The sequence below is a fragment of the Andrographis paniculata genome, unplaced genomic scaffold (genome assembly GCF_009805555.1).
Source record: "Andrographis paniculata isolate CXL003 unplaced genomic scaffold, ASM980555v1 Contig62END, whole genome shotgun sequence".
Classification (NCBI taxonomy): domain Eukaryota; kingdom Viridiplantae; phylum Streptophyta; class Magnoliopsida; order Lamiales; family Acanthaceae; genus Andrographis; species Andrographis paniculata.
Genome location: NW_026137598.1, coordinates 5220617 through 5287890, shown reverse-complemented (window position 1 = coordinate 5287890; position 67274 = coordinate 5220617). Strand labels below are relative to the sequence as shown.

The 67274-nt window shown below is 32.2% G+C and overlaps 11 protein-coding genes, 1 long non-coding RNA gene and 1 other non-coding gene across 14 annotated transcripts; 4 read left to right on the top strand and 9 right to left on the bottom strand.

The window, feature by feature from the left end:
• Positions 1–8505: 8505 nt before the first annotated feature.
• LOC127261105 (glycine-rich RNA-binding protein GRP2A-like) lies at positions 8506–9604 on the bottom strand. The gene is made up of 2 exons (XM_051289301.1): positions 9410–9604; positions 8506–9136 (listed from the first exon to the last, which is right to left on the bottom strand). Exons 1-2 carry the CDS (start codon positions 9521–9523, stop codon positions 8753–8755), a joined length of 498 nt encoding a protein of 165 aa, XP_051145258.1. The 5' UTR covers positions 9524–9604; the 3' UTR covers positions 8506–8752.
• A 4981-nt stretch (positions 9605–14585) lies between these two features.
• LOC127260384 (probable receptor-like serine/threonine-protein kinase At4g34500) lies at positions 14586–17524 on the top strand. Its single transcript, XM_051288106.1, has 7 exons — positions 14586–15332; positions 15752–15856; positions 15948–16070; positions 16162–16332; positions 16423–16552; positions 16882–17091; positions 17164–17524. Exons 1-7 carry the CDS (start codon positions 14836–14838, stop codon positions 17272–17274), a joined length of 1347 nt encoding a protein of 448 aa, XP_051144063.1. The 5' UTR covers positions 14586–14835; the 3' UTR covers positions 17275–17524.
• Positions 17525–17757: 233 nt separating this feature from the next.
• TRNAE-UUC (transfer RNA glutamic acid (anticodon UUC)) lies at positions 17758–17829 on the top strand. The gene has a single exon. It is a non-coding gene; the product is annotated as a tRNA-Glu (tRNA).
• Positions 17830–17902: 73 nt separating this feature from the next.
• LOC127260564 (AP-3 complex subunit sigma) lies at positions 17903–20837 on the bottom strand. Of its 2 annotated transcripts, none has more exons than XM_051288334.1 (7): positions 20646–20837; positions 20445–20487; positions 20271–20332; positions 20082–20178; positions 18451–18521; positions 18248–18339; positions 17903–18165 (listed from the first exon to the last, which is right to left on the bottom strand). In XM_051288334.1, the coding sequence occupies exons 1-7, from the start codon at positions 20712–20714 to the stop codon at positions 18090–18092; spliced, it is 510 nt and encodes a 169-aa protein (XP_051144291.1). In that variant the 5' UTR covers positions 20715–20837; the 3' UTR covers positions 17903–18089. The 2 variants fall into 2 exon arrangements, with proteins under 2 accessions (XP_051144291.1, XP_051144292.1); XM_051288335.1 differs by having other exon boundaries at positions 17904–18155; positions 20646–20836.
• Positions 20838–22326: 1489 nt separating this feature from the next.
• LOC127260980 (coatomer subunit gamma-like) lies at positions 22327–31163 on the bottom strand. The gene is made up of 18 exons (XM_051289078.1): positions 30881–31163; positions 30120–30217; positions 29959–30009; positions 28360–28473; positions 28051–28251; positions 27867–27968; positions 27413–27520; positions 27090–27323; positions 25969–26219; positions 25685–25856; positions 25418–25573; positions 25284–25334; positions 24303–24440; positions 23990–24193; positions 23761–23892; positions 23498–23671; positions 23017–23256; positions 22327–22868 (listed from the first exon to the last, which is right to left on the bottom strand). Exons 1-18 carry the CDS (start codon positions 30924–30926, stop codon positions 22674–22676), a joined length of 2667 nt encoding a protein of 888 aa, XP_051145035.1. The 5' UTR covers positions 30927–31163; the 3' UTR covers positions 22327–22673.
• A 2364-nt stretch (positions 31164–33527) lies between these two features.
• Positions 33528–37454, bottom strand: LOC127260439 (putative proline-rich receptor-like protein kinase PERK6). Its single transcript, XM_051288171.1, has 8 exons — positions 36887–37454; positions 36330–36821; positions 35646–35732; positions 35478–35548; positions 35297–35373; positions 35077–35224; positions 33877–34038; positions 33528–33758 (listed from the first exon to the last, which is right to left on the bottom strand). Exons 1-8 carry the CDS (start codon positions 37452–37454, stop codon positions 33528–33530), a joined length of 1836 nt encoding a protein of 611 aa, XP_051144128.1.
• A 1253-nt stretch (positions 37455–38707) lies between these two features.
• LOC127260438 (probable polyamine transporter At1g31830) lies at positions 38708–40303 on the bottom strand. Its single transcript, XM_051288170.1, has one exon. It carries the CDS (start codon positions 40301–40303, stop codon positions 38708–38710), a length of 1596 nt encoding a protein of 531 aa, XP_051144127.1.
• A 1465-nt stretch (positions 40304–41768) lies between these two features.
• Positions 41769–43423, bottom strand: LOC127261267 (organ-specific protein S2-like). The gene is made up of 2 exons (XM_051289537.1): positions 43344–43423; positions 41769–42550 (listed from the first exon to the last, which is right to left on the bottom strand). The coding sequence occupies exons 1-2, from the start codon at positions 43410–43412 to the stop codon at positions 42107–42109; spliced, it is 513 nt and encodes a 170-aa protein (XP_051145494.1). The 5' UTR covers positions 43413–43423; the 3' UTR covers positions 41769–42106.
• An 8632-nt stretch (positions 43424–52055) lies between these two features.
• On the bottom strand, positions 52056–53402 carry LOC127261121 (organ-specific protein S2-like). The gene is made up of 2 exons (XM_051289327.1): positions 53282–53402; positions 52056–52639 (listed from the first exon to the last, which is right to left on the bottom strand). The coding sequence occupies exons 1-2, from the start codon at positions 53321–53323 to the stop codon at positions 52154–52156; spliced, it is 528 nt and encodes a 175-aa protein (XP_051145284.1). The 5' UTR covers positions 53324–53402; the 3' UTR covers positions 52056–52153.
• A 1620-nt stretch (positions 53403–55022) lies between these two features.
• LOC127260436 (uncharacterized) lies at positions 55023–57001 on the top strand. The gene is made up of 4 exons (XM_051288169.1): positions 55023–55109; positions 55634–56282; positions 56385–56594; positions 56675–57001. The coding sequence occupies exons 1-4, from the start codon at positions 55057–55059 to the stop codon at positions 56999–57001; spliced, it is 1239 nt and encodes a 412-aa protein (XP_051144126.1). The 5' UTR covers positions 55023–55056.
• Positions 57002–57459: 458 nt separating this feature from the next.
• On the top strand, positions 57460–58732 carry LOC127260435 (uncharacterized). The gene is made up of 5 exons (XM_051288168.1): positions 57460–57471; positions 57609–57778; positions 57857–58037; positions 58122–58400; positions 58481–58732. Exons 1-5 carry the CDS (start codon positions 57460–57462, stop codon positions 58730–58732), a joined length of 894 nt encoding a protein of 297 aa, XP_051144125.1.
• Positions 58733–60259: 1527 nt separating this feature from the next.
• LOC127260434 (uncharacterized) lies at positions 60260–62729 on the bottom strand. The gene is made up of 6 exons (XM_051288167.1): positions 62722–62729; positions 61779–62569; positions 61417–61622; positions 60594–61343; positions 60409–60411; positions 60260–60304 (listed from the first exon to the last, which is right to left on the bottom strand). Exons 1-6 carry the CDS (start codon positions 62727–62729, stop codon positions 60260–60262), a joined length of 1803 nt encoding a protein of 600 aa, XP_051144124.1.
• Positions 62730–62909: 180 nt separating this feature from the next.
• Positions 62910–63943, bottom strand: LOC127261342 (uncharacterized). Its single transcript, XR_007840892.1, has 3 exons — positions 63858–63943; positions 63258–63586; positions 62910–63001 (listed from the first exon to the last, which is right to left on the bottom strand). It is a non-coding gene; the product is annotated as an uncharacterized LOC127261342 (long non-coding RNA).
• Between the last annotated feature and the right edge of the window lie 3331 nt (positions 63944–67274).

The following is a 67274-nucleotide window of genomic DNA, read 5'->3' as shown; positions in this document are numbered from 1 at the left end:
TAATAATAATAATAATAAATAATAAGAGCATTTTTTATGACCACTCAAACTAAAAATGAATTGTATATTTAAACGATAGAAAAAAGTATAAAAACATATATACCTTTATAAATCGGTGGTGTTTATCGGCGGCGGCGGCGGTGGCGGTGGTATAATATGGGAAGGGGACATTTCCGGTCTCGATGTATTTGATATCCTGGAGGAGGATTTCGTAGTGGTTTTTGACTTCTTCCTCGGTGCGGCCGGTCCCGACAGATCGGGCGACATTGGCCCACCGGTCCGGCGTGTCCTTGTCGTACACAGCCAGAGCCTTCTCGAACCTTTTGTTTTCCTCCGCACTCCAACCTGAACCCCCCGCCGCCATCAATTATTTTCAATTGATCAATTTTTTAAATATATATATATATATATATTAGCGTTTTTTTTTTTTTTTTGATCGGATTTATTTTAATTCTATTATTTATACTGCATATGGTGAGAGATTGTGGGGGAACAAGGTGCAAGCTTTTATAATAACCGACTCCGTGGGGTGGGGTGGGGTGCGGTTGGGTTGGATTATACCAGTTGTCCTAGCTATATATCGGAGAGATAATTTCCTTTTAAAGTTAGAAATGTTTTAGAAATAATAAAATATATATTTTTTTTAAATATATTTCGTATATTCCCCAAATTTATTTTCACTTTCTTTTTTTAATTATCCCATTAATAATTTTGGCAAAGTCAACAAATTAATAATTAATTATTACCGTTCATTCAATACTTATTTACAACAAATACCATTAATTTTATTATATTATTTCTTCGTCTATTTTTATTTTTAATTAAATTTTCCAATATATCTCCAACTACTTATCATTTTTTCAATTAAAAATTAATTTTTCTTAAACTTGATGCTGAATTAAAATAAACTATTTTTAGTAGACAGATGGAGTCTTACAGTGATTTTTTATTTTTTTTTTTATTTTTTTCCTTAAACTATGGAGTTTGGACAATGCCAAAGCTTTTAAAAGTTGTTATAAATAATGAATAATAAGATTGGTCAAATAAAAAGCCTAAATAAAATCTTTTAAACCAAATCCAAATAAACAGTCATTTCCTATAACATTTATATATAGTTATCATTACTACTATTAATAATAATAAAAAAACTACAGTTCCATAGAGGATAACTTGGTTACATGAGTTGAACTGATTATAAGGTCATGATTTTAAAATAAAAAATATAAAACACTATACACTATAAACACTAAAAAATATACTTCCTCCGTTCCAATATAATAGTCCTATTTACTATTTTTGTTCATCCCAAAACAATAGTCTCATATTCATAAATAACCATATCACTATAAAATTATCCTTACTTTTTCATTATTATTATACAATTGCCACTACTTTTTACACTAATACACTCACAAGGACAAAAAAAGTTTTATCCGTACTTCTTACCCACTACCAATATAATATCAATATTTTTTAAATTCCTTATTAAATCCAACTCAAACTATAATTTTGGAACCAAAAGAGTATATTAAACACGGCCTAAATGGCAACAAATAATTAAATGCATACGAGCTAGCTAGTACTAGTTGTGCATCTTATATCATGTCCATTAATGGAGATACGTAAACATCAAATAAAATAAAATATAGTATTTCATATATGTCGTTATCATGGCAATAGTGAAACTGTAAGAATCCAAACCATAATTAATTAATGCAATACGTATATATTTAATTTGACTAATTGTCTGATTAACCACTAAGTGATTAATCACGTGGTTGGTTTATTGGGAATGCCTAATCCCAATTCCATTGGCTTAGTTGCATTGCTTTCATTACAAGCATCCACGCAACTACCCTCCTAATAATAATAAAAATAATTAATAAATAAATAATAATCTTATTGCACCATGCATGATACGGAGTCACGGACACACATAAAGCCACGTTGCCTGTCATTTAATAATATTTTTGATTTTTTGTTTGAATAGAATATTTTGTGAGAAAAAAAATATATATATATATATATATTATAAAAAAATAACAATAATTATATAATAAAAAAATAGAAGTAAAACTTAAAAAGCCCGGAGTTTGTCTTTATTTATTGTCGATTGTTGAGAATAAATCCTTTAGAAAATGACATTAATGTATACATTGGCAAATTCTTTTACTCACACACTTCCAATTGTGAGGGGGTTCAAATTTTGTGCAAATTTGTCATTTACGATTCAATTTCCATATATATATATATATATATATTCGTACAGATTTTCTCCCAAGTTCTATAAACATTTTATACTTATTCAGATCTTTTTATATACTATATTAATTATTATAATTATTATGTTACCTCATCAAATCTGTATTTTTTTATATTTAAATTTATTTGTCAATGTTATAATTATTTCATAAATAACTATACATGATCTTACGGGTATAAGTTCACTTCCACACCACTAGGTCATTTTTTACGGGACAATAAATAATTGTATTTTATTAGTTAATAAAAGTGTGTAAGAGTTTTTGACATTTTTGTCATTTGACTTTACGTATGAAGTAATTATATATATAATGATATATTTGTAATTTAAGTAAAAGTTAAAAGTACTATTTGGTTCATGAACTTTTTAATGGGATTAGAATTTCACAATATAATTTATACGTATTAGGATTTCGAATCTTATCGTATGTTTATCATAATGTTTCATAATGTTTTATGATAAAATTATGTGAGATTTATAAAGTTATGTTATGTGTGTACATTTGTGTTTGTTTGGGGGATTGGATTTTAAATTAACTATTCATCGTATTTTTTCCCCCAAAAAAATATCAAATCAAACACTTATTTTTCATTTTTTTATATTAAACTAAAAATCAATTTTACATTCAAAATATCACATCAACACTTATTTATATCGCATCATACAACAATTCAAATTCAAAATTTTTACTATCAAATCTCAACTCAAAATCAAAACCCGTAAATAAAATTACAAGAAAATGAATAATGTAGGGTTGGGAACAGGTGGGTGCTGTCATGATCACTCCCCAGTTCCATGTTTTTAAGGAAATGTGATATGGAGATATGTAATACAATGCAGCCTCAAATATATACATACATATATGTATATATATTCACTGTTAATTTATAAATATTTGCTCGTAACTTTTAGGACACTGATATTTAAAATATACTATATACTCCCTCCGTCCCATGTAATATGAGTGTATTACTGTAGATACGAGAATTTAGGTAAAATATAATTAGTAAGTAATTAAGAAGTGTATTAGTAAAAATAATTATTATTTAGTAAAAATAATTATAGATCAAGATTAAGATAAATAAATAGTTTAATTAAAATTAAGAAAATTATAAAATTTAAAATTTAAAATGCGATTAAAGTGCATAATTATATTTTCAAAAATAGAAATGACAAGTTACGTGGGACGGACGAAAATAGAAAATAGGGACAAATTATGTGGGACGGACGAAAATAGAAAATAGGAACAAATTATCTGGGACGGAGGGAGTAATATTTATAAAATTATCATCAACTGTCATTAAAATATCATATTTATTAAATTTTGTATAAAAAATAAACATATATTTATAAAATTAGACAAAACTTGTAACATCTAAAATTATTTTTATGTTTCTTTATAAAATTAATAATATAAATTTTGGATTAAAATAGAATAAGTGGAAGAAATATATATGTCCATGACATTTGTATATACTCTCCGCCTATTATAATTAATTCACTTGAGTACCGCATAAAAATTAAATATATATAATATATATATATATATATTATTGAAAATTTTAATACAATTAAAAAGATAATTTGAGATATTTTTAAAATTTTAGTTAAAAATTAAAGTAAATAATAATAAAAAAAACATAATAAATGTAATGATATTTGTTATAAATAAATAGTAATATTATAATGTTAATTTGTTGATTTTTGCTAAAATTAATAATAAATAAATTTAGCTAACGGGTTAAAAATAAAAGTAAAGTTGGCAAACAATTACAAACACACATTTGATAAAAAAGAAAAAATTGATTTGTTTATTCAGCATTTTTAGATAAATTAATTTTTTAGGTATGATGTGGAGAACTGTATTGATAATATAAAAATAATATTTTTGTATTGAATGATTAAATTTTTATGAATAGATAATATATAATATATTAATATGGATGTATATTTATATTTTTTTAATAAAGAATTGTTAAAAAAAAATTGAAAAATGTCAGCCTAACGGACTTATTACTCAACTAAGAAAAAACCTTCGATCCTACTGTTTTCTTACAGCCACATATATGTATATATATATATATATATGTGTGTGTGATTTTATTTGATTGATATTAATTCATGAAAATTAAAAAAGGGGCACTGATTCCCGAATTAAAGGAAAAGGTTGAGGGAGATCTCTTTTGTTGCTGTCACAAGATATTGTTCCCTATTTATAGTTTAATTTATATTTTCTATCTATTTTTATTTTGGGATATATAATTAAAAAGTAATTATTTTATTAAATATTATATATATATATTCTTATTTTATCATTTTATTATTATTTTTTATCAAAAAGGCAAAAATAAAATTGTCTTTATACTATTATTCATTACACATTATAATTAAAATATTTTTATTTAAAATTTTGAATAAATATATACTTATTAGCCGGATAAAATGAGTATGAGATAGAAGTTTTGTTCTTTTAATTTTATATGATATTTAAGTGTAATTTTAATTTATATACAATACCTATTAATTTTTCTAGAATTAGTCGACTCAGTCTTTCCATTTGTTTTATTTTTTCTAATGTTGCTATTTTAGGACTGAATTTTTTAGCAATCATTTTAAGCATTTTCCTAAGTAAATTTTAGTCTATAGGCTTGATTGATCACATTTTGAAGCAATTATAGTATCAAAAAATAATTTAATTTTCATGTATTCTCAAATTATCAAGCATGTTTTTCAATATGTTGTAATTTTATAGATCGTGCTTCAATATAACCTTCAAAAGAATCTCATGTTTTCTTAACAACTTCATTAGTATAAATTATCTTAAATTGTTCTTCATCAATAACACTGAAAATTATATTCAAGGTTTTTGAATTTGTATTTTTCAAATATCTTTTTCTCCTAAGTCTATTGAAGATTCTTTTTTGGAACCCTTCTTGTTGGTTGCGATGTCGATGAATCTGAATCACTGTCAATAATCATCGCAGGGGGTTTTCATACAGTATTAATATATTTTCATAATTTTTCTCTGATTGATATAATGAATACTCTCATTTGAATTTTTTTAGTATCGATATTAATTGGTTCCATTTGAAAGATAAAAGCTTGTCAAGAGACTCAAAGACATCAAATTTTGAATTCATGACCGATCACAAATTTACGGTTATATTTTTTTGATTATCCTTTGCAAAACAACATAAATAATATCTTTATGATGTGATGGGTGGATGGTTATTTGATATGGTACATTAAATTGGTGATGCATAAATTGAACTAAAATTGATTTTATGACAATATTATTGTGGCTTAGGTAACCATATATATCATGCCATAATCAAATATAATCATATCCTAAAAAATCTTTGACTACTAACTCATACATGTCGGGACTGGGTCAACTCAATACTAGTATAATATTGTCCGTTTTGGACTAAGCCCGCACGGATTTGTTTTTGAATATTCTTCAAAAGGCCTTATACTAGCGGAGTTCACTTAGGACTTATAAGGTGTGAAATTTGTGGAATTTGGGTTTGCACTCCAACAATACAATTCAAAAACAATTAAATTTAAATCTTCATATGAATATGTTTATGTATGATGGTGCAAAATATCATTTGAAATTTTCATCAAAATTTTATAGAAAGACATGGAAGTGGAGTATGGAATTTAGGGGTGAAATGCATGAATTGAAATGTATACTCTCAATGAAAAAATAAATAAAAATGAAAGAAATAATAGAAAAAAAAAAATTAGGAGAAACAAAATTTGATCCTTTGTGTGTTGTGAACTTTTCCTCTTTTTAATTCTATTGTGGGCTTCTTTTATTTGTTCCTTTAATCCTCATTTGACCTGTGAATTTTAACTAAGTACCCTTAATTGTGACAATCACACTTGAGACTGCTTATATAGTTATTTTTCAAATTTTTGGTATTATTCATGTAATTTTCATTTCAAAATTATCCTATAAAATAATTTATTTTTTTTTCACAAAAAAGCAAATCAAATAATTTTTTACTATTTTTAAATTTTTTTTTAAACTAAAAAAATTTAACTAAATAGAGCAAAGTTGAGAAAATTTAAGTTCCACAGTTCATGTCTCCATTTCTACTCATGGGCTTGGACTATTACCAACAGGAGTTACCTTTTCCTTCTCAGCTCTAGGAGGGATTTTATTTTTTTTAACTATTTAAATTTTATATTTTTTGAAAATTTTTTTAAAAAAAAACTTTATCTTTTAATAAAATATAATGTTAAATATTATTTATATAAAAATTCTAAAATATTCAAATCCAATTGGAGCTTTGAAAAAATAATACACACTGTGTTCTTCAAATGGACATAAACTTTTTGGATAGGTGCAGGAAAGACCATATTCAGGCTGATAAAAATAAAATGCAGAAAGATTTTTATTCAATGGAAGCTTTTTTTAAAGAAACTATTGTATATGCTCTTAGACCATATATATGGTACTTTGTCAATGCTCTTAACTTTTTCTCCATACGAAATTTACAATAATGTCTTTCAATATTTAGATTTTATATATATATAAAAAAAAAAAAAAAAAAACCGCCATATTTATTTTTTATTTAAAATTAATCCAAAATAATATAAATAAGCTTAAATTATTAAAGGGTGCCCAAATTACCTGAATGAAGCAGCCCAACAAAACTGTCATAATTTACATTACTCTTATTTTGGGCCTGTGGCTTCTGTTAACTAATCCATTAAGGGTGTGTTTGTTCGGGTGATTGAATTTTAAATATACTGTATATTCTATTTTTTTTTCTAAAAAATATCAAGTTTAAACATTTATTTTTTATTTTTTATATTATTCTAAATCAATTTTGCATTCAAAATATCACATTATACAATTATTCAAATTCAAAATTTTTACTATTTAAATATCATTTCAAAATCCAAACCCCAAACAAACACACAATATTTTATTAATATATATATATATTAATTTTATTCTTTTAAATCTTTCAAAACTAAATTGAGATACCCAGCAAGTTTTTCTATTCAATATATATTAATATATTTTTTGATTTTTTCAATAAATAATTTTAATATAAATATGTTTGTATTTTATATATATATATATGAGATGGATGAAAAAAAAAAAAAAAAAATTAATAGAGCTTTTTGTTGCCGGTGGTCTTACAAAGATATATATATTATATACTAATACTTATAATGTTTTTATTTTAAAACATTTTTCAAATGAAGATTCAAAACCAAAACAAATAAAATAAAATTCAAACACAATAATTATTATCTAATTTTTAATTTTTTTTATAATGTGGAATCTACTGGTCAAATAAGCTCCTGATAAATTCTGACCGAATTTAATAGCGTGCAATACATAATCATACTTTTTTACACATCATATTACAAGAACAAGAACAATAAAATTATATTCATTGTCTATTTCGATAATTATATACAATTATACTCTTCTTTTCTTATATACACATTCTAATTTTCTATTGAATCTCTTGGTCACAAATTCACCTCACATTACCAAAGAAAAATGTCCATTTTTAGTTTGATCCTTATTTGTATTAATTATGTTCTTTATTCTCATTTGAGTTGTTTTGTTTTCTCTTCGACAAATTGCCCTAAGCCTACCCTTCTTTTAATACTTTTTTTTTTTTTCTCTCAACTTTTGTTTGGCAAGCTGCAAGCATTCGATAAGATCCTTAAGAATATCCTAAACTAAAAATTCATGATAAAATTCAAAAATTTGATAAAAACGTACCTTAGGGGACTCCTTTTGTGATTTTTCACACAAAGAATTGAGTGACTGATGATGATGTATACTTGCAGAGATTAAAGACAAGTGTTGTAGAGTTGATATGATATCCACATACATTCTATAGTTAAATCTCTATAATAGCTATTTCATCACATGAGCACCTTAATATTGATTTTGACTCACTGGTTCTCATCTTGCCGCCTAACTCCTTCATAATCTATCTATCTATCTATCTATCTGCAACTACTAAGCATATATCGTCGTCTACTTTCTCAATTCTACAACCATATATATTTGTTCAACCCAACTTGCCCATAAATGGCTAAATTAATTCAAACTGCCTTCTCTCATCTCATGACGAAACATAATCCAAATCACTGTTGCTTATTTTTATTTACTTTCAGATTATTGTATTAGCATCTAATCTGAAGATATTATTTGAAAGACCACAACTCTCCATCAAAGGATAACAACAAAATCTCCAAGATTGGTAGAAATCTCAATTTACTTCATTCCACAGAACTCTGTAAACATTGATTTATACACAGAGAGAGAGACAGACTGACAGACTTGACTGACTGATTCATGAGATAACAAACAAACGGAAACCCTAAGCACTTGAGAACGAGAGAGACCAAAAATAGATCGACAAGACTAATAAGCAACATTTGGAATCAAATCCAAACAAAGGCAAAACTAAATTCAGTCGGATACAGGAGGAGGAAACCATGGTTTTAACTCCTCCAGCTTCCATCGGGAGCGCCACCGCTTCTGTATCCACGATCGCCTCCATAACCGCCGCCTCCACGGCCACCACCGCCTCCATATCCACCGCCGCCCTCACGGCGTCCATAACCGCCTCCACCGCCGCCGCCTCCATATCCGCCCTCACGACGTCCATATCCACCGCCTCCACCACCATCACGGCGAGGGCCACGGAAACCACCGCCACCGCCACCACCGCCATTTCCGCGGGATTGAGCCTCGTTGACGGTTATGTTGCGTCCGTCGAGCTCCTGGCCGTTCATTCCTTCGATCGCATCTCTCATCGACTGCTCGTCTTCGAAAGTAACGAATCCGAAGCCTCTGGACCTTCCAGTCTCGCGATCGTTAATAATCTGCAACAGATCCAGCACAAAACACATACAAAAACATCAGATCCGCACAGATCCACACCAGATCTGTAACATATTCACACAAAACTGAAAAGCTTATCCGATCTTCAACCTTTCGTAAAAAGGATGGAAGACAGAACGTACCTTTTCATAGGTAAAATAGTAACAGAAACAGTAACAGTAGTAACTCAGAGTAACAGTAGTAACAGTAACAGTAGTAACGTTAACAGATCAGAGAGAATCAAGTCGGATCCGATCGATCTCTGCACAACGGACCTTCGACTCGATGACTTTGCCGTATTGTGAAAAGGCACGCTCGAGCGTCTGATCGGTGGTAGCCCAAGCAAGGCCACCAACAAAACACCTATACTCAACATCCGCCGACGCCATTGAAACGAGAATGAGTAAGAAGACGGGGATGAAGAAATAAACCCGCCTCTGAAATGTCTAGCGCAGCTGATGGGAAACGATAAATGAAAACAGCCCTATTTATACTGGTAGTCAGAGGTAGGTTTTGGCATGGGAGTAGATAACGTGCGCCGAGTGCGCACGGCGCACCCGAGTAAGACTATGCTAGTTGGTGAGAAACCGTGGTTAAAAGCGAGTAAGGGCCTGCTTGGGTGGTCCACTTGCGCTCGTAAAGATTAAAGGAAAAAAAAAAAAAAAAAAAAAAAAAAAAAGGAAGAAAACAAAGCAGTGTATATTCAATTATTCATAATTCATGGAATAGAATATGCAAAGTTAAAAATTAAATTTTGGTTCCTTTCTTTAGCGGTTTGTTTCTTTTTTCATTATTAAAATTGTTTTCTTTAATCAAAATATAATACTTTCTTTTTGGTTTTCTTTAATGATGTGATAGCCCGCTGCAACTGTAGAAAATAGGGTCGAAAATTTGAATATATAATCTTACTATCCCAAGACTAACTCTCGCGCATCAAAATACATTAAAATCTCTCAAGAATATAGACTCTTTTTTGTTTTTGTTTTTTTCTTTTCTTTTTTGGGTGTGGTGTTTTTTTTTTTATTTTAAATTAAAACTATAATTACGAGTGTATTTGGTTGTGATTTTAAATATAAATTAACATTATTTATTGTTAGAAATTTTAACCGTTCAAAATCTAATACGACAAGTCCCTCGATAAATAATTAGTTGGCCTATTTCATAGTCCAACCCACCGGATCGGCTCAACCCTTTAATCCTAAACCCATATATCCCAAACTGATTTAGTTAGGGGTTTGTTAGATGGTTTATTTTGAATATAAAATCCGATTAGAGAGTGAGGGCGAGACCGAGAGAGAGAGGGTGAGAGAGAGAAGTTCGAACTGTGAGTTTTCCGGTGAGGTTCGGGACCATTTTCTTGTGTTCATTCCGATGGACGTCTTGGCAATAAAAAATATATGCAATATCAATATAATTTTGTAGAGTATAAATTTTTCTATAATACTAAGTAAATAAAAAATACAGTTATTTATAATTAACATAAACTAATTTTATAAAAGTTATGGAGTTTTCAAAAGTATATAAAAATATTTATTATTTAAAAAAAGAAATATAAATAAAAGGGGGTTTTTTTTTAATGACGTGGGAACCCATAACCTCACGGTTATACGTCCAACCCCCACACCGCCAGACCATTCCTTACAAGACCAAAAAAATAAATAAATAAAAGAGTTTTGAGTGAATTACATATTGTGTTATATGTTAGTTAGTTAATTAAATTATTTAATATTTCATTCGTTCCACATAATTTATTTATTATTTTTATTTCGGTATGTCTCACATAATTTTTTTCTTTCAAAAATATAAATATATAATTTAATCACCTTTTATAATTATTTTTACGAATATATTTTTTAATTATATATTAATTATACAATACTTAAAATTTTGTGATCCAATTAAAATAGACAAATTAGTTAAGACAAAAATATTTGTTAATTATACTCCCTTCGTTCCGTTGGAAGGATGACTTTTGTTTTTTGCACGTAGATTTTTAATATTAGTATATTATTGAGTTGTAGTAAAAAAGACAAAAATATCCCTGTTACTATGGTGTAATATAAAAGTAATGACATTTGTGTAAAATATTGTAAATTAAAAATGTATTTATTATGTTAAGTAGGTAGTACAATTACTAAATTAGAAAATAATAAATAAAAAATAGTAACTTTTCAACGAAAAAAATATTTTAATTTAATTAATTTTATTAAAAAAATAAAAATATGTCAATAATTACGAACACAAATAAAACTAGAAACATACTCTTAACAAGATAATATTATTTTTTATACCATTGATATAATATTTCACATTTAATAAAAAAAAAATACTATTAATCCAAAATTAGAAACAAACACATTCTGAGGTACCGACGTGCAGTTGCGCTGAAAAACAAGAAACGAAGTGGTAGCGTTGACTTGACTTACTTCATAAAACTTGATTTTTCTAATAATTAAATAAATGTAATTCAGAAATTCAATCCCACTAGATATAATATTAGAGGAGCGTTAACCATGGTTAAACGAAGGTTTTCAAGATATTTTGTGTAACTGGGCCCTACGCGCACGTGACGCACCGCTGGCCGTAATTACTCGGTGGAATTTACAATATTATAATACTTTGATTTAATTAATTAATTAATTAATATATATATCTTGAAAGGCGGGCTTCTTCTTAAATAAATAATGAAGAAAACAGTGATGATTATTATTCATTCAGTGAGGAATAATTTTATTGGATTAATTGGATCCATATTTATTTATTTTTAGAACAGCAAAGCAAGGGTTTTAGAGATGCAATTTTGAATCAAATAACAATACACCTTTAATATTTGAAGCCCCAATTTGGTGGGCCCATTCTATTTATTGGGCCTTTTGCGCTCAAATATTCTCATACCTTTAGGCCCAATAAGCAGTACAGTTGAACATGGCTCAAGTTAAGTTTCAAATAATAATGTTGTCGTAAACAAAATTGTCACGTAGAAAAGTCTGTCGGAATTGATTTATTCGAAAAAAAATTCGGTCTCCTCAATAAAAAAATCGGGACTATTTTATGATATCCAAATAATTAATATAACAGGAAGACAAAAATAAACCTAATAAAACAAAGGAAAAAATGAAAAAAAGAAGCTGGAAATTGATTAACTTGCAAAAGAAATATTCGATGTTCAAGGAGAAAAAATTATAAAAAAAAAAAAAATTTGCAGAAAATTATTGAAAAAGAAAATGGAATAATGCGTGTGGAATCTGGTCGTAGATCTTGAATCTGGTTATTTTTTGTTTCTGGATAATCCCCTCCTCTTTTGAATAAATTTTCAATTTATTTAAATTTTTTCAAAAATCTCAATTACATTTTCAGGCCTCATTTGGGCCGGGTCAATCGAATAAGCGGGCCATGAAATTGCTGGGCCACGAACTACTTATATTGGGCCAAAACTGAATTTTTTATTTTGGGTATTTATTCTTGTAAAACATGGTATCAAAATAAGTTTAAATAAAAATTTGAATCAATATTTCACTTCAAATAAATTTTCAAACTACAACAAAACAATATCTAAATGTTTTTTTTTTTTTTTTTAAATATTATCACTGAATGTGACTAAGCATTGAAAAAAATGAACATATTAAGCAAAATAATCCCAGTATTAAGAAAGTCCAATTAAGTTTACATGTTGCAATAAATAAGAGAGAGAGATTGTGTGACAATATTAATGGCGGTGGTGTAATTAATTGCAAAGAATTTAAGTTTAGGAATGGGGCATGGCATGTGTTCGTGACCTTCAAGGAACGGAACGCGCCTGACGACACCCGCTCCTTCACCATTCATTAAATATCATTCTCTTCGAGAAAATTATTTATTTCTATTTATTAAATCATTAAATCTTGAATAAATAAAGTGCAATATTTGTTATAGTATTAACTAGGATAATTTAGAAATTAAGTGATGTGACGGAGAGAGAAATGTATATTTTTTTTTTTTTTATTTAGATAATGTGATTAGATAAAGTGTGGGATAAATATTAAGTATAATTAATTATTTCATATTTTGAAAATGTTGCAGAGTGTTTGGGATATACCAAAACAGAAAACGTTGCACGGTGTTTGGGACGGAGGGAGTATTTATTTTAATTTTGGTTTGATTGTTTTGTTTTGTTTTTTTTTTTAAAAAAAAAATTAAAAATAATTTAAATGCAATATTTTATAAAAGAACACTATGAATTTTATTAAAAAATTTACACTATGGATTAACTTTTTAGTTAAAATATTATACTCCTTTCGTCCCAGATATTATGTCTACGCTGTCGTAGACACTAGAATTTAAAAAATGTATAATTAGTAAATAATAAAGAATGAATTAGTAAAAATAATGAAATTAAGATAACTAATTAGTATAATTTAAATTAAAAAAATTATAAATTAAAAATTTTAAAATAAAATTAAAATGTATAATTTTTTTTTCCAAAAAAACAAAATGACAAAATAAGCTAGACGGTCGGAAAAAAAAATGAACATTATAAGTGAGACGGAATAAATATTATTTAACAAATTATTTTACTTTAAAAATATATACATTTTAAAAAAGGAGTTAAGAAAGACGAGCATAGGATTTGGGGTGACAAATAAATCCTTAGCCCATTGGGAGAAGAAAACAAGAACAAAATAAAGATAATGAATGTGATGCTGATTAAGTAGGTCGAAGGTAGTAATATATAAACAACTTTTATAAATCGGAATTATTATAGTAATTCTTTTTAATGTAATGATGACAGGCAGGCAGCCAAAATTAAGGTACATTTAATGGAATTAATTATGTAGCTGTCACGAATCATTAATGAAATTGTTTCTGAGAAGGTAATAATTATTGAATTAGGCAGTTTGAGAGTATTAGTAGGTACAATTTAGGATAATAATTAACCGCAATCGTTACCCGAAAATGCATTAAGTCCGACACGGACAAGTCAGATCATGATCTTACGGTCACACATTCAACCACTGTTACACCCAATTGTCCCTTACGAGTCTGAGTTATTGAATATATTTAGAATAGTTTTTCATATATGTAATTAATGGCAGTAGTCTGACCGTTAGATTTAATTGTTCACATTTAATTAGACTTCAAAATTAATAAAATTTAAATAAAATCAAGCACACTTTTACTGTAATTTTAATTTTTTTATTATTATTATTAATTCGAAATAATGAAAACAAATTATTTTTCATCACAACGAGTGTGTCGTTGTAATTTCCTATTCTTTTTGTTCGTTTCGATTTTTGTCAATTGCTTGTGTTCTTTCGCAAGCAAAAAGGACGCGTCGAGAGAAGCTCCCGGGATCCGAGCACCCAAGGGCTTCGTACACCCTTCTTCGCGGAGTCCAGGACCTCCACCAGCTGTCAATATCAAACCCTACAAACGCAACTACGAGACCCCAGGTCCCGGAGCTCCACCAATGGGCTTCTCACCTGTGACTGTGAGCTCTATTTCCATGGCCGAAACGGGCATCAATCGTAGACGAGGAGGTTAGAGAGAGTCGGGGCTTTTCCTTTCCGTTGGGTGTCTTTTTCCACAATTCATCGTAATTCTCACTTCAGTTTGGTGTCCAACAATGGTTGCAGCCTTTTCCTTTTCCTTTCCCTTTTCCCTTCCCCACAAATCACCATCGTCTTCTCCAATTTCCTCCTAAACCCTAACCTCGCCGGCAACAATGGCGGACTCCGGCGGAGCCACAATCTTAAGCAAAAAAACGCCGATCCTAGGCCAGAAGCTCTACGTCCTCATCATCGCAACCGTCCTCCTCGTCCTCGCAATTTTCCTTCTCGCCGTCCTATTCCTCCGCCACCGGACCTCCAAACGCCGCCGCATTGCCGCCAAAACCACCGCCGGCCTTCTGCCCCTGGTTTTCCGCGAGATCGATCCACGGCAAGGATTCAAACCGAATTCGGACAAAAACGAAGCAGAGAGAAACCACGGGAGCTCCGAGAGCAAGGAATCGAGCACGAATCGGAGCGAGTCGTCGTCGTCGACCTCCGACGGCGTCGGAAACTTGGGGTGGGGCAGATGGTACAGCCTGAAAGAGCTTCAATTAGCGACGAACCAGTTCTCCAGCGACAATGTCGTCGGAGAAGGAGGCTACGGCGTCGTTTATCGCGGAGTTCTGCAGGATGGCTCTCTGGCCGCCATTAAAAAGCTTCTCAACAACAAGTAAGCATCTCCATCGCCATGGAAACACCTTCAAATCTCAGATTAAAAGCTATAATGCAATTGTTCTATACAATTTGTTCATCTTAATTGAGATTTTGCTATGATATATCCAATTTCGTGAAAAACAGATCAAAGCATTTCCTGTAGCTAGAACTTTTGGTTAAATCATCTTCTACCTTTGCCTTTAGTTAACTCCATTTTTAGCTGTTGGGATGTCGCTGTAAGTTGCTGCATTTTCATTTTTCTTACTTTCTCAAATTCACATTCCCTTCAATCCTTACAAAATTGATACTTTCGTGTTTTCGGAAACACATTGATTCAAGCAACAAGCAATACTATTAATCGAATTCAATCTCTTTCGATTACCATTTTGTGGATTTATAATGTGCTGAATCGAAACAAACTCGACGATCAAACAGGGGTCAGGCGGAGAAGGAGTTTAAGGTGGAGGTCGAAGCAATCGGGAAAGTGAAACACAAGAACCTTGTCAGCCTCATAGGTTATTGCGCGGATGGCGCTCAGAGGTAACCGAAGTTGTCCCAATATTTCCATTGATGTGCACCTGATTCATCGAGTTTCTAACAGATCCTTTTCAACTTCTTTATATGTAATTAGAATGCTCGTCTATGAGTACATTAACAATGGCAATTTGGAGCAGTGGCTGCACGGTGCCGTAGGGCCGGTCAGCCCTTTAACTTGGGACATCCGAATGAAAATCGCCATCGGGACAGCCAGAGGGTAGGACAACTTTCAAATCACCACAAATTCATATTAAAAAACTCGATACAACATAGATGTCGATGACTCGATTTCTTTTTGTCCTTTCCAGCTTGGCGTACCTGCACGAAGGCTTGGAGCCGAAAGTAGTCCACCGCGACGTGAAATCGAGCAACATTCTTTTGGACAAGAAATGGAACCCGAAAGTGTCGGACTTCGGGCTTGCGAAGCTATTAGTTTCTGAGAAAAGCTACGTCACCACACGAGTAATGGGAACATTCGGGTCCGTTTTTCGTATCCGAAAATCTCTTTTTCTCGGCATACTGTTAATTAAACACGATTTTCTTACATATTATTTGCGCGATTATTGCAGGTACGTCTCCCCCGATTACGCGAGCACTGGAATGCTAAATGAAGGCAACGATGTCTACAGCTTCGGCGTTCTATTAATGGAAATAATTACGGGAAGGAGTCCGGTGGACTATTCGAAACCACCCGGCGAGGTAAGAAGTACTCTATCCATCATCCAAATTTATTTTCACTTTCGTTTTTCTGTTATCATCCAAATTTATTTTCACTTCTAACAAAAAAAATACCAATCTTTTCGCCTTTTTCTTTATTCAAAAGAAAATACTTTTATTTTTACCTACTTTACTTAAAATGTGTGACCGATGAAATGGACATACACTTTGATGACTGGAGGGAACACTAATTATCGAATCGTTTGATCGTCTAAAAGTTTAAGCTAATAGATATATCGACAGCTGTGAGATTTAAACACGGGACGTAAAAGACAATAAATTTAACTGTAAAAAAGTTTCTGCGACGACAGATGAATTTGGTGGATTGGTTCAAAGGAATGGTGGCGAGTCGGCGGGGGGAGGAATTGGCGGACCCTTTAATGGAGGTTGCGCCGCCTCCGAGAGCTTTGAAAAGAATTTTATTAGTTTGTCTTCGATGTATCGATTTGGATGCGAACAAACGGCCGAAGATGGGGCAGATCGTCCACATGCTTGAAGCCGACGAGTTTCCTTACCGCGCGGTGAGCATTGCTGTTGTCTGATTTCTCGGTGTCATTATTGATTAGTTGATTTTCGTTGTGATTGTTGTGCAGGAGCCTCGGGCGATTAGGGAGACGACGCCGCTGAATCGGGACGGGAAAGTGAAGGCTTTGGAGAAGGAGGAAGGTGAAAATAATCAGGAAGGAAGAAGAAGATGGAGATGAAGAAATGTAAGGCAGTAGTTTGTGCAGTGCATATGTAGAAGAGATACATACATACATATATATATATATATGTTTGTGAGTGAGTGTGTGTGTGTGTGTCCCCTTCTTGTTTCATTGGTGGACACTCCATGAATAAAGGAGCACATGTATGTATGTATTTTATGTATATATGTGGGAGTGATTGGGAGTGATTGGGGAGGTTTTGTAGGGACGATTAATTGATGGAGTTGTGGAATTAAATTCTTTTCTTAATGGATTTCTTTTTGTTTTTTTTTTTTTAAGAATTTTGTTGGGTGGGTATGTAATGTTCTCACTCACTCACCCAGCAGTTTGTTTGTTTACTTTTTATTTGGAGGGACCCCAGACAGGATCTCTTTTTTGCTTTCTCGTCATCATAGTATAAATTTGTTGACGATTAAAAAATTTAATCAATTGATATATATAGGTATAAATAAAGAAAATAATTTGGTAAGCACAACTAACTCCGTTGTCGTCCAGCGGTTAGGATATCTGGCTTTCACCCAGGAGACCCGGGTTCAATTCCCGGCAACGGAATTTTTATTTTGTTTTTCAAGCCTTGTGCAGCATTCAGCAAGCACTATTTCATCAATAAGCTTTTCAAAACACAATCAACTAGTAAACTTTTTTTACTAATTTTCAGAACTTGTGTCTAAACAAAAATGCAAAATGCACATCAAATGCAGAGTTAGAGTTACAGTATTTGGGGGACAAATCCATGTTATGAATATAGTACATGTCTTCGAATGTGTGATTTTGTTGAGCTTAACATGAAGTTCATCGTCACGGTTTAGGGTTTAGGCTGCTATCGACCTTGCCAGGCTGCTATGGATGGAATAATTGAGCTTCCATTCTTCTCCAACCTGCATAAAACTGCTGCCATCAATTAACATGTCTTTAAATTGATGAATGAGAGAGAGAGAGAGAGAGAGGGAGGGAGGAAGAGGGAGAGAACTTAGATATGTCTTCAATGGCTCGAACGACTTCCGAAGAATTTGTCTCGAGAACTTGTCCGCCCAGTATGATTTCGTCCAAAATTGTATGCACCTGCAAGTGATTTCCATGGCCTTCAATGACTTTCTTCTTATCATATATATATATAATGTGTTTGTAAATATTTGAACACAATTGCTAAGTTACAAGGAGAATGAAACTGACCTTGTTAAAATTGAACACTATATCGAGCTCACACACATTGCTGAAACACTTGTCCAATGTCTCCACGAAAACTGTCGACAATACAATTCAGACACGTGCGGATCAATGCAACCAAATCTTAACAGGAGAAACAACGTGGACATGTTTCAAATTGCAGAAACAAGTGTCCAGATTTTGGTGTATGGTTTCAGGGACTATAATAATCAAAGATTATGGAGCTAGAACAATCAAAAGACAGGAAAATGTATGGAGGAAATTAATTCCTACAACTGTTAGCTGTGAACATAAATAAAATATGAGGATAATTGAAATACAAACATTAAGAGATGAATAAGGAAAGCCACCAAAATAGATCAATTAAGTTGTGCATGTTGTGTTTGTTTCAAAGACTTCCACCAATTTTCATTATTCATCAGAACAATTTTTCCCCAAAAATATTAAATCAAACACTTATTTTTTATACTATACTAAAAACTAATTTTATATTCAAAACATTACATCAACACCTATTTATATCACATCATATCACTTTTCAAATATCAATCCAAACCCCCAAACAAACACACCAGGAAAGTGAGGACATCATTGGGTTTTGAGAAAACAAGAAAAGCATCCTTGAGAACTCTAAATGCTGAAATATGATGTGTCGAAATAGATGGAGCCTTTCCTCCATTAAAAATAAGAACGATGTGTAGTTCAATAGCCACCCTATTTGATTTAGATGACGATGTGTATATAGAAGTAAGTAAAAGTACAAATTTGAATAACAAAGATTCAACCAAGCGGACTACAAGAGGAAATGAAACTTCTATGTTAACATAAAGATGTCTGAACAGTATTCTTCAACAAAGAAGTTAGACGTTCAAACAAGATGTACGAGCATCTATTATTTTAACAGGCAACCATTAAAAGCTTATGACTTGTTAGAAAAATTACATCAACGACTCCAACAAAGAAGGAATATGAGAATAACCATGAAGTCAGGAACAAGCAAAATGCACAAACACCAAAAGAAGAAATAACCGTGGGGCAGAAAACCTCCATAAATGGCTAGAATTTTAAAACAAAAGAACTATATGTAGGCACTAGTTGGGGTGGCTGAAGTTACAATGCTTACTCCAATAATATAATTTTTCGAAGAACACTCACATTTACAGCAACAAATGAAAGGCTCTACGAATTCATCTACGCCTACGCCACTTTATATAAGAGTCAATCCTATACCAAAAATAAGTCTAATTCTATCTCCACAAGAGTTCTAATAACAAATAGACAATAGAAGATTAAACCAACTCAATAGGTTTTTCAATAAACTTCCGATTATAGGAAAAATCCTAACTGCACCTTAATGAAAATAAAAAACATTTTGTATCAATAACTGAGTTCCCTTTAGGCACATATGGATGTTTTCGGAGTCACAAAGTCCCTACACTGGCTGTCACATTCAAATTGGTTATCTTAATTCACGAAAAGATTTATGGCATTCATAATACATCACCCAAATCCTCGGGTATTAGAATGAAGTATTTTAATTGATTGTGGTTTCAATAACAGCCTAAGCATTGTCAAGATGAGATTTACTTGTGAAAATGAATTGAAGCAAAATAAAACAGAAAAGTAACAAGGCATACCTTGCATAAGATCTAGCATTGCAAGCTCATTCTCAGAATTATCGAATATGAAGACAAAGTACAATGTCGCGAAAGTTTTGTAAACCATTCGAACGTCCTGCAATTTGACATTCGTTTTTAGCAGAAAAGAGAGAAAAATTGATACTGATTATGTCCTCCTGGAAATGTTAGCAAATCAAATCTCCTTACCGGCCCCAGAAGAGTATCTACTTTAACAAAATTACTGACATTCTCAGCTCTACTGCATAGAACTGCAAGGATCAGCACAAAATTGATTTATGTTAAAGTTCAACCACTTTTCTCACATCGATCGAGTCCGGAAAAGCAAGAGAAACATTCATTTAGGGAAAGTTTAGAACCGACTTCTGTAAATACTTCGAATCAACTCCTGCTGCTTCTCTGGCGGCTAATCTTGCATATCAAATTGAATCGGTCAATCAAACCGATACGCCAATTAATAAGAAAGAAAGACGATTAAAGAACAGCGCAAACAGAAATATGGAAGTGATTTAAAAAATAATTTGGGGAGTATAGGAAGGAAGCGATTAGATTAGATTAGGTAACCTGAAATTCATAGAATTTGACGAGGCGAGGTTTGCCTTGATCGTTCATTATTAGAACTCCCTTAATCATAGTGTTAGTAGATTCGCCGTCGTCGTCCTCAATCTGGTGGCTTTCCTCTCTGTCTCCGGCGGCCGGCTTCCGTCAAAGGCACCGATTCTTTTGAGGGTGTCACGTAGTCTGTGATTTGTATTTTTGGTCTTTTTATGTTTTTTTTTCAGTAAAATTAAATTAAATTTTATAAAATGTTATACAGAATTAACTAAAGGTTATTTTTATTTTTATTTTATTTTTAATATTACTGCCCCAAGCTTTGTAGTCTTATTTTTAAGTAAAGGAAAAAAACACCCCTTATTATTTAAACAAAAGTTTATTAGACATTTGCTAGTGTGATTTTTCGGTCGGATATGATTTATAGGGTATTAGATTCGATAAGTTTATCCAGTGCGCATTTTTTGGATAATGGAAAAAAAAGTTTATTAGACAAAAAACATTGTGAATGGTAAGTTTTTGTTTTGAAAAAATAATCATATAGTTGAAATATTTAAAATAATTTTGACAATTTTATTTTTTATTAAAAATATATTTGTAATTTATATAAAAATTAAAAATATTTAGTATTAATATATTATTATTTTTATTATATAAAAAATAATATTTTTTAATGAGATATATAAAAATATAAAGAGAATATTTTTTTATTTGAGATATAGTAATTATTATTAAATTGAACTTACAAATAAAAATTTGTTCTTTTGAAATACAAAATCTAATTATTATTTCATTTGAGAAAAACATAGTACACACCTGAGAGAACACAATTTCATCCAAATTCCAAAATGATCTAAGTCATATAATATTAATTGTTTGGTTTTGATTTGAAATTAATTTCTTTATTTAAATTTTAATTTGAGTACTATTTTTAATTTTAAACCTAAAAAAACAAACCCAGTGTATTTTTATGATGATTTTGTTTCATTTGTTTTTTTTTTTTTGAAAATATCCCACACACAAATTGTTAATTGTAATGTTTCAATTTAATTTATATTAAAAAATTAAAGTTAAAAATAAAATTTGGATGTAAAGATTTGTAAGAGTAAATAATATAAACATTGAAAATAAAAAGTAATTTTTTCTTTTAATTATTTTAATCTTAGGGTCTTTTTTTGGCGTTGGTCAAGCAAAATCAACACTGCTACACGTTACTGATAAAAACATTCTAATTTCAAATAAAAATATTTAAACCAAATCTCAAACAATAAAACCCAAATTCTTATTATTTGTATGATTTGTTTATATACTTTTAAATTTATTCTTATTATCTAGATTTCAACTAATTTCTCTAAAAACAACACTAATTTTATATTATAAAATTTTAAATTCAAAATATTCCTACACACTAGTGAAATAGTAACTTTGTAAAAATATTTTTAAAAACACAACCTTGATAGGCAGAAAAAAAAATAAATGAAAGAATGATTAAATTCATAGAACATCAAATCAAATCCTATCATTTTACTTTTCTTTTTCAAACTTACAAAATTCTAAAAACCTCTAACTAATTCGAAATAATGAAAAACATCTTCCTTCTCTAATCTATATGACTAATCATTTATTTCAATTTCCATTTCCAGAATGCAATCAGGAGACTTCAAAAACCAAAAGCAGCACATAAGATGAGACATCAACAGCAAGAAAACCCCAATTTCCAATGAAGAAATTTGTACCACATTTAATTTTATTATAGAAAATCATACACAACTATAGAGTGAAACAATATTTAGTTTAGTAATAATAGAATGAAATAGGGTCGCCCCTCCCCTTCCAAAATTCCGATCTAAGTCTTTCTTTCAAGGAAACAAACAATCAACAAACAAACTACTCCAGCAGCCACAGACCAAAAAAGAATGCATACGACGCATAAGGCCCCGCGAATTTCTCCCCGATGTAGGCACCTCACAAATCTCGTCATGTTACGGATAGCAAATAACTCGTTGCGACAAAATAGAGAGAGAGGATGGATAGAATTAATTACCCGCTGGCAACAATTTCATGAATGGCGTCACTAACAGTCACGTCCTCCGACCTCACTGCCAGCTTCATTGCCACCTCCCTTGTCCCATCGATCCCGAACGACAGTCGGGCAAGGACCTTTACATTGCCTATGTACACACCAGACAACAAACAAGAATGCGATCTAGAGTTGCTTGCCACAATTTCTGTTCCCTGGAAATAACACAACACAATACAGCATAACGGAAGTGATCCCGAGCAAAACATAAGCGTAAAAATCTCCTAGTTGTAACAACGCGGAAACACAACGTGACAATTATTATATGGGCATTTGAGAATGTGTCGAGACTGATGGACTAACCTCACAAGGTTGCATGCCGAGAAGATTGATGACAGCATTCACAGCTTCTGCAAGGCTTTCGCGAGGCCCGAGACCATATTCATCTACACGTTCAGTCTCGGGATCCAAGCTTTCCCATGCGTTCTTAAAGTTGGAGACTCCCACCTTAACCATATAATCTGCAGCTACAACTTCAAAATCCTCAAGCTGATACTCATCTTCAACTCCATCATCTTCAGCCTCACCAGTAGCAGTATCAACCTATCACAAAATTTGAGGAAACAAAAGTAATCAAGAGGCAAATACAATGAATAAAGAATATGTCGTATAATGTCAGAAACCAATAGCGTACAACCGACAATGTAAGCAAAGCAACTAAGCAAAATTTATAGACTGAAAACGGAGAGTTCTCTCAGTACTAAGCAAAATTTAGCAAGACACATGGGGGATGATGCATAACTTCGTAGGAAATTACACCAATCGAAGGAAACACATGTTTTACCTCTTTAACAGTAAATCTCAACATATTCGAGAATTTTCCAACTGCAGGGACCCCTTCAGGTTTCTCAAATGCCACAAAGGTTTGGCCTGGTGTATCATAAGGAAGAGACTTTAAAGATTTGGTTCCAACTTCAGAGAACTCCTCAGCTTCAGAGGCGTCAACAATGACAGAAACCTAGCCACAGGAAGACAAGAGCTTAGAAGAGAATACTAAAACTGAAGTCGGGGGAGGAGATGAGATACTACTTAAAACAAGTTAGTTACATTTTCAAGCAGTTGTTCTGGTATTGTATTTGTGCAGTTGTACTGGAACAACACATGGCTGTCAAATATATGCTTGACAACATTAACAGCATACTCAGTTTCAGCTTCTGTAAGTTCCACTGGTACTGATGACTGAAAAAGAGCATGAAAAAATGATATAAGCAGGCCAGTAGTTTATAAATCACTAGGTACATCAGGGTAAGAATCTATAATTTTTTTGTTCACTAACCTTGAAAAGCTTCCCAAAGCTTGCGAATTCAGGAATAGAGGAAATAAGTCGTTCATAAGAATCGGCCACAGGAGGTGGGGCACCAGGTGGAGCACCCAAACCGCTTGGTTTTTTGCCTGGGGCTTTCTTCTCAGCATGATACTGAGATTTAACCTCTTTGGGTACAGAATTTATATCAAAAGGTTCTTCGGAAGGATTCTGTATCTGTTTCAAATCATTAGTGAGATCATGGCTTCAATTTAGCAGCAAAAGAATAAAACAATCACAAGTCAAGCTTTAGATATACAAAGATCGTATTAGCATGAAAACTTACATAGTTCTTCAAACTAGTCTCCATATTTGTCAATGGTACATCAAGCGACCCAAACAAAAATTCCTTCACATCTTTGCCACTTTCAGTGACTGAATCATCTTCAAGGGTGTTCAGATACAGTGTAGCTCTATCTCGAACCTGCAAGAAAATATGAGTTTCATGACCCAAAATGATGCCACCTTAAAGAGAAGTGCATAAACATTAATAGTATCAAACTATACAATATGACGGCAAGACTATTAGGAGACTAGGACAGCCTTCCACATAAAATGTATCTGATCATCTTTGGACAAATCAAAAAGTATTTTGTACTAAAAAACTCTACAAGTCGAAAAACAAAGATAATCACCAAACATATTTGCCTAATGAGAATACAACTTGATATTAGAGCATCATCATCATTTTTCCATACAGTTATCCCCTCAATCAGGTGTATGGATCACATGCCCCCATAGTGTTTGATCATAACAGGTACTCTTCTAAATTCAAATATAACATTTTTATTCTAATAATCTTCTTTCAATTTTTGTAAGTCTTTCCCTTTCTACTATAACCAAACCATCTTAAACATTTTATTTGTTTTTTCATTTTCTCACCAATCAATGTAAACGACACTTCCCTTTAATGGATTCATTATGTATTATAATAAGATTGCATAATAACATAAGGATAGTTAGAGAACTGAAGGAATAATATCCAACCCAGCTAAAAATAGGTGAATAAGGCTTGGAGTAATGTATCCCTAATGAGCTGAAGACATGTTTTCAGCACAAAAACTATACTTATTTGAAGTTGAAACTGCAAAATGAATGAAAGTATAGCATATGCATACTGTTTGTTACATTACTATGATACTATCTAGTTGGCAACCCATGGTGGTGTTTGTCACATGAAAGCTCAAACAGAATAGATCATAAATCCATATGCTACCAGAAGTAATACAAGCATCTTTGAATGGGAGGTTGGGGGCATAAAACTAACCTCATCATCGGTGTCGAAAAGGCAACGCCTCAACAGAATAAATATACGAGGCTGCACCAAAGGGAAAGACCAACATCTAGTAAGCAATTCATAATTCTTAGCAATGGTGGTTGTAACAAAAATTTTGGTCTTACTTTCAGTGACTCAACCAGGGCACCAAATTTTGCTAGTGTGCTCACAGCACTGGCACGAACAGTAGCATTCTCAAGTATTACTCGATTGTAGATGTACCGGATGTATTTACTAGGATCAGAGGTCTTAGGACCCTCATTCCCAAGAAAGTGAAGTATCTAAAGATCAAAAGAGAAATGAAATTAATAAAATAAAATTCTATAGATCTAATCTGGCCCAAGTGTAGCCTAGTGAAAAAAGGAAATTCCACCACGAAGGTAAAATTTGACCTGGGTAGAAAGATATGTGAATTCACAATCTTCAATGAATTCACACAAGTGCAGAAGTCCACTTTCTTTGGCATCTGGAATATCTCTAATTAAAATTACAATTGAATCAACAATTGCCTTTTTGTACTCGAACCCACCTTCTTCTCTCAAGATATTACTTAAGAAATTCATCCTGAAAAAAGAAGTCCAGAAGATCAATAATGATGAAATACAAAAATTAAATGTGCTTTTTTGTTTTTTTCTGTAAACTTCTGGTTTTCACAGAAAACTCTGCAATCACTCACAAAGATCTGTACTTGAGGGGGAATTTCAGACACAAAGATCTAATTGCTTCAACCACAACAATCTTGAATTCATCAGCAATATCAGACATGAAATTAGTAATCTGTTTCATCAGGCGGTCAACACTAGATTCATTTCCTGTTTTCAGCAGAGTGGTAATGGCAAGAGTGGCAATACTTCTATTCTGATCCGAAATCAAGCTTTCCATATCTATGTTACAATTTGTCACAGCCATGGGATGTGTCATAGCCACCTGCAGCATTGAAGCAAGAGAGCTGGTCAGAAAAAATGCTAAGAACTTAAAAAAGGACCATAAAAATGGAACTATCAAGTTGGCCATGCCTGAAGTTGTTACTTTAATTGCACATATTCTTCTTAATATACTCGTATTAATTCTTAACATCACAGTAGAACTCAATAGCTTGTGCAGTAGTTACAGGACAAGAACAAGTTGAATCATAAGATGCAGGCTTCTAACAGGAAAAAACTCTATTTCTTGGCAATCAGAGACATTATGCATATCATATGGTCGAGCAAGCTAAATCATATATAGATTACATCAATGTAGTTGAGGTGCAGCCGTCTGGTCAAACTTCAACAGTGACCTTTTTGAGTTGCATTTGCAGAAATTGTTATTGAAGATACACAGATATTTGCATGCTAGGCTTATCCACTTTCTCCAGCCACAGGCATAGCAGAAATTGTAAATGAAAATAGACATACATTTTCATGCTAGGCTTATTCACTTTCTCCAGCCACAGCATTAGCAAAAATTGTTAATAAAGACATTTTCATGCCAGGCTTACGCACATTCTCAGGACCACAGTTGTGAAAACTTTATTCAATAAATAATGAGCATGCTGGGTAACTTATAATAAATAAAAACTTCTTTAATTAAAACCAAACCACCCACCAAGCTGAATACTTTTAAAGGCTAATCCATTTTCTTGACAACATAAGATAACCATTTAAGTAAATGCATTTATAACAAACACTGACTGAAGTAAGAAGAAAGAACTAAATCCAAAGAATTTAAGGAAAGAACATAATTACCAAATATTAATTAATGGTAAAAGAATCATATATTCAGAAGACCGGATTCAATCTGTATAGGAACACATACCTTATTCAAAGTTCGAATAGCTGCAAACCTAAGCACTGGCTTTGAAGAGCTTAGGAAAAGTTGCATAACAGTTATGGCAGGAGTCAACTCCCGAGTAGTTACATTGCTTAACTCTGTGATTGCCTTAGCTGCTTCAAAGATAACCATTTCAGCTTTATGACGTAGGCAACCCTCTAGATAGTCATAGAATGGGCGGTCTCCTGTCTGGAGATTAACCCCTGACTCTCTGATAACCTATATAACTCCAGAACCAATGTAGTCTCAGTGAAAAATCAAAAGCAAAAGTCAATTCACAAATCCTCATAAAATTTTAAATATAACACCTGACAAGTATAGCGAATCAATAGACACTGTGCTAATGGAGAACGAACACTGCCCTTTGTCAAGCTTGTAACCAACTTGCTTACTGCTAATCGATCATTTTGTCGGATCTGCAAAGTCAGACATTACTTGTAAAGACACAAACCAGCTTGGTAATATTTGGGACTTCTCCATGCTTCAAAATCAACAGAAAATCTCATTTTTATTTAAATTTTCAAAAAGAGAAAAACCTGCCCAAAAATAAAAGATAAATAAAGCAAAATTCTATGTGCAAAAAGGTCTGCATGATGCTCAAAGGGACTTAATCATGGAACTGAAACAAGCATAGTACAGCAATAACAAATCTTACCTATAATTCATCTAAATTCAGTTCATGACAAAGGAAAAGCCCAAGCTGGGGACTTGATGGTGAAAGAATTGTTCTATTATATTTTACCACATTATAAATCAAGTTACCTGGTGGAGCAGAGCAAGTGCATGGAATTGTACAAGAGCAGCACGAGATTGAACAGCTTCTTGTACTTCATTACTCCATCTTTTTACTATCTCTGGATTTGTCTGTTAAAATAATATCATTCATATAAACCTCGAGAATTTTAATGATGTAATAGGTACAAATACTACAACTCAAAAACTGTACCTGTAGCAGATGAATGCCGCTCACAAGGGCAGCACTAGCAACCACTGGATTTTTGTCCACAATAGCCTGCTTTAGGTATCTCTCTATTTGCGTCAACAATGTTCCATCAGTAATCCTACACAGCACACGGATAGCATTCGCCCGATACATATCTGTGCGGCTATTCATATCTTTCATTAGGGAGCTAGTGACAATAATAACCTGACCAGAAAAAAACGAAAAAGTTAATTGTCCACTTCCGAGGAAAGCATGGAAGCAGCAACAACCTATTCAGCTCAGCTAAAGAAATATAACATACACCCAAGTTACCTCATCTGCAGAGGGAGAAAGCTCCTTTATCATTAAATAAACCATCCTTCTCAATCCAATATCTTTGGACTGAAACAGCTTCGTGACAGCAAAAAATACTTCAGTAGCCTCAACCTGGAAATTAAGAAGAAAAAAACATCATACATAGAAGCAAGCAAATACATTTGCTAACAAAAAGCTAAATAATATCATACAAACATTTGGTCTATTCTCTTCATACAAGGAAGCTAACGTGGAAGTAGAGAAAAGATCAGGATTCAAAATTTTGTGGAGTGTTTTGCAGTGTTCATAGCATAGGTACACAAGAAAATTCTGAAAACAGGAGCATATAAGCTCTTGACTGCTGCAGTATAAGTGGTGCACTACATGGTGAATCATTTTCCTCATTTGAAGGCTAACTTTAGAGCTCTAGAAGATGTATAGCATATTGTTCCTGTTGAGTGCTTAGTGTTTTTCAATGACGCATATGCATAAGTGGATAAGGGCAAGTTTGCTCCATGGCTGTCAAAAGGATATTTTTAGGCTTTATAGTGCACCAATTTCAACAAGTTTTTGCTGAGAAGAATATTCAGTGAAAAAGGCAATGATGAATTTCAAAAAGGAAAATGTTGCTATAGAAATGCCACATGGTACAGACAAGAAGGTGTAGATAGAGATGGGAGCCAAGATGGTAGCTAACAAGGTGTAGCAGCACTCTGGGGCATGCTGATGGAATGTACCCAACCAGGGTGAAGAATGAGGATCAGCCAGATCCTTAATCCAGAGTGAGCATGCTGATTGATCAACTATTGATCATGGAAGGAGGATTATATCACAATCTCAGTATACTCAAGACTTCTTTACTATATATGCATATCAACAGCGTGAATGTGGAGAAAATTTACGTGCCTTACATTGGGATGAAACTTTTTGTGCAAGTCCTAAAAGTAGCTCATGGGAATGAATGAATAGATAAGAGTATCCTAAGAACATGCCAAGGGATATTATTGAGTTTCCTAAGAATATATGTTCACTTTGTTGCAAGTGGACTTACAAGGAGTATTTTTCATTATTTTTGAGTTGAGGAGCTCAGGGTTAGTGCTCATGTGGTACTAAGGGTTTGAATTTAAGCAAGGATGTAATTTTTTATGAAATATTCTATGATGGATTGGCAAAAACGCATGCCTAACAAAGCAAAGGATTGAACATGGAGAAAGTTAACATTTATCTCAATAGTACAAAATGTTTGCGCCAACTAGTATAAATGGAAGTCTGAACCATTTTAACCTTCAAAATATTCTATGGTAGATTGGCAATAACACATGCATGAAAGGTAGCAAGCATTTATCATGCCCAAACACTAATGTTTTTGGTAAGCCTACAAGGACACCAAGATGGGACCATTCGTGTAGTGTCGCATAGCCTATTCTGTACAAGCTAACCAAGATGATATTCAATATTACCCAGTTTCCACTTGCCACAAGCAATACTGGATTATTACTCAAAGCATATAGCATCACAGTTGGTGTTAGTGTTTCTGTCATCCGAAACTCTGAAGATGTGTGGTAGTGTGTGTATTGAGTATAGATATTGGAGGCAATAATAACTGGGGAGTCTGACCTTTGTGAATGTTTCTCCCTGATTTAGAAGATATAGAAGCTTTGTAATGACCTACAGGAAGGAAATGAAACCCCTATATTACCTTGATCCCAGAGGAAAACATTGATAAGATGGAAATGGAAAAAAGAGAAAATTATAAAAACAAGAAGAAGTAGAATTACCTGTGAACATCTCCTTGCATCCAATTGAGGGTCATTGAACACCCTAGCTTCCTGCAACACTGCGCCCTTCTCGATCCCGAAAAAAGGGGAGTACTCCACTGCAAGTTTGAAAGTGCAACATAATAATATATAAACCTAATTAGGACATAACCAAACTCCAAACATCATGCATATAGCACAAATTTGTTCAATGTTAACCTCTTAAATGAAATAAAAAAATTGACACTAAAAAATGGATAAATCAACTAAATCTGCCTTCCCTGCATCAGATACAGCAGTACAGGAGTTCTAAATAAGAATGAAACTGAGATACTCCAGCTCGTCAGTACCACCAATGTGAATAACATTAACAAGAGTTCAATCTCCTATTCCGATTGCTCAACTCATCAAATCCGTGTTTCTAAAATAAAGAACGACAGATAGATCTAAGGCTGACTTGAAATCTGGTAAAGCCAAAATGCACATCAGAGCTACGATTGACTCAATTCTAAGTTAATGCGAGTCACACCAAGAAACACTGGTATATTCGCTAACTTTTATACAGCGGAAAGACAAATCAATTCCTTCCTCTGAGGAATCCTAACTGAGAATCAATTCTATTCTCGCAGACCGTCGGTACCTGTAATTCCGAATTCGAAGAACATCGCAGATCTGAATCCGAGATCAAGTTCGACATATAAACCAAATGCGAAGGACAGAATCAAATCAATTGGTGAATTAAAAGTATCTCAGTACGAATGAATCGAGTTCGAGAAATGCACCTTCTTCGTCGCGATCGTCGTCTTTCTTGACAAGCGGTTGCGCCATCGCGTGTAGATATTCCTTGGATCCGAATCAAATGCGCCGGTGGCAGAGATCAACAATCCTGTGAGGACAATGGGCGGATCTTCCCTCAGTTACTCTGGTAAATGTGCAAAAAGAAAACTGGAGTAGAGAGAGTGGGGGGAGTGCAGGTAGATCTCTCCTCCTCTTCTATTCTATTCTCTCTTGTCAAAGCTGCAACGCTATTTGACGCCAATAGTTGTCGGGGCGTTTGTGCGGATCTCTACATTTACCGTTTGTTAATAAGACATTGTAGCTCAGCTTATAAATATGAAATTTGGTAACATCCCTTTTCTTTTTTTATAATTAAAATTGATATATATTTCTACATACGTTAATGTTTGATATTATCATTTGATTTTATATATAAAAATAATTATATATAATAATATATTTTTAATTTAAGTAAAAATATTTATTTTATATATTGATTATAAATGATTCATTTTCAAATTATTTTTAATATTTTTGAGCCAACGCAACAATAGAATCAATGTAAAGTGAAATTATTTTATATTTATGAATTATTACAATTAACCAATATAATATTATATTAATTAAAATTGCAGAAGTACATTAGGGCGTGTTTGTTTACAAAATTTCTTCAAATTTATATCATTCATCAATTTTTTTTTAAAAAAAATATCAAATCAAATACTTATTTTTATTTATTATATTATATTGAAAATTACTTTTATATTCAAAATATCATATCATCACATATTTATATCAAATCATACAACTAGTTTAATTCAAAATTTTTATTATTCAATTTTAATTCAAAATCCAAAAACCTCCAAACAAACACAGTGCAACCCCGAAATCCCACCAATTAGTGAAAAGTCCTGTATGAATACAATAGGGTGTGTTTGGTTGGGGGATTTTTCCCCACAAAAACTATTCATCTCATTTTTTTCTTCAAAAATATCAAATCAATTACTTATTTTTATTTTTTTATATTATACTAAAAATCAATTTTATATTCAAAACATTACATCAACACATATTTATATCACATCATATAACTATTCAAATTCAAAATTTTTACTATTCAAATCCCAACTCAAAATCAAAACTTCCAAACAAACAAACCCTAAAAGACTCAGAGTGCCAACAACAACTGATTATATGGCATTTGAAATGAACATGATAAGAGTGGCGCCCGCAATCTCTATATGGACATATTGGCCGAGTGAAAGAGGGTCTAGAACTCCGAGGAAGCCAAGAAAAAGTCGGAGACCGCAAAGAAGAATTGACGACAGAAAATGTTTTGAAATAAGCAAAAAAATGGTACTAAATTCTTACTTCAAAAACATATGTCATATATATTGTAGTGATATGTGTATATTGTCTTAATCCTAATATAGTGACTAGATAACTTAGTATGCATGGCCTCAGACAAAGCACCATGATCGGGTTAACTACATCAACCCAAAAAGCTTTCCAAATTGACGTAAGTTAAGCTGAGAACTACAAATATAATTTTTAATTCATGTTGATTACATTAATTCTTGAAAATTTTAAAATGATTTGAATGCGATAGAGCTGGATTTGACGCAGCAATGCAACACCAAATTCAACAAAAATAAGGTATTTTGCTCATGATTCCTAATAAATCATATCTTCGAATTGGATACTTTATCACCTATTGTGCCGAGTGAGCAATTGTAGTTCAGTAGCAACAATCGTATCACATGATATATAGACATTCAGTAGCATCCGGAGCGAAGATAGAAACTCGGTAAGATGATTGATTTAGAACGTTGACCATCACATTTAGCACATTGATGCTCTGAAGAGTTTTTAGGAAGAAAACAAAAACGAGTTCAATCCCTAAAATCACGATAAAAAATAAATAAAAAAACTTCGGATATTATACATCACAAAAATTTTACAAGGAATAAAATATGTTGTAAATACCAAATTATATTCAATTTATTATCACTCGCAAAAATCTTGCAAGAATATTCCTCGCAAATTTTGTCGCAATATAGCTACAACAAGAATGGATGGATCATAAATTTTTTGGGAGACATGAAAATCTGCATTTGCCAGGGAAAGTTTTCCTCGCAATTTCATAGTTTCCTTTTTTTTTTTTTTGTAGTTTATTTTTAATTTAATAAATATATCATAAACAATGGTGCGATTATCTTATATTTTCCACAAATTATTAATACTACTATCTTATTTTATAATTTATCAATTATATTTTTATAAGTATTCATATAAATTATTTACTACATATGTAATATTTTTTAATTTAGATAAAAAAAACAAAAAAAACTAAACAAATACATGTAAATGGACGAATATTTTAGTATTTATTTAAGTCATCTGCCCTTTATCTTGAACTACACAAATATTTCAGTTCTTTTCACCATATAGTTTATTTATATTTATAAATACGATCAAATATTTAATGGAAGTATTAACCATTTCCACGACCACTCTCCTTATAATTAAATTTTGCATGTAAAAATACATCCCATGAACAGTCGAGTCAAATTATATATAATTTCAAAAAATAAATAAAAACAATAATTTTATATATATCATTTTCAATGTCAAGTTGTTATCTTTTTCAAATTAAAGTGCCGGCGGGCGCGGGAGGTTGGGTGCCGGCGAGGTGCTGGCGGCGGCGGAGTGCACGTACTCGTCGCTGCTGAACTCTTGGCTCGACGGCACATTTCCGCTGCTCCTCATTCTGCTGCCGTCGTAATCTGACCCGCTCGACGCCAACGTCGCGCTGCTCGGCGTGGCCTTTATCCCCTCGTTAAGATCTTCTAAAGATACATCGCCTTCGAGTACCCGGACCAACTGTACGTGTACCGGTGTGCGCGTGTTTATTAGAACACGACTTATTGGTTGGGATTCTCGGCCAAAAAATCGTGTCTATATATATATATGTGTATGTATGTGTGTATATTAATCGAACCTTGCTCATTTTGGGGCGCCTTCGGGCAGATTGACGGATAGCGGCCGCGGCGCAATGAACCATACGGAGCATCTCGGGGGGGTTGTAGTTGTTGCCAAGGCGTGGATCGACTAGCTCCTCGAAACTTCCGCCTTCTTGAACACTCATCAAAATCGGCCTCGCCTGAATTTGGATTTGAATTTGAATTTGTATTAGAAATTGAAAATAAGGACAATAATTGTATATTGTGCACTTGGAGTGTCTATGTGTTAATAACACATGTACGACAATATCCTTTTTCCGATATATAGTAAATATAAAGGTTATGAAGTTTCTACATATTTTTTCTATGCTTAGACAATATTTAATAATCTTTTCGTAAGATGATAATTTCGAAATTCTAACCAGAGCAATATTGATATTATATTATGAAGAAATTCAGAAATTTAAAATCAGTTAGTATTAAGTGAAATAGATTTTCATCTTTATAAACAATAAGGAATTTCCATTTTTTTTTATATGTGAAACAATATTCGATACCCTTTTCCGGAGATGATAATTTCAAAATCTTAACCAGATCAATATTGATATTATATTATGAAGAAATTCAGAGTTTTTATTTAAAATTAATTAGTATTGAGTAAAATAGGTTTTCACCCTTATAAACAATAAGAAGTTCTTACATTTTTTTTTTTTCTATGTGAGACAATATTCAACAATATTTATACACATGTGAGAGAACACATGAGAGACACTATAGGGAGAAGGACAACCAATCTTATACCCATATAGTGAATTACAGTGATAGACTAGGGTTTGTTTCTTTAGGAAGATTTTTTCAAATTTTATTATTTGAACTCAGTGTTTTCCGAAAAAAATACATATTTTTTTTTATAAAATATCCCATCAAACATTATTTTCATAACAAATTCAAACCAATTTTTTTTCAAATTTATCAAAAGAAACACACTAGTTTTATTAAAAACTTAGAAAAATGTATTACAAATGATCCAACGAGAGCAAAGTTTTGTAGGAAAATTTGGAACAAATTGTTTATGAGTAGTGTAAGGCTGTTTTGAAATACTAGTCTTCAATTTAGTAAGTTATGCAACACAAAAAAATCGATTTCTTGATCTACAATTTAATCTTTTTTAAATGAACAAGAGAAATTCAAAAAGCAAGCGAGGAAGACTAATTAAGTAACTATGAATTTGTACGTACCCAATCGACCAAGGTGTCGTCGTCGTCATCTCTGGTGAGATCGATGGGGCGCCGGCCAGTTATGAGCTCCAAAAGCACCACCCCGAATGAGTATACATCCGATTTTTCAGTTAGCTTACCGGTCGATGCGTATTCCGGCGCCAAATACCTTCATGAATAATAAATTAATTATATAATTCAAAAAATCATTAAAAAAAAAAGTTATATATATATAATGTACCCAAATGTCCCCATGATTCGAGTCGAAACATGTGTATTTGTGTCTGAAGAAAGCTTAGCCAGGCCAAAATCTGCCACCTACACATTCATATGTAGAGATCGACTATAAAATCAAATTAAATTTATTGCTATATATATTTATTAATTTATATATATGCCCGTAAATGCTTATATTTACGTACCTTAGCCTCAAATTGTCGATCTATTAAAATATTTGCTGTTTTAATATCCCTGTGGATGATTCTCGGATTGCCTGCATGCATGCATGTTTCTCGTAAAAATCACACCATTAATTTCAAATATATATCTGTATAAATAAATATAAGTATATTTATTAATCATTTTCTCACAGTCTTCGTGAAGGTAAGCAAATCCTTTTGCAGCCCCTAATGCAATTTTAAGCCTGGTTGCCCATTCCATCGTCGGTCGACCAGCTCCTTCACAATATATTTAAGAACTAATTAAACGGTAAATTGTTTTTACTCTCCTAACTAATTTTTTTTTTTTGTTAAAATAATTTCTGTGTGCGGAACTCGCCACACTGGGATGATGTGGCGCTGACGTGGCTCACATGTTATTGCCCTATAGATGCTACATCAGCAACTCGTGAATTTTTTTTAAAAAAATTCAATTTTACAAAATATTTTAGTGAACTATTTTTTCTGTCTTGTATATGACCCAATTTATCATTTTTAGAATATTTAAATGGACTATGTCTCAAAATGGTTTCGTAAGTAAAATTTTTTCGCTAAAATGGTTCCGTAAGTAAAATTTTTTCGCTAAAATGGTCCTCCAACATGGCATCTACGTGACGATGACATGCCAGCCAACAATGGCTGCCAACATGCCGATTCCGGCACTAGAGGACCATTTTAGCGAAATTTTTTTCCTTATAACACTATTTTCAAACATGATTCATTAAGTACCAAAATGATAAAACCATAAGATAGATTCTATAAAAACAGTTTACCCTTAATTAAAATATTGGAAATTAAATCAATAAATCAATAAAAAAACAAAATATATATATATACCGTAAAGGTGAAATTCAAGAGTTCCATTGTCGACGAATTCATAAACGAGCATCCTCTGAGCTCCGGCGGTGCAGTAGCCGACCAGCGACACCAGATGGCGGTGGTGGACGCGGCTGATGATCTCAACCTCCGCCTGAAACTCACGCTCGCCTTGCCCGCTGTTCGATTTCAAGCTCTTCACTGCAACTTCCTTCCCGTTTGGAAGGACGCCTTTGTGGACGTACCCGAATCCTCCCTGCCCTAGCAGATTCGCCTCACAAAAACCCTCCGTCGCCGCCGCTAGATCGTTGTACGTGAAGCTTCCCTGGTTGTACCCCCCAATTCCCATCCCGCCTCCAGAGTACCCGGAGCTCATCTCGCCGCCGCTGCTCATCATCGCCGCCGCCGCTGGAGGCATCCAGCTGTGGTCTGAGCTCATCCCGCCGCCGCTCCCCGGCGGCGGCGGAGTCATCTTCACGTTGCCGTCGAATCCGCTGCTGTAGTAATCGTTGCCTGCGGCGGATTGATTATTGTTAATCGGATCGAAATTGGGATTGAAGATGATTTGAGATGTTGTTAATGGAGATTGATTAATGGAGACGGACTTGCGTGGGAATGGGGATTTTCATGGTAGTATTTATGGCGGCGTTTTCTTTTCCGGCAACAGCAGACGCAGCACAGAATGACGATGATGAGCAGCAGCGCCGCCGACGCGGCGGCGCCGGCGATGATGGCTTTTTGATTCTCCTGCGACGATTTCGGCAGCTCCTTCATCGATGATCCGCCGGAAGAGCCGTCCACCGGCGGCGAATCTCCACCGGACGAGTCAGATTTGGACGATTTACCATTATCGCCATTGCTATAATTTCCTTCTGATTTCGACTGGTTATACGATTCAGAAGACGAATCGCCGCCCGACGACGGCGACGGCGGCGGCGGCGATGAGGAAGAACCATCCGACGGCGGCGAGTACGAGGAGGAAGAGCCATCGGACGACGGCGGCGGCGGCGGCGGGGAGGAGGAGGTGGAGGAGGATGACGAGGAAGAAGAGAAATCAGACGAAGACGGCGGCGGAGGGGGCGACGCGGATGCGTCACCCGTCATAGAATTATCCGAAAAGGTACCGTCTCCGTAGGAAGACGACATCGTCAACGAGTTGACAAATTGGGAAGGTCAACCTGTCAGATCCGACCAAATCGCTGAAATTACAAAAGTACCCCGCCTTCCCCTAAGATGACACCCTCCTAATATCCAATGTTCATTCAGACAACCCTTTAGAAATATATATATATATATATATGTTTTTTAGAAAAAAAAAAAATTAAATCAGAAAACAGATAGAATTAAGCAGAATTGTTGTTATAATAATTTAAAAAGTGAAGAGAATCATATTCTCAATTTTCTTTGTATGTATGAATGAATGAATAAAGGAGGAGAGAAAGGGATAAGGGCCTTTAGGAGAAGGGCAGGGCAGGGCAGGGCTGGGCAGAGAAGATTCTGAAATCAGTAATAATAATAAACATCATGATATCATTCATACAAACTTCTTCATGACACACAAAATTGAAGTTGCCCTTCTCACCAGTTTCCTACAAACAAGGAAACTAAAATGTCCCTTAATTTCCATTTTTAGTTTTTAGCATTTCCTCCTTTCATTCATTCCAATAATAATAATAAAAAAATTATGGTTTTTCTTCATGTCCCTCTACTTTTTTATTTAAATTAAACTCTAATGACTTTTTGAGTTTTGAATTTTATTTTATTTTTAAAGAAAAATAAACAATTGCATAATTTAGGGTGTTTCTTTTTTTGATGAGTTTGGAAAAAAATTGATTTGAGTTTAGTATAAAATTAATGTTTGATGGAATATTTTGTGAGAAAAAAAAAATGTAACATTTTTCGAGAAATGCAATTTAAATAATAAAATTAGGAGAAATTGTGGTAAAGAAACAAACCCTTAGGAGTTGATTGGTTTATGGATTTTTTTTATAAAATTGAGATTTCGACAGTAGAATTTATATATAATGAGATTTATTATACTTGGGATTTGGAATCCTACCTATGTTTGGTTGATAAAATTATACGTGATTTATATTTTTCAAATCTTGTTTGTGTTTTTATATGAGTTGAGGATTTGAGTTTTTTATATTCTAAATGACATAATTATCTTCATATTAATTTTATTTTATTTGGTAAATTAAACATCTAATTTATTATTAATATAAATTGAAAAGATATCATAATTTTATAGAGATGACAATAGATTCGCTTAAACTCGAGACCCGACTCGGATTCGACATATTTATTTAAAGTTTTTTTTTTTTATTTACTTGTAAATTGACAAATCCTAAAAAAACGAACATGAATCACACGTGAAGTTCGTTGTGATCAAGGTATGATCATGTCCGAATATTAGCCCGAATATCGGGAAGTTCAGAACTCACCCGAAACTTAACCCATGTCTTCTTCTCAACATGCTTCATACACGGCTGCAATATCAGCCCCACCACCACCGCCCCTAAGCTCACCAGCGCCACCCTCGCCGACGACAGCGCCAACACGGTGCACATCAGCACCGTCGGCGGCACACACATCGCCGCCACCCCCGCCGTTCCCATCGGAATCTTATACGGCCGCGCCGCCGTGGGCGCGATCACCCTCAGCCGCACAAACGCTACGAATTCGAGCATCATCCCGAAACAATACAAGAAGTTCTCGGTGGCGACGATCTCGTTGAAGCTCAGCCACGACAGGAGCACGACGCCGGAGGCGGAGAACAGAATCCCGACGAACGGCGTCCCGTGCCGCGACCGTTTCGCGAAAACCTTCGGCAACATCCCGCGCTCTGCCATCCCGAGCAGCTGGAACGAGTCGCTGCTCATCTCCGCCATGAACATCCCCAAGTTCGACATCGCCGCCGCCGCCTGGACCCACCAGCCGAGCCATGCGCCGCCGATGATCTTCGCCACATCGGAGAAGTACCCATCCTCCCACGCCGCGCGATTCAGGGGAATCGCGCCGATCCCGAACAACAGCGGGAGAAAATACCCAAGCACGACGAGGATCATCGCCGAAAACAGCGCCTTCGGCAGCGTTTTCTTCGGGTTTTCGACTTCTCCGGCGAGAGTACTAATCGAATCCCAATAGTGCAAGTTCCAGAACAGAGTGTTGAGGTACAAACTCCAGTCGACGTTACGAACGTCTGCCGCCAGCCATCGCTTCGGCCGGAGCTTCGGGATCGAAACGAACCCCATCGCGATGAACGGAAGAAGCGAGAAGATCCCGAGCGCCACCGCGACCCATCCGACGATCATCATGCCTCGGTAGTTCATGTAAGTAAGAACAACCGTCAGTGCCAACACTGCGACGACTCTAGGCCATCCTCCGGCCAATGCCGGGATATCCGATTTCAGATAGTCGAGGAAAAGCACCGGATAAAGGGCGTTGTCGATGACGCCGCTAAGCCATTTCAACCACCCTTGCTGAAAGCCACAAAACGGCCCCAACGCCGACGACACCCAAACGACATAGCCACCGTTTTCGGGGAACATCGTCCCCAGCTCTGCGGTTATGAGAGCTTCCGGAATGCTCCAGAAGAACGGGAACACGAGAATCCCGACCAGTGTGAGCAGAGGACCGGCTGCGCCGACGCTGTCTTCGATCCCAAACGCTCCTCCGGAAACCTCGTAGAATATGAGGAAAACGAGAGGGAGGACCGATATTTTCTTACCATGAGTTAATCTAGAAGAAGGAACTTCTGTGTTAGTACCTCCATTGTTGTTGTTGTTTTCGTCGCTGCCGGCGATGTTTACTGCAACCGCCATGGATGTTTCGACATTGTGTGATGATGCATTAAGCTGTTTCTGGTCTTGTAGATTTCGACAGATCTGACTTTCTCTATCAGAAGCTTCTGCTGATTGAACTGTTCCATCGCCGGCGGGAACCTCTCCGCATACGTGTAGCTGATGCTCTGAACCGCGACTATCGGACGTCATTAACAGAGTGCTCGAAAATAAATACTTTGCGAACGAGTGCAGCAGCAGGAGTCAGGATTGACCCTATTTATTGAAGTTCTGTGCAATCTCGGTCATGTTCGAGGTAATCTATTAATAATATTTCAAACGTTTGAAAAAATAATTTTTAACAATATAATTATATTTAAAATAAATTTTAAGATTAACTTATTTATTATTTTATTATGATATTTTTGAAAATAAAATACATATATTTTAATATTTGTTAAGTCTCGTGCATGATAATTTTAAATTAAAATTTTAAAATTGTAAAAAAAATGTGATTTTTCGGATCCCGGTCTTACCGGGTATAGTTTCGATTGGATCTGGTATAATCGAATTCAATTTGAATCTCGAATCTAATATTATATCTTCAAAATGAATTTCAGTTCCTACTGAACCCGACCAATTGTCATTCCTAAAATTTTATAATTCAAATAAAATTTATAATAAATAATAATTTTAAACAATGAATTAATTTATTTATTTAAAAAAATATTGTACTATAAAAAATAATATAAATTTAATTAAATATATAATTTAAATAATAATTAATTTTATTAAATATAAATATATTTATAATATATAATATTATAGAGGATATAAAAGTAAAAAGTAAAATTTCAAATAATAGAATTTAAAAGTAACAGGGTACTCCTATAACAAAAAAATCATTCATTTGTAGGATTTTGGACTCATTTTTTAAATTTCATCATTTTAAATTCCATCATTTTATTATTAACCAAACATGAATTTTATGGGATTTTAAAATCCAAATTCCATTAAATTCTTGAAGCAAACAGCTCCTGAGTTTGATGTTTTGTAATATATATATATATATATATATTTGATGAAATATTTTTGGCACTCTTGTTAGCCATGTATAATTTCCAGAACTTCTTGCTTGCACGTGTGTATATATATATATATAATATTTTGAGTGTATTTAGTTTGATTTGAAATCCAAATTAATACCATTCAATAGTTCAAAAGATTTTTAATAAAAATATACTTTTTTTTTCCGTAAAATATTACATTAAGATATTATTCATATTAAAGCCCAGAATCGAAACCAAATTATTGTTTAGTGTGTGTTGTTTTATATGTAAAATAAATATAGGATGTAACAATTTAAAACAAAATATGTATCCAATGTGATTTTGATGTTTTACATGAATAAGGAATTTTGAATGTTAGAAAAAGTATAAATTAGTTTGATCATTTTTCTTTTTTTGGTTACATAGTTGTTTGTATATAATGTTTTTTACGAAAATTAATACCTCCATCCCAATATTAATACTTTTCTTCTAACTGAGATTTTTTGTTTTTTTGTATGTTCCGTTCAAAAGTATCTATTTTTTATTACAATAAAAGTTATGGGATAATCTGATTGTTTACTATTGCTAAACAGGGGTAAATCAACACCATATTGATTTCTCATTCAGTACATATGAAATATAAAAATTAATATAGCACATAAATAGTCCACAAAGTACAAATTACAACCAATCTCAACATACAATACACATTAACATAGCATACGTATAAACTAAAACAAACAACGCATGCTAACGATTTATACGAACATGTGTTGTCCGATTTATTTTTATATATTGTCTAATGTATTTTCACGTGTTGAATGAGCTAATCAACATGATGCTAATTATCTACATTCAACATCCTTACTATTCTCACACACATATATATATATATATATATATGTTTTCAGGCAAATCAATAATACTAAATGAAAATACACACAAATTGTAATAATACATTTCCATTTCACCCATCATAGACAGAAAGATTTGGCCTTGGCTCAAAATCTTCTTGAAATGATTTCTTATCTTCTCCTGACTTGAGATCTTTCATATATGTTGTATCACTTTGCTTTGATTGAAATTCTTTTGTGGAAGAGTTTTTGTTTTGAGGCTTTAGATTCCTAACATAGGCAGTAAGATTTTTATTACCAACATAACCTGTCGAAGTAGGCTCCTGCTCAGAATTTTGCACAAATGAAATCTTGTTTTCAGGGTTTTGATCATCACTGTAAGCAGAACCACTAGGCCTTGGCTCAAAGTCTTTTAGAAACGATTTTTTCTCACGAATCTTGAAATGATCAATATGCATTCGTGTTGCCTCGGAGGAGTGACGTTCTTTGCTCTTTGTGTCGTAAATATATTTACCATCTGGATAGATTCTTGCACCGATAACACAAGTACTTGCAAACTACACAATCAAAAGATAATGTATTAATATAATACACAATGCAAATATAAAATACTACAACAATATATTTTAACGCTACATTACTTGTCGGCTTTCCTAAACAATTCCAAGTTTTCAGAATACCAAGTTCTAATCTAATCTAAACTTAGTTAGATATTCACTTGTAGTAACATTTAGGGATGGAAATAGGTCAACGCCGCCTGTCAGGGGCCTGCATAAGGCCTAGCCTGGCCTGCCTGTTTACTAACAAGGCTAAATTCAGATATATTTTTAAATTTTTTAAAATAAATAGAACAGACTTAGGTTTTACTAAAAAAAAAATTTTGGCCTATCAGGCCGGCCTATTTATATATTTATATAATATATTTTTTTTATCTAATATATATAAATATTATGTTTTTAATTGTTTATAATTTATAAAAAAGTTATATTTGGTGACAATAAAAACTAAAAATATAATTTATTTTAACTGATTTATTATATATAATAAATAATTGTATATATTTTTCTACAAATATTAAGTTTGAAAAATAAAAAATAAAAAAAATATTATATAGGCTTTTAAATAAGCTCGTCAAACTAAACTTTAAGTAAGTCAGATCTACACCTTAGATATATATTTTAATAGGCCGATAGGCCAGGCTTAGACTTTAGTTTTATAAAATAGACCTGGCCTATTTAAGGAAAAGCTGGTTTGGTCTGGCCTATTTCCACCCTAAGTAATATATATATATATATATATATATATAATTGAAATATGCAAATAATTATTAGAGTGAAGTAAGGAGAATACCATGAGGGAAAGGAAGAGGAGGCATAGAGTCTTCTTGTTCATTTTGCATACAACAAAAGTATCATCCATCTATTCTATCTATTTTGTACTCAATAATCTTGTACTATATATAGATAAATACATATATAACAGGTGTTACTGTGCTTATTGAAGACAAACAATATTGTGTTGATTTTACATGGGACCTTTTGTTGTTAAATAATTATTTCACTTAAAAAATTAAATTTGTACAAAAATACATCACTAATTTCATATTATATATTCTTTCAATAATAGAATTAATTTATATTAATCATGTATAAATATATGTGGTATATAAAAATTTTCTTTTCAAAATGACATTCATATTGAATATATTTTATTAAAGCATACTTTTTAAAATACTTTATGATATATTTTAAATTTATTTTAATTATATATATTTAAATCATAAATAAATATTAATTAAATAAATTTAATATTTATATTAATTTATTTAATCATATATAGTATTTTTTTATTGAAAATTATATGTGGTGAATTATGTTGATTTCAATTTGAAATTACAATCAGACAACTAATGCTTAGTTTAGATAAATATTTCAAAAGTTTGAAGTTTTGAAGAATTTAAAAAAAAAATAATTGAATAAAACATTTAATTAATATGATATAAATAAGCAGTACATGTGATGTTTTCCATGTTGGATAAATTAATGTAAATACTTGGTGGAATTTATATTACAAACAGTTAAATTCAAAATTTTGCACAACCAAGTTTTTGATGAGTAAAAATATATTGGACCGAATAAAATAATAATTATTAATTGATATGATTTCAAGTAATTGAACTTTGTCAATCAAGCTAATTAAAAATTATTAATTTATTTAAAATGGTAAAATATGAAATGCAATATTATTAGAAAAAATCTTTATTTGCGAAATTTTAAAATTTCATTCACTTTTAAATATTATTACTAATTTTTAATCAAACATACCAAGTCTTTTAACCAAACAACCCATAATCCATAATGGTTAATTGTCCCTCTTTTTTATATCTATATATTCATTTGTTTTTTACCGGAGTTTTAGAAATATTAATATTATATTGGGATAAAGTAAACAAACTAAATTAACCCTGTTAGACCATCAGAATTTTGGGTATCTCCACTACTTTTTCTTCTCCACGTCACATTCTCTCTCCCTTCTATTTTATATTCACAACAAAGATATTCACCTTAATTTTTTAATAAATTTTTATTTTTATATTATATATATATATTATTTTTTAATTATAGTTTTAATTTGTAGTATTAATTATTTATTTAATTATTATACTTATTATATTATATTATTATTTGTCAATATGTTGATTTATTAAAAAATTATTTATTTAATATTTGTATTTATATATATTAAATTTCAAATTGATAAAATATATTCAATATTTGTATCATCTTGTAGAATATAAAATATTATGAATTATAAAAATACTACAAAATTTAAATATAACAGTAAAATCAATATAGAAGTATTTGTAATGTTAGGTAGATAGTACAATTATTAAAAATAAAAATAAATATTTTTTTTATGAAACAAATAAAAATAAAAAAATGCACAGATTGTTATGGAGGGGACGAAGTAGTATAACAATAAATAATGTATTTATAAACAACCCATGAGTAGTGAAATTTTATCCATAATGGTTAATATGACAATAAATAATGTATTTATATATTAAATTGTATAGTAAAGTGATAAAGAAGTGTGATCAGAATAATTGTAACTATATTATATGGGGCTATATTAAATGATATGAGTCTTATCATAGATATATATTTTTTAATAAAAAAAAAAATACTTTTTATTACTCATAATTTATACATTTTAATTAATTTATCGATACATGCATAATTCATCAATCTAATTTATAACAGAAATTAATAAATATATTTATAAAATAAAAATTTTAAGATACAAAAAAAAAAATAATGTTTATCAAAATTAGTATAATATTGGGCGTGTTCTTCTTGTGAAAACATTTCACATATTTTTTTCAAAAAATAATATATTACACACATTCATTACTTATAATATTGGCCGTGTTCTTTTTAATATATTACAAGATATTCATTATTTTTTTGTTAAAGAAAATTAATAGAAAAAATAGTGTAATAAAAGAAGAAATGAAGATGGTGTAAGTTGATATAAAGTTTAATGGATTTGATGTTTGCTTACTTTAGCTCACTCCTTGGAAAATTAGGCTATGTTTCTTTGAGTTATGTTTGGGAAGTTTTGATTTAATTTTTGTATTTAAATAATATTTGATAAAATATTTTATGAGAGAAAAAAATATATATATTTTTAGAAAAATACAGGGTGTGCTTATTTTGTTAGATTTTTGGGAATAAAAAAAATTATATGAGATATAGGGAATATTGTAGAGAATATAAAAAACCGTTAATTCTCCTAAAATTCTTATTTCGCAAATTGTTTTCATGGTCAGTCTCTATTCATATATTTGTTTGTAACTCCCTATTTATTCATTACAACTCTCCATTTATGATTTTATAAATTTTCACCTATAAATTTCCAATTTTGTCCTCAAAATAATATTTTATTTATAATTTTATATACCTAATCTAACCCAGAACCCTTAATTTATGTAAACAATTATCAATTTTATTATTATTATTATTATTTCACAAAATGATGACGAACGATACAGAATGTTCGAAGTACATGTTCATTAACTTATTAATACTTTATTCAATCAAAAATTAATATTCTTTATAAATATTTTGTATTAAAATTTAATAGTTGTGGACATTTAAATATATATATATATACATGTAATTTATTTGTAAGTATTTATATATAAAATAAATCTACTTATTGTTTAACAATATTTGCAAAATTGAGTATCACGTACATTGATATTTTCTATAATATTTTGTATTATTATTTAATGGTTGCAAATATATATATTTTTAAAATTGTTTATTTTTCATATTGTTGTCTATCTACTTATTTTTTATTTTTTAATAGTAAAAAATTGAAATTATATAGTAGAAATTAAGTGTTATATGTGAAGATAACAAAAAAAATTGAAGTTAATAAAAGAAAATAAATAAGGGTACTGTAGGAATTTCAAGTGAATAGGGAGTTAAGATGAATAAATTAAGAAGAATAGGGAATAAATGAGAAGAATTTAGTGTATAGGGAGTAAATAGAAAATTGAATTTAGTGTATGTAGTATATAACTTTTTAGGAAAATGTGTGAGAAAAAAAATTTAAAAAGAACCATTCAATTAAAAATACTCGTGTGTGGCAAGTGGACCAGGTGTCGGAATTTAAACCCATGATTCACAGTCACAAATTCACTCTCCACATCACCGGGTCATTGTAAAATAAATGGTGATACCTTTATAAGATTTTTCATATTTTTTATATATCTCACTCGTTTTAATATATTATTTTTTCATTTTCTAAACTCTAAACTCTTACACATTGGCATATTTTTTTCTTGAGTAACACTTCAAATTTTATTGAAAATTATATATGCAAAATCACACTAAAAGAAAATAGATAAATCAATCTTAAAGGTTGTTCTTTTTATAAATTTTTTTTTTCTAAAAAAAAAAACAAGCTATTCCATATATACGATTTTTAATAAAAGTATATTATTATTTTTTCTAAAACATCAAATTAAAATATTATTTAAATCAAAATTTAAATAAAAAAAGTCAATTTGAAATAAAAACCAAACCAAACCAACGTAAAATATAGATTAAATTAAATAAAGAAAGATTAATGTATAAATCTCAAGTGCAGAAAAAAACACGAATGGATCCATCTCTCCAATCCAATCATTTCAATTTTCAAGAATCAATCACAATAATGGAATGGTATGTGTAGAATTGCAAGAGCAATAATTATAAAATGATAAATACTTATAATCCTACAAATAAATATTAAAGTTGATCACGGCAAACAACAAATGAATCAAGGAACGGCTCAATAATTTTGTTCTCAATTTTGAAATTATAAATTAAAATTATTTTAAAAATTTTAATATAAATTTTTAAATATATATATAATTATTATTAAAAAAATATATATTAATCTATTATGTTTATTATTATTTTCTATTTTTTTAAAAAAAATATTAATTTTGATTAATTTTTATAATTTAAAATAATTTAAAAAATATAGTTTTGTTGAATTATAAATATATATAAAATAATTTAAACAAAGAAGTGAAAATAATAACAAATATGACGTAAAATATGACTATATTCAAAACACTGTCGTGATGTAAAATTAGCTGTATGTGGAATTTAGTCATATTTTTTAATCATCCAATTATGTTGGGTTTAGTTCAAATTAGCTACTATAAGACTGTAATTAATAAATTTTAATTTGAATGGTAGTGAAATTGATTAAAAATATAAAAAAATTAAAAATAAAAAACAAAAAATTCAATGGAACAAAAAATAATAATTTTTTTCTCTAAAATGAATAAAGATGAAATTAAGATTAAAAGTAAAAATCAAAGTAAATAAAGAAATATTGCAAAAATCTCAAATGTTGACAAAACACGAATGGATCTATCTCTCAAATCCAATAATTAATTTCAAGAATCAATCAAAATAATGGAATGGTGTGTACATTTGTGGAAGCAATAATTATAAAATGGTAATTAGTGATAATCCTGCAAATAAATATTAAAATTAATAGCCACAAACAACAAATGAATTATGAAACGACTATAATTTTGTATTAATGTGTGTATATTGTATTTTAAAATAATATTTATGAATACCCACATCACCTGTCACGTAAGCATTTGGGAAAAAAAAAAAAATTAAAAAAATTGATGCGTACAATTTTTATTTAATTTTTATAACATTTTTTTTTTATATTTTTGTATTATATAATTTTTTATTTTTTTATATATATAATGATGTGTGAATTTATATATATATTTTTAAAAAAATTATTTTTAAACATAAATAATTTTAATATAAATATAAAATATATAAGTATTTTTTTTTTGAATTGGAAAAGAATATAACGTGAAAAAAAATAATAATAATAATTTGATGTTGAAGTCTGGAAATATTTTAGATCTCTTTCTTTAGCTGAATGTGCGTATTCGATACTTTTTATTTTTATTTTTATTTATTTATTTATTTATCTTGAGGGTCATACTCTATTAATTAAGCCAATCAAATTGTTATGTTTCTCCTATAACGGAATTCAATCCATTGATTTCTTATCGTCTTAAGGGTGTGTTTGTCGGGGGTTTGAATTTTGAATTGAAATTTGAATAATAAAAATTTTGAATTTAAATAATTGTATGATGTGATATAAATAGGTGTTGATGTGATATTTTAAATGTAAAATTGATTTTTAATATAATATAAAAAAATGAAAAATAAATGTTTGATTTGATTTTTTTTGGGGAAAAAACATAAGATGAATAGTGTATTTAAAATCCAATCCTCCAAACAAACACACTACTCGAGAAACCAAAAAATCATTTTCAGCCCAAAGCCAATTGCTTCGTTAAAGTTGTAAAATAAATGAACAGTTCGCTAGTCAGCTCATTAAAAGTTTATTTGCTAAGCTAAACAAGCCGAATACAAATATAAATCTTGGCTCGATATATTCACAAACGAACTCAAGCTTGTTCGCAGGCGTTCGACAATATCTGTTAAAAAATTAAATTAATATTTGATATTTAATAACTATATATATTTATAAATATTATATTTCATTATATTTTTTATATAAATTTATTAATAAAAAATTTAATTATTATTAATTAAACTTAAATTTAAATAAAATAATTACTTTTTGTTATACCAGTCGAACTAAAATAAAAATTTCAATTCGTATATTTTAATGAACAAACACAAACCGAACTTAAATCATCGACGAGCTAGGGTCTTGGTTAGTAGATATTGGCTCTGCAGACAACATCGACCCAAACAAGCTTATCACATATATAATAATAAAATAATTAAAATAGACGACTAAAGGTTAATATTCATAAAGTTGTCTATTGTGGATGGATAATGGCTTTGTTCTTTATATTTTTTTTTTCAAAAAAAAATAAAATAATAATATATTACGTATATTCATTATTTTTATATTATCAACACATTTTTTTTATAAGTCACGTAAAAAAAATATTTACTTCCAACAATCTCAAAAACACAAACCCAATGTTCTCTTCTTCATGGCGTTTGAATGTGATGTTTAATCGGATTTAGATTTTTTAATTTTATAATTAGAATCATTTATAATTTTCACATATATATATATTAAAAAGTAATATTGTATAAAATTTTATTTTTATAGAGTAATATAAATATATTTTTATTATGATATAAATTTAAACACCTTTTATATACAATTTAATTTATTTTCATAAAATATATTCCGAGAACTTGTATAGAGAAGGATTTTCCGCTGCGCAGCAATTTTTCCATACCAATTTAGCTGCCCGGCGCTGTTCCATATAAAATGTTTAGTATTTTTACTTTGGTCCGTCCCATATAATTTATCATTTTTTTTAAAATGATTCTACACTTTACTTACATTTTAAATTTCATAATCTATAATTTTTTTAATTTTAATTAAGTTATTTAATTATGTTAATATTAATAATTTGTATTATATTATATTATATTTATTTTTACTAATACACTTCTAAATATTTACTAATTATAATCTTTTTAAATCATTGTATCTACAGTGATCTGAACATTTTATTAAAGACGAAAAGAGTATTTCATTATGATGTTAACATTCATCCGAATATTATTTTATTTATCTTATATTAAAATATTTTAAATTTAAACAATATATAAAATCCAAAATAAGGACCAAAATCCACCCTTAATATATATATATATCTATATCTATAGTAATCCCAGTCGAAACGTAGTACTATGAAGCTATGGGAGACAAAATCCAAAAAACATTAAGAAATGTCGCGATTATGAGTTCACCGTCGCATTAGTAAATCAATCTTTTACAAGACCTGTCGGATGCTAATGACCATCTCACCTAAAAGTTCGAACTATTAGGGAAACTAAGCCATTAGTTATATATCCGCAAACGGGAGTCCCCAACACGCCCCCTCAGGTGCAAGTGGAGGTATGCGAAACCTAACCTAGGCTCTGATACCATGTCGGATGCTAATGACCGTCTCACTTAAAAGTTCGAACTATTAAGAAAACTAAGCCATTAGTTATATATCCGCAAACGGGAGTCCCCAACAAGACCAAATACATCCTTAATATTGCATGTGTGTGTATATATACGCACACAGAGGCGGACCTAGGATTATATTTGATAAGGGATTAATTTTGAAATTTATAAAATAATATCTTTTATTTATAAATATTTATTTATTATCCGAAAAAATTATCATTTTATTAGGGTGTGTTCGTTTGTAGGATTTTAACAAAATCCTACTATTCATCTAATTTTTTTTCCTAAAAAACATCAAATCAAACACCTATTTTTCATTTTTTATATTATATTAAAAATTAATTTTACATTCAAAACATTACATCAACACCTATTTATATCACATCATACAACTATTCAAATTCAAAACTTTTACTATTCAAATCCCAATTCAAAATCCAAACCCCCAAACAAACACACCCTTATTATATTTTGAAGAAAATAAATACAAATAACGAACTATAACAATAATAATAGTTATACATTGTATTATAAATATTATTTTTATGTATTCCTTTTTATTCAGACAAGATATACAATTTTTTAGTATTTTTTATTTATCTATTTTCTCTATATTACATATATTTAAATACATAAATTTAAATAAATAAATAAATAAAAATTGGGGTGACGTGGGGAGGAGGGCTGCAGTCCACCCTTACCCCCACCTCGGTCCGCCTCTATATATATATATATATATATATTTCATGAATAGCACTTCAAAATTTATTTTAGAAAATGCATGCCGATACATATAGACATGGGCGGATGCAGTCTTAGGTAATGTGGGTCAATTGACCCACCATAAAAACTAAAATAAAATAATATTAATTATCACTAAAATTACGAATACATCCCTAAGTATTAATTCTATTTTTATTTGGTTGCAATATTCTACAAGACCCACCAAATGAAGTATTGATATCTTTTATTTATTTTTTTCTTTTTCTAATTGATTTTTCTCTTTTAATAAAAAGAGATAATATTTACTTGCAGAATTGTATCATACGGAGGTTTTAAAAGCAAAATTGATGGTTTTCGAATTATTATTATATAATTTTATTATTGATGTTTGAGATATTCTGGAATTTAAAAAGTCTAAATAAACTTTATATAAAATTTGGTGAGACAAAAAAAAAAAAAAAAAAATTCTTCTACGAAACTTCTTTCTATAGCAATTGTAATAGTAGAAAGATTATCATCGACAACTATCATAAATTACAAATTACATAATAGCATTAGAGATTAATTATTGAAATATTGTTCCGTTACTTTCTAGAAGGAGATATGCTTATGTAAGTTAATATAGACGATACCAAAATATAGGATCTCGTCGTGAATACTTATAATTATTTTGATGTATTAATGATTATTAATTTGAATTTTCTTATTTTTTTTTAATGTAAATTTTTGTTGATGTAATTATTTTTTTAAATTTTAATTTAATTAAATTAATTTATCAACCCACCAAATTCAAAATCCTAAATTCGCCATTCCATATAGATGGATATTTTTGCACACAAACCAATAATAAAATACACACAGATTCTAATAATAGATTTTCATCTTCAGTCAAGATAGGCTGTAACACTCGGCCTTGGCTCAAAATCTCCTTGGAAGACTTTCTTATCTGCTCCTGCTTTAATATCTTCCATATATGTTGCGCCATTTGGTTCCGACTCAAAGTCCTTCGTGGAAGGCTTTTTTTCTTGAGACTTTAGATTATCGACATAAGCTGTGACACTGGGCCTTGGCTCAATGTTTTCCCAGAAAAGAATTTTATTTTGGAATTTTTTATTACCAACATAAGTAGATCTCGGCTCAAAATCTGTCACAAATGGATTCTTTTTTTCAGGGTTTTGATTATCAACATAAGCAGTAACACTTGGCCTCGGGTCAAAATCTTTTAAAAATAATTCTTTCTCATGAGCCTTGAAATGATCAATATGCATACTTTTTGCCTTGCCAGAGTTGTGACATTCTTCACTCTTCGTGTTGTGGATTGACTTACCATTTCGATGAATTCTTGCACCGACAACGTAAGTAGTTGCCAACTACACAATTAACAAATAACATCATATGATAGCACGTCCACTCTCTGATGTCCTAAGCGATATTTACACGTTTTTTTAGGTAATTAATTTTTCTTGTTGTAAATTGACAACACAACCTTTTATTTTGTGTATAAATATAAAAAAAAATAAATAAAGTAAGGGTAAAAAGGTAAATTCCATGTATAAAAATAGAAAGAGGACAACTATTTTTGGACGTTCAAAATAGAAAAATAAGATATTAATTTGTGAACAGATGGAGTACAAGAATATATTTGAATGATACATTACTTGCTAAGCGCTTATACAATTCTAAGTTTACAAAATACCATATACTAGTATATACTAGCTTATCATATATTTACAATAGTTCATTAAAATTCGATGTTGATTAAAAGAACTGTTATACTAATGTGTTAATTAAGGATAATTAATCTCATTTAGATGGATATGATTAATTTATCTAAAAAATATTTATACTAAAGTTTATATTATCATATGTATATTTAATCAAACAAAGTAAACGGTATATTCAATTTCATAATTATATAATCTATTGAAATAATCATACAATAACATATTTATGAATGGATGTTAGAATAGTGAAATAATCAAATAATTATGAGAATGAAGTAAGGAGAATACCATGAGAGAAAGGAAGAGGAGGCATAGAGTCTTCTTGTTCATTTTGCATACAAAAGAAGTTATTTTTCTATTTGATGTATCTTGTACTTGATATCTTGTAGTATAGTATATATATAGATAAATAAAGATATGCATGTTTTCCAATGGTCACTTTTTGCCCAATGTCCTAGTGGGACTTGGAAATAGGATATTTTGTCATTTTATTTTTTTTTAAAAAAATACATTATTAATTATAATTTATATATAAAAATAAAATTAATTTATGTTAATTATGTATAAATATATATATATATTTCTTTGGCTTGGGCTTTTTATGCTACATTACTGGAGCACAAAGATTAAGAAATAATATTCTCCGGTGCAAATGTAATTATTTAATATTCGCACATGAACTTTAATATAAGATTATCTTCGTTCGGCTCTAAGGGTTTTGTACAAATACATTTTTATTAGTATTATAAATATTAATGAAATATTTTTGCAATATTTTTTTTAGTTTGTACTATTTTTTATATAATAATTAATATTAAAAATTAACACGCAAAAAAATAACTAGACAATAATAATATTTTTTTTTATATAAAACTAAAGGAGTATTTAGAAAAAAAAAATCCAAACAATTCCAAAACTTTAAAGTAATAATTTTAAATAAAAATTAATAAATATTTCATATGATTGTTTTTAGAATTATAAAAAATTATTACTCTTATTAATAATTACTTTGTCCGTTGTTAAAATTTATACTTTTTATAAAAATAAGTGAAAATATTTTTTTATAATATAAAAATAAAAAAATAAACATTCTTTTATTAAAAAAAAACAAAAATAGATTCAAGTGACAACCAAAGTAAAAATAAATTTGAACAATAAGGGTGTGTTCGTTTTTAGAATTTAGATAAAATCCTACTATTCATCCAAAAATTTCTCCCCAAAAACATCAAATCAAACACTTATTTTTTATTTTTTATATTATATTAAAAATCAATTTTACATTCAAAACATCACATCAACACCTATTTATATCACATCATAAAACTATTCAAATTCAAAATTTTTACTATTCAAATCCCAACTCAAAATCCAAACCCCCAAACAAACACACCCTAAATAAAATACAAATTTTTGTAAAAGAATCCATATAAACAAAACCCGTTGTCAGGCATTACGGTAGTAAACTTCTGATTTCACGTGACTCACGTGGACATGTCATAATACGACACGACTCCACAAAATTCGATGCAACCCTAATTATTAAAGGGGTATGTGTTGTCACAAATGTGGCCCTTCATCGGATGTGTCTGGGTATGATAATATATGAGCTGTATATACCCAATATAAAATAGGGAGACTTGGACTAAAATCCCTGTCAGTGTATTTTGCTTGCAATTCAGTCCCCATTGTAAATTAATTGATCTGCAGTCCCTACTTTATTGATTAGATATGTTATAACTCCCTTCTTGTATTTTCTACTCAATGACAATTGTATATGCAACATGTACTTACGATTGATTAATAAATACTCCCAATTTTATAATATATACCTACATTACCTCCCGCTCTACCCCCAGTATACGATTAGATAATTCCATTTAAATACTGCGTACCTTATTTTGTGATTTTTTTTTAAAAAAAAATCACAGAAAATATGCACGATTTAAAAACTGAAACATTCCCTAACTCCCCTCACTCACTCTCCGTTCAAGCCCTAGTTCTTCGAGAAGGAAATCGTCCCTCGCGAACTCGACGATCAGCAGTAAGACATTTTGTTCAGCGAAATGGTGAGAAAAACCGCGAATCCGCCGCGATCCCCCACGAGGAGTTCAAAAAAGTAAGTGTCTGGTCGAAACCCTTTTCGTTTTATGATTTTGTTGACAATCGAATTTTATATCGTAGTTTACTCGATTGTTTGGGGTAGAAGCCTTGGTCCCGTGTTTGTATGCCTCGGTTTAGTGATGAGGAACCCTGGGTGTTCGGTGTTGTGTTAGTTCAACGGGTGGTTTGAAATTGTTCGAATTTTTGGTCAGGAAACCCGGTTCGGCCGATTTTGGGTGATTTTATCTGTTTTTATCTTTGATTTTGTTAATTTTGGAGATGTATATTTTGTTTAGTTACTCGAAGTTGCATATTTTAGGTTTTTTGGTGGATTGTTCGGTAAATAGTCATATTTGTGGGTTGATAAATGCGGTAATATTAGGCACCAGGAGTTTCATTTGTTTGGTCTAATTTGCCAATTAATATACCTGAACGGCACTGTTGTATACTCGGAATGCGTTTTTACTCCTGCTAAATTGTGAAAAAATTTTAACTAAATTAGAGATTTGGGTAACGTGGACTTATGGTTTTTACTTACAGGCCAGGCAAGGAGCACAAATCGGTGATCAGCCGATTTGCATTACCTTTTTTTCATAATGAGCTGGCCAAACTGAAGCAACACATGAGAGACCAACACATCGCAGCTATAAACATGACACCATTCGGGCATTTTCTGGATTGCCCGAAAATGAAGTTTCCATGGCACCGACTTGTTGCCCTCGTCAATAGCTTCAGTTCGGAATCTATGTCCTTCAAGATTGGAAGTGACATTGAGCTTCCGTTTGAAGTTGAAGAATATTCTGTAGTCTTAGGACTACACGCGAAAGGAGTCTACGTGACCGAAAATACATCGGTCGAAAGCGAATGGTTTGTTCGAATTTTTGGGAGCAAGCCACGTTCTGTAACCCGCGGGCAGGTGTTGCAGAAGCTGCGTGAGGCTCTGTTGCAGGGGCTGGAGCCTCTTTCTGTTGCGGATGTTGCTCGTCTTTTTATTATGTTTGTTTTTGCAAATATTTTATTTTGTTCTGCGAATTATTCTGTACCCCTTTTTTTGTTACCGTATGTGGAAGACCTGAGTGCGATTGGTGACTACGCGTGGGGACCCGCGAGTCACCGTTATCTGTTGAAGTCTATAAGCGACTTCAAGTCCGGGAAAAAATATTTGACAGGCTGCACCGCGGGTTTGTTGGTAAGCAATGTAATATCGGATTTGTTAATTTTTTCTACTTATTTTGGTATATTGCACAATATGTATTATTGTTGGCAGTAATGTCTATTACAATATGTGCAGGCGTGGTTCAATGAGAGGGTCCCAACTCTGGACAAGGCACGGTGCCTTCCGAAGGTACCGCGTCTCTTTCGGTGGCTGAATAGCCTCGGTCCAATGTCCAGGGCTCATGCAGTTGATGAACTGACTTCCGTAAAGCGGTCCGATGTTCAGGAATTCTATCGGATAGGCACGGAAGAAAAGTTCGTTCGTGCAATTTGTCATGCTTCAGAGGTAAATGCATTATTCAATGTTGCTACCGTTGTAAATGGATAAAATAATTTCTTATATGACATTATTAACATATGTTGCAGGAAGCAGCGCAGCAAATTGCGGCATTGAAGGTGGAGCTGCGGAAGAAAGACACTGCAATTGCCAGACTTGCTCATAAATTACAAAGATCTAGAGCCGGTGTTGTCGATGACGACAGTGAAGGTGAGGGTGAGGACGAGAGCGATGGCGAGGAGGGTGATGCAAACTATGGGGATGAAGAGACAGCAGACCGGATGGCTGTGGAGTCTGAGAGGAAAGAGAAGCAGGCCGACATGGAGGAGAAGCAAGGTCAGGAGGAGGAGAGTCAGGGTGAAGAGGAGGAGGAGGAGGAGAAGGAGGAAAAAACTGGGGAGGAGGAGGCAGACTGAGGAGGATCCCGAGGAGGCAGCGGAAGAGCAAGCGAATACTGAGCGCCGAAGCAAAAAAAAAATGGACATCCTTTTGGCCGAAGTTGATCCGATAAACGAGTCAGATGACGAAGGGGTTGGTAGCCTGCTAGAGTTTAACCAATTGATGGCCATTGTTCCTTATGTTGCACCGATAGATGTCAAGGTAAGCTAATTAATATAGTAAGTACAATTTGTAGGTCGTAGTTGTCTATCTGTTGAATGATTATTTGCTTTGTTGAAATTGTAGCAGGGCGATGACTCCGACCGTGAGACTTGTAGCAGGGCCGCAGATTCATCGATTGTACGTGGTGTAATGGCACGTAAGGATCGGAAGAGAAAGAAGGAGCCTGAATTCGTGACACCTGTGTCGACACCGCGAATTGAGAAAGTGAGAAAAACACGGAGGGCGAAAGGAAAGTCAGCGGTCGACGTCAATAATGAGCAGGTACGTAGTTCCATACAAATATAAGTCGTCTGGCTCAAAATACTTCAGATAGATTCTTAAATACCTAGTGTTTCTGCGTCAATACCTGTACAATAAATACAGATACCTACGGAAACATGATTATCTTCATTGTTGGTTCAGGAACCATTTGTCGTCGGCGACGATGGGGACTCGGATGCTAAGGTTGTAGCAGACCCTGGAGCACAAAAGTGGGAGGGATATCGCAATAATGACAGCTACTGTGGAAAGGGTTCCTTATCTGAGGATGAGACGAACACCATTGAACATTTTCTCGCGTCATTCGCTGTCCGGTATTGCTATTCACTATCAAGGCTTTATATATTTTTCTCAATCGATGTTTTTATCCGTTTGCGACTATCATGTTGTAGGGACACTGTATGGCAGCAGGGCGTCGTGTCTGTCTCGTCCGATGCCGTTTTAGAACTACTGTTTGACGAAGCTGTGAAAGGCGAAGTCATCGACGCGTACCTATATCATCTATGCAGCAATGAATATCAGCTCCAACACAATCCGCAGGTGCGGTGTGGTTGTGTGCCATGGTTCGTAGCGGTGAGTATCCTGTTTGGAATTTATACGGTTAGTATTACAAATCACATTGTTATTATTGCGTTGGTTGCTGTGTTCGATTTTCAGAAAGCCGTGAACGACGCGCTATCACGACCAAGTAGGGGAGCGAAAAAGCCGAGCATCAATAAGGGTAATGTACTCGCGTTTGCCAACTCGCTGCAAGTGACCGTAGGCCAAGAGATTGCCGGAATCATGGACAAAATCCGGTCTGGGTGCCGGTACATATTTCTACCCGTACACACCCGGTTCCACTGGCATCTCTGCATACTGGATACCGTCAAACGTGTTGTGTTGGAGTGTAACTCAATGCGCGACCCCTTCGGCCAGGGGAATGCAAAGAAATTGGTACGTCTTTCGAATGATCATAATTAATTGCCTATGGGTAGGGTGAATTCCTTAACGAAAGAGTAACGTTATTTGTGCAGACGCGATTTTTATCGTTGTATATGAACGCGTCACGACTATGGCCTATGGTCAGCGACATGCCCGAGTACATTAGATGCCGACACCAGGGTGAAACGTTGGACTGTGGACCTTTAGTCTGCATGTTTGCAGAGTGTTATGCGCGGGCAGGTCCAGATGTCAATCTCGTTGGTGTCCTCGGCGAGGACTTCGGCGATGTCAAGAGCTACCGAGGCACGATTGCGGCGAGGATATTGAAAGGTCCCCCCTTCTGAAATGTAGACCCCGATGGAAAAATAGGGCAGGTTAACACATGTAATGAATTTGGATTGATTTGGGAAGTTTTTGCGTTGTGTGGCGAGGTGATGGATTTGTTGAATGTCTTCAGTTTGGATTGATCTGGGAAGTTATTGTGTTGTGTGGAGGTGATGGATTTGTTTAATGTCTTCAATTTGGATTGACCTGGGAAGTTATTGCATTGTGTATCGAGGTGATGGAATTGGTAAATGTCTTTTATGTGGATTGATTTGTCATCTTCATTATATACCTGCGTTGTGTGGTGATACCCGTTGATAGCTTTTATGTGCCTACGGAAAACTAGTATGTACTTCCATTTATATATTACATGCTCCAGTCATTTGCGTTTGTGGGACTGGTCATTTCTTTTGCACTGATCACTGAAATAGCGTTCACTTTGAATCAGTTCAACCGTGTCGGCGTTTCTCATAAAACCCTACTGGACGCCATGTTTTAATCGACCGGAGATACTGCAAGGGCTTACTCGTTAATTTAAAACAAACAATACTAAAAAAACTTGATCATATTACAACAAAATATTTGTGCGGGACATAGGTGTCTGGTAATTGCGTGTGGGCCAACGTCTAGATTACAATCAACTATTTCCTGCGGAATGCTAAGCAACACGTGGTTACAGAGAAGTGCTACTATACCTACAACTAGGATACCTACAACTACAACACAGATGCCCGCATACGCAATCTGTGTACCTCGTTCAGCGAGTCTGGTACTTAGCTCGGATGCATAAGTAACGGAGTCATTATTACAAATACCCTATAGTATCTATTATGTACCTACGGAAATAGCCTTTATACTTCCGTTACCATTTCAAATGCTCTGGTACCCTACGGGTGGGGACTCGGCCTTTTCTCTTAAAATATTCATGAACTGATGGTAAGAGTGTATTGGCTTAACCATGGTAGTGTTGCTCGTCAACCCCATAATCTTGAATGGCGTGTTTTAGGCCACAGATTATACTTACATCGCTTACCCGTTAATTGAATTAGAACACAATAGAATAGACACGATAATATAACCGCAATATAGTTGTGTGGCATATGGAAGTCTGGTACGTAGCTGTGTGCTGAATTTTAATCAATGCTACGCCTCCAAGTTATTACACGGTAATACAATTAGAATACTGTATAAACAAAATAAAATATGGTTTGTACTCGGACCGCAACCCTATATGTTGGAATCATTATTCATATACCCTCTGTAAGCTATTGCGTACTTACAACAACCGTGACATTATACTTCAGTTGCAATTATGTATGCCCTGGTTACCTGTGGCTGGGGAAACGGTCTTTTTTTTTTTTTTCTTCAAATAGCATGTATTTACTGCTGATGGTTAAAGAAGGCATCAACAAATACTTAAGTTGTATGACACATGCACTTGGTTAGTATGACGAGTGTAATACAACAACTATACCTCCTAGTAATAACCCAAAAATAGGATAGCATGTACTTTCAAAACAATTAGACATTACATTAACCATCCGTCCCTACAGAGCTACATCATCAAATGCCTCAGTACATGAAAAATATACCTGCAGAATATAACTATGAACCTTCACAACTTCATCATATACCTGCGTGAGAGGGCTACATACCACTTACTACTGCAAATAAGTCGATGGATCCAACCGGTTACATCCTAGAGACACAAAAAACAATTACAATATAGCTATTGAATATGTACCTACTGTCTTAATATATACTCCTGGAAGCCAAAAAGATGTACAATGAAAAAAAGGTTCGCTAAGCTATTTGTTGCTTGCAACTTCTTCTATTATGTCCAAGACGCCCACAACGACCACATTTCCGTGCATTCTTTACCTGCTGGGACTCGAACCTTCGCTTCTTTGGCCGGCCTGGTTGGACAGACGACGGAGGAGGGTGAATTTGGTCCGCCTGAATTTCAACAATCACGTCCATATCATGCGTCGGTACGGGATTTATTGGCTCCTGGTACGTTTTTCTGTAAGATTCAATGCTATAGTAAAGATCGCAAAAATCATAAATTGACATACTGCATTTTTCAATGCAAGCGCAGGCATGCTTGCAGGGCAATCGGAACATTTGCCATTCTCGACAAGAGCATTTGCGCGCCTCCAAATCGACTGCGTATCTTTCATTACAATCTGTTACCTCGAATACAGTTCTAGAGGATGAACTGCACTGTAGCCGTCGAGACGCCATGTACGATAGTGCCAACTTGCTCTCCTGTTTTGGACAGAGCCTTCCGTGCATTATCTCCGACTTTTCGCGGCGTTCATTCATCATTACCATCACTTGCCTTCTAATGGTATCCAACATCCCAACGAATGGCATTGACCTCGCGGATCTCACCCAACTATTCCATGACTCAGCAATGTTATTATTTATTATTCCCCAACGAGTGCCTCTGAATAGTGAATTTGCCCAACATTCTGGGTGTGATTGGGTAATGAAGTCCCTGGCCAATGGCATTGATTCGACCACAGAACTAATGTGGTTTTCGAAATCTCTCCTCAACGGAGCATAGGCGGCCTTATTGAAGACAGCGGTCCATCGTTTCTTATTATGCATTGGGTATCTCCGCATAACCTAAAAAAAAGACATTTTATGGCTGATCATAACCAGTGATGTTCATTACAGATTAATATTGACGTACATATACCTGGGTACGGAAGTTGTCCACTAAGTGTCGGAGACAGTACGCATGATGTGCTCCGGGAAAGACGCACGAGATTGACTTTAGTAAACCCGAGTGCCGATCCGAGAAGAATGTGTACTGTTTCCAATCCGTACGTCCCTCACATTCTAAAACAGATCGCAGCTTCCAGCAAAACCACTCCCAATTTTCATCATTTTCCGTAGACACAGCTGCAAGTCAACAAATAAGAACACAAATAACTACAAAGGTTTCCAACGTATAAGGGTACATACGTGCCTAAAGAGAGCATGGAAAACAGCATACACGAACAGCTATACCCAGCATTCTAACAAAATGACAACTGTAGCTAATATCAAATTACGTACCAGAAAATGCTAAAGTAAACATCCCATCATCCCCATCCACTGCAATTGCACTTAGCAGACACCCTTTGTGTTTGTTTTTTATATGTGTCCCATCAAGAAAGAGTAGGGGCCTGCAACCCCTCAAAAAACCCAGCCGGCATGCACCTAGACAAACAAAAAGGCGTTGGAAACGTTTGGTTGCCTGCTCAACTTCGCAGTCTATAATACTTCCCGGATTTGACTCCCGAAGTGCATGACAGTACCACGGAAGTTGTGAGAAACTGTCTCTACCTCCACCATTAATTGCCCTTATCGCATTCTCTTTGCCACGCCATGCTTTATGATATTTCACGTCAATCCCATAATCTGTTTGGATATGCTCCCGGATGTCGGATGCCTTATACGCTGGCATAGAACGTATCTTATCTTTGTAGACCTCAGAAATCCAGTTCGCATCGGCTGCTGGATGATCTCTTGATTGCAATAGACTCATAGTACATGTGTGATGTAAATTGCACTTACGAATGCTGAATGATGCATCACGAGCATGGAAGGATGCATAAATACGCCAACCACAGCCTTTGTCGATGCACACCGCAATAATTTTGCTCGAATCATTCTTTTGGTACCTAAAGTGTTTCTGAGTGGCAATAGAATAATTCTTCAGTAACTTTCTAAACTCCTGCGGTCCCTTGAATGTCTGCCCTTCCCCGACAATGCATCTCTGCATTGCAATTAGACTAGTACTTTCGTCGGGAATAAAGATACCATCGGCGCAATCTTCGTTCAATCCAGAACATTCGGCCTCACCCCTACATTACAAATACAATAATAAGAATGAAAATTATATCAGATGTAAGTAGTTCTAATTTTATATGGTAATAGATATTTTCAGAGTAAAGGGAAAAACATGGGTACCCATCTTACTCGACCGAGTATGTCCACGGTGTCTATGGTTACCTACCGTGTCATCCAGGGTATTTAAAAGAACAACTGCATATATTCACCGCAGCAGGCTACGTGATGCAGTAAATGCCATGGGCTACAGAAATTTCAACGCATCGATCATGGTACACCTACCTAAACCGGATTGCTAGAGGATATTGACAGTGGCGTGTGAAGAAGGAGTGAAAATCGTTAAATACCTTCAAGACGTTATATCCCCACTACATATCTTTACAATCTCTTCAGTGGTTCGTTCTGCACCGCGCTACTACAAAATCGCGGAGGTGGATACTTACTACCTACAAACAACATCGCAACAATATACCACGGTATTGTTGTATGCCAATATCATGAAAGAATTATTACTAACGTAGCCTATAAACAATATGTTTTTAGATGTGTTGAACATGACATTATAAGCGCTTACAGACTGCATTCTTACATACTGCATTATAAGTGCTTACAGACTGCATTCTTTCATAAGGAACAATTGTGACTGCATTCTATAACAAAGTTTAATAAAGACTACTTAATTACAAATGATGAGTAACGTACCTGCGTCCAACCGTGCTTCGGAGAGGCACGCTCTGGTGCTCGCTTCTGCACCGTGCAATCATATCCACAAACATTACCTTTAACAAGATATGCATTCTCCACATATTTGCGACATCATCGTCACACAATAACGTCACGTAGCTTTTCTGAATAGGTGCAATATATTGGAGTTTTACCGCCTCAATACTCACTTTATTCCATCTTTTCGATATATTCCGGTAAAGATCCTCCAGCGTGGTGCCCTCTTCTAAACGAATTACATGATGCTCACCTTCGTAGGAACATATAATTAATAATTTCAGACTACTTTGCTCCATGTCCATCGGAACCTAGCGATCCAACCGATGAACGTATGAACTATATTAGGTCGTATGGGCGATTAGATAATCTTACACAAAATACACTAAAATCATATGTTCTTACGGAATTCTAGTAATGTCTTGATCCTCAATAGCAACAAATTACCCATTTCACAAAATAAATATTACCCTTAAACCCTAAATAGCAACAAAATTTATTATCAAAATCACCCAAAATAATACCCAAACATTTTCTTCCAGATAATAATTTTCCAACTAAGATATCGATACAAAAACACACCTGGTACATCTAATTTCGCCGGAGAACAAGAAAGACGGGCCAGGGAACCGGTGACAGCCTTCGGTAGTTCTTCGACCGAATCAATCGACACAAAAACACACTTGGTACATCTAATTTCACCGGAGACCAAGAAATACGGGCCACGGAACCGGTGACAGCCTTCGGTAGTTCTTCGACCGAATCAACCGACTGCCGACGACAGGGAACCGGAACAGGATTCGGAGAGTGCCCTAGGAAATTTTTCAATCGAACCAGACAAGAAGCTTACCTGTGCGGGATGTGGCTTTCGAGCTCACGGAAGAGGACAACGGCTTCACAAGAATTTTTTGCGCGAAAAGAAACAGAATGAAGAGAAATACGATTAGGGAGGAAGAAGAAGGAAGAAGGAAAAAGGGGGGAGTGCAGAGCAAGTTTTTATCTTTAGGGACTGAATCCCAAATGATAAATGGACAGAGGGATTTTTGCCCAATTGTCCGTATAAAATATCTATTTTTTATTTTTCATTATTTGACTGTTTTATATAATTTTTTTTTTTTTTTAAGGTATGATTATATATTTTAATTTTACTTTAAATTTTATTATTTTAATTAAATTATTTAATTATTTTAATTATGTGATGCTATACACGGATTAACTGATACTGAATCATGCACTAATTTCTACTTTCTCATTCCTTCTCAAACATCATGTCCATGTTACCGTTTCTGTCCGTCCTACGTACCATGTTATTTTTTTTAAAAAAAATAATTACACACTTTAATCTCATTTTAATTTTTTTTAAATTTTAATTAAACTAATTAGTTATCTTAATCTTAATTTATAATTATTTATACTATAGGATATTTATTTTCACTAATATATTCTTAATTATCTACTAATTACACCATTCCTAAAATACTGTGTCTACAGTGTAGCACGATATTTGGGACGGATGAAGTATTATTTATTATTTTTATATTGATAAATATACTTTTAGAAAAGAATTAATGGGTGTGTTTAAATATAGAATTTTGATTTTGATTTTAATAATTTTAAGAATTTTTTTAAAAAAAGGAAATCAAATTAAATAATTATTTATTATTTATTATATTATACTAAAATTTAATTTTACATTCAAAATATAACATCAATATATATTTATATCATATCAAGTAACTATTTCAATTCAAAATTTTATTATTTAAAATCAAAACTCAAAACTAAAACTCCGGAAGTAAACACACCCAATGTAGTTTTTTATACTGACAAATATATATTAAAAATAATAATTTTTGAGTACTTGGACATTTAAATTGTATAGTTGTTACTGAAAGTAAAAATAAAAATTTTAAATGCGATTTATATGATTTCTAATACTCCTACATTTAATTTTAATTGTGTGTATATTATATTTTTTAAAAGGTATATTTATAATAAAAGAGCTCAAATGTAAAAAAGAAAAATTTATACTTCATCCGTCCCATCGGGGATGACCCCCGGTTAAAAATACCGTATTTTAAGTAGTGTAGATTAGTAAGTTATTAATAATAAATTATGATATGTTTTTATTATTTTTTTATATAAATAGTATTATTGATATTTTAAATATTTTTAAATTATATTTCAATAAAAATATATACGATATAGATATCATTGTGTAGATAACAAAATTTTATATAATACAAATAAATAAAAATATATTTATTTTATTTATAATTAACTTAAAACTAATTTTAAGAAAAAATTTAAATATAAATAAAAATAATTTTTTATTGAAGAAATAGATAAAAAATAAAATTGTTTTGAGCGGGCCATAGGTGTAAGAAGTTAAAGTTAAAATTTAAATGAATTGATTTATATTTATTAAATATATTTAAAATGAATAAATTTACTGATAATATAAATGAATCATCTTTGAAGAGAATAGACAAAAAAAAAAAAAAAATCATATGTTACTGAACGGAATGAATATTATGTTTCTTGTCATTTTTTGTGAGATATATACTTATAAATAAATAAATAAATATGTTAATAATACAATTAATTAAATGATAATAACATTTTCTCTTTAAAATTAGAATTTATCACTCCGATGAAATGGGCAAAGAAACCGAGTGACTTCGACAACTATTACGAAAGCACTATGCTGAAAGAAATATGTGTAGGAAAAAAAAAAAAAAAAAGAAAAAGAAATATGTGTAGTAATCATATATTGTAAGAGTTTAGCGAAAATTAAAAATTCATAAAATGTAAATGAACAATGATATGTTACAATATATTTGTCATTAACATAATATTGTGCAAGAATTGATATTTTGTAGAGTAATCTTGTTAGACTATATAAAGTCTAAAGATAATCTAATGGGTCCGCTAATCAAAAGTTAAATCGAAATTAATTTCGAAAGTTGTTTGGATAAATAGATATGTAAAATCACATTTAAAAACGACTGTAGCGAACACCTAATCTTAATGATTGAAGATCCAACGAATTGGATTCAATAGAAAAACTAGGCTACATGATTTCGTAATACTACACTTAAAAACACGTCTTTTATCATTCATCGAGTAGGAAATAGAAAACAATTAGTGTTGATGTTTTATCGGTTCAACTAAGCCTTGAGCTTATAATGATTTCGTACCATTCATCGCTAGAATATTGTAGGACAACTTATAGGAAGTCATCTATACAAGTGCGAAGCGGAGGCTACTTCATTGCAGTACTTCTTATGACAAATTTATTTTCAAGATTCGAAATATAAACAAATGTGAAAATAGACAAAATGTGAGGTGTTGTCATTTCAATAACATTATCTCAACATGTATATGCTATGATGAAATAGTTTAAAACGAAAGTTTACTAATCTGTTTATATGTCTGATGATATTGAAACTGAAGATATTAAAAGTCGAAAACTGCATTGATCTCTGTGATAATATCTTTTTGAGGAAAGTCGTATCATTCATTTTTTTTTTCTTTGAATCATAACTAAAGAAATTTCTCCTATTCGGTTGAGTGGAAAAATTTGTTAAAATATATTTTAACTCGAATTTTATAAGTGATCTTTTTTTCTTTGGGATACAAAATTATTTTTTCCTATTTCATATGCTTCATGCAAAAGTATTATTATTATAACAGAAGTAATTAATATGCAGATTGCAAAATACTTCTAATTTGTACAAAAATACTTTTTTATTAGTAAATGCAAGAGCAAAAATGTTAAATTACATATCTTTACTAATTAATAAAATATTATTATGTTGATCCACTAAAATGACAAATGAATATTTTTCATTGGGACTCTGAAGGAGTGTATATACAAATATATTATTAATTTAATTATGATTTTTTTTTTAAAAAAAAATAAATTTTATAAAAATGAATTAAGGAGATTACATGCTTGAGCAAGATTCTTACACTCATCCTAATTGCCATAACGAT

What these genes read in the sequence shown, in the direction of transcription:
- LOC127261105 (XM_051289301.1), bottom strand. Translation starts at nt 9,523, where the DNA reads ATGGCGTCGGCGGATGTTGAGTATAGGTGTTTTGTTGGTGGCCTTGCT. An exon ending in GCAAAGTCATCGAGTCGAAG is followed by an intron (nt 9,137 to 9,409) that starts GTCCGTTGTGCA and finishes GATCTGTTGCAG; the next exon opens with ATTATTAACGATCGCGAGAC.
- LOC127260384 (XM_051288106.1), top strand. Translation starts at nt 14,836, where the DNA reads ATGGCGGACTCCGGCGGAGCCACAATCTTAAGCAAAAAAACGCCGATC. An exon ending in GCCATCGGGACAGCCAGAGG is followed by an intron (nt 16,071 to 16,161) that starts GTAGGACAACTT and finishes TGTCCTTTCCAG; the next exon opens with CTTGGCGTACCTGCACGAAG. An exon ending in ACGAGTTTCCTTACCGCGCG is followed by an intron (nt 17,092 to 17,163) that starts GTGAGCATTGCT and finishes ATTGTTGTGCAG; the next exon opens with GAGCCTCGGGCGATTAGGGA.
- LOC127260564 (XM_051288334.1), bottom strand. Translation starts at nt 20,714, where the DNA reads ATGATTAAGGGAGTTCTAATAATGAACGATCAAGGCAAACCTCGCCTC. An exon ending in GATTCGAAGTATTTACAGAA is followed by an intron (nt 20,333 to 20,444) that starts GTCGGTTCTAAA and finishes TGATCCTTGCAG; the next exon opens with TTCTATGCAGTAGAGCTGAG. An exon ending in GCCATTGAAGACATATCTAA is followed by an intron (nt 18,166 to 18,247) that starts GTTCTCTCCCTC and finishes TGATGGCAGCAG; the next exon opens with TTTTATGCAGGTTGGAGAAG.
- LOC127260980 (XM_051289078.1), bottom strand. Translation starts at nt 30,926, where the DNA reads ATGGCGCAACCGCTTGTCAAGAAAGACGACGATCGCGACGAAGAAG. An exon ending in GCGGCATTCATCTGCTACAG is followed by an intron (nt 27,969 to 28,050) that starts GTACAGTTTTTG and finishes TTATTTTAACAG; the next exon opens with ACAAATCCAGAGATAGTAAA. An exon ending in AGACTAGTTTGAAGAACTAT is followed by an intron (nt 24,194 to 24,302) that starts GTAAGTTTTCAT and finishes GATTTGAAACAG; the next exon opens with ATACAGAATCCTTCCGAAGA.
- LOC127260439 (XM_051288171.1), bottom strand. Translation starts at nt 37,454, where the DNA reads ATGTCGTCTTCCTACGGAGACGGTACCTTTTCGGATAATTCTATGACG. An exon ending in ATCGACAATTTGAGGCTAAG is followed by an intron (nt 35,374 to 35,477) that starts GTACGTAAATAT and finishes ATGAATGTGTAG; the next exon opens with GTGGCAGATTTTGGCCTGGC. An exon ending in GGCGCCCCAAAATGAGCAAG is followed by an intron (nt 33,759 to 33,876) that starts GTTCGATTAATA and finishes GTACACGTACAG; the next exon opens with TTGGTCCGGGTACTCGAAGG.
- LOC127260438 (XM_051288170.1), bottom strand. Translation starts at nt 40,303, where the DNA reads ATGACGTCCGATAGTCGCGGTTCAGAGCATCAGCTACACGTATGCGGA.
- LOC127261267 (XM_051289537.1), bottom strand. Translation starts at nt 43,412, where the DNA reads ATGGATGATACTTTTGTTGTATGCAAAATGAACAAGAAGACTCTATGC. An exon ending in TCCTCTTCCTTTCCCTCATG is followed by an intron (nt 42,551 to 43,343) that starts GTATTCTCCTTA and finishes TTGATTGTGTAG; the next exon opens with TTTGCAAGTACTTGTGTTAT.
- LOC127261121 (XM_051289327.1), bottom strand. Translation starts at nt 53,323, where the DNA reads ATGAACAAGAAGACTCTATGCCTCCTCTTCCTTTCTCTCATG. An exon ending in TCCTCTTCCTTTCTCTCATG is followed by an intron (nt 52,640 to 53,281) that starts GTATTCTCCTTA and finishes TTAATTGTGTAG; the next exon opens with TTGGCAACTACTTACGTTGT.
- LOC127260436 (XM_051288169.1), top strand. Translation starts at nt 55,057, where the DNA reads ATGGTGAGAAAAACCGCGAATCCGCCGCGATCCCCCACGAGGAGTTCA. An exon ending in GCTGCACCGCGGGTTTGTTG is followed by an intron (nt 56,283 to 56,384) that starts GTAAGCAATGTA and finishes CAATATGTGCAG; the next exon opens with GCGTGGTTCAATGAGAGGGT. An exon ending in CAATTTGTCATGCTTCAGAG is followed by an intron (nt 56,595 to 56,674) that starts GTAAATGCATTA and finishes CATATGTTGCAG; the next exon opens with GAAGCAGCGCAGCAAATTGC.
- LOC127260435 (XM_051288168.1), top strand. An exon ending in GTGTGCCATGGTTCGTAGCG is followed by an intron (nt 58,038 to 58,121) that starts GTGAGTATCCTG and finishes TTCGATTTTCAG; the next exon opens with AAAGCCGTGAACGACGCGCT. An exon ending in AGGGGAATGCAAAGAAATTG is followed by an intron (nt 58,401 to 58,480) that starts GTACGTCTTTCG and finishes TTATTTGTGCAG; the next exon opens with ACGCGATTTTTATCGTTGTA.
- LOC127260434 (XM_051288167.1), bottom strand. An exon ending in GTTTACTTTAGCATTTTCTG is followed by an intron (nt 61,623 to 61,778) that starts GTACGTAATTTG and finishes GTTGACTTGCAG; the next exon opens with CTGTGTCTACGGAAAATGAT. An exon ending in TGGACAACTTCCGTACCCAG is followed by an intron (nt 61,344 to 61,416) that starts GTATATGTACGT and finishes TCTTTTTTTTAG; the next exon opens with GTTATGCGGAGATACCCAAT.